A 61343-nucleotide genomic window follows, 5' to 3' on the forward strand; every position below is an offset into this window, starting at 1 on the left:
ATTATATCTTTTCACCAAGTCGGCAGTCAATGGTAACGTCTTTAGAACAGGATGATTTGACACAGATGCTGTTAATTCGTCCAGATGCACTCTAATAAAGAGTTTTTCTTTAGATATTGATTTAAGACTATATTTCTTAATTTAAATATATATAATACTTCTTAATACTTCTTTAATTTTTAAATAATTAAATATAAAAAACATTAGAGTTTGCGATAAAAAATTGTTTGAACAATTTTAGCTATTTTTAATATATTTTGTCTGCTAAACATGAATCCATTTTCCAAATTTGGCATATTTGAAAAAAACAATAAATAACAAAAACCATAATTTTACGAATCTTTACATTATAGCAACAAATTCTTTAATCGAAATTTTATTAATACTACATAAAAGTATCGGTTTTCCGTTTAAATTTCATTTTGGTATGATTTTTTTTCTTTTTGAGATATAACAATTTAAAAGTATATAGAGTTATATCCTATTTTATCAATTTTATATTGCTTTTTGATTTAGTATTATCTGATTATACACAAGTATTATATATGTATAAGTACAAAAAAGCACTTACTTTCTACATAATGCAATATTAAAATAAATAAATACTTTTTTATGTATATATAATATTATATCATTTGGGAAAAGAGCTATCTTTAAATTATTATTATATCTTAAAAATATAAAATCATACAAAACGAAATAAATTTAAGCTAAAAGTTGATACTTTTGTGTGTTAATAAAATTTTGAAAAAAACCTAAAAACAGTTTTTGCATGATCTTTAATCTATTTTTCCCAAAATTGCGACGTGATAGCCAAAATAAAAAATATATTTGTATTTAGAACAAAAAAATTAAGAAACGATGAAGTTTGTCTAAGCAATCCAAAAATGAATTCGCTCAAGCTAGTATAATTATTTTATTTACTTTAAAGAATTTGCCCAAGTCAATCGTCCAGCTATAGGCGGCATGTGTCTCGGCAATGGAGGGTCATCTCTTTGTCGTTTGAATAGTTTTAAAATTCGATCAATCTCTTTATCGCAATACTTCACAACAATGTTATATTTTTCCTCCAATTTTGTAAGAGGTATTTTTTCGCTGACCTTAAAAAATATTTAGAAAAGGAGCATTTATATATTTACATGTTTAGAAAATAAATAATTTTATAATCACAAAAATATTTTTTGAGAATTTATTACCTTTTCAAATCGCGTTAAAAACCGTATACCCTGTGGTGTTTCCCATACATCGGCGTAATTTTTTTCAATAATCTCACCAATATTTTCTTTCAACATATTTGTCTTTATCATAAAGTCATCATAATCGATATCAAAATCGGTGTTTCTTGGATCAAGATAATCATAAGATTTACTAGTCGCAATCTTTTTAGCTTCTTCAAAGGTTTTCATGGCTTCGTCTAACGCTATAATTTAATATATAGGTAATTTATTTAATGTATAATTAAACTGTATACTGACTATATACTGTATATATATTGTAAAAATATAAAATTAAATTATATAATTTTAAAATTAATGCCATTATATTTTTGCATTAATTTAGAGTTAAATATTTAACAAGTTATATTTTATACACATATGTATTTTATTTATATAATAAAAATTAAACATTAAAATTATGTTATACCTTCTCCAAGAAGCAATCCTTCCATTCGTCTCTCAAAAAGAGTTTGATAATCTTGTATGAGATCAAACATGGTGAGAATTTTGCGAATTCTAGCACAGAAAGCATCAAATCGACCGAAAACATGAGTTTCTGAGAAGGAAAATTCTTGTTCCGTAACTGCTGGTGAACATCGAACTAGTCTGTACGTTTCTCTATAAGCTCTTAAGTAAAAATTAATTTAGTTATTTTTTATTTATTTAGTTATTTATTACTTATATTTCTTTGATAATATGATAGAAATATTTTAACTAATTTTTTTAAAGAATATTTTGAACACTTAAAAATATAATTTGATGATTCAAAGTGTAATAACAAAGTAAAAAAGTTATTAACTTTTGTAAGATTATTTAATATAATATAATATGTGATCAGTACTTATTCAGACGTAAACAGTGTTTTAATCTTGATCGAACGGCTACTCGATCTTGTCCCCAAATAACTTCTCGACCTCTTTTCGTGACGTAATCTCGACAAGCAACAATCATCTGATTCGTAATTTTAATCATTAGGGAACTTGTTCTTTCTGAAGTATTATAATATCTTGATACACTATATATTAATCGAACAGTCTGTAATAACGATACGAGTGAATCTCGCATTTTTACCTATAAAAATCAAACACTTTAATTACGTGCACCTTTATATAAAATTAATTTATATGCTATATTTTCTTATCTTATAAAATAATTAACTCACAGGGTCATCGAGGTAAAGACAATGACAGCACTTCTCTAGTGCTTGTATGAACTTTGCATTATCTTTCGCTTCATTATAACAGTAAGTTACTTCATCTTCTGCATCGACCCAATCTTTAATTAACTTTGAACGTGCGACTTGTAGACATAGAAGTGACATAGTAATTTCGTGATCCTGAAATTTTTTTATTAAAAAAAAATTTATAAAGACACTATAAATACTGTATTCTTATATAGTGTAGCATAATTTACTTTATAATCAAAATAATTAATACATTTATTATTAAAATAAATAAAAATATATTGTACTATAATTTAGAATGCGTTCCATTTCACTTCTGTCCTTCTTAGTTAATTAAGGCTCCTCTGCCTCCCTCTCTAGAGTATACGGGGGCAATACGGCCAGATTATGTCCACAATAGCAAAAAATGATTACAATAGCAAAAAGTGATGCAATACCCGCGAAATCGGCATTGCCCAAACGGACATCGGGCATCTGCGACATCGTCTGATCGTCAGCACGCTGAAATAACGCGCGTCAGAAAGAATGAGTCGAGCCAATTCACGGACATGACAAGGAAAGTAATTGCACAGTCAGAGTCGGCAACATTCTCAAAAATATTAGGTTGAATGCACCCGATCCAAAACGCGTCCGCCGCGAGGTCAAGTGGTTCTTCAGAACTCCGTTCCGTTTCACGCATAATGTGTATAATGTATTGTTTATTCTTGTTTCTTACCACATGTTAAGTAAGGACAATTGATGTATTATGCGCATTATGTGCAAAACGGAACGCACCTTTAGTAAAAAATAAAGTTTCATATGAAGACGGTAAATAACATAACCTGTAAACGATTGACCAGTTGACTAAATTGCGCACCCCGCCGTTTCCAGTACTCAAGTTCTTGCTGCGGTCCAGAGACATCATTCTCTCTTTTAACTTGCTTACTCTCCGCCATAAAATCTTTAAGTTTCTTTATCCATAGTTTCACTCTTTCCTCAATTCGTTCCACAGCATTTTCTTTCGCTATAAAGGCCTTCGCTTCTTCAAAGTTATGCACTTCTAGCATCATTGGCTCGCCATCACTGAATATACCACCATCAAGTGCTACCTTTTCGCAAACTATATAAAAATATCATATATATTGAAATAAATAGAAAAGTATAACTTTTTGAAAAGAAATATTACTGTCGTTATAACATCTAATTATAATAAAATAAAATAAGATACTATTTTATAAATATCTAACAATTATAAATATCGTTTTGATGTGGATATAAAAATGAGATTAATAAGTTTGTAAAAGTACCTTTAAGAGCGCTGCAAAAAGATCTTAAGCCTGGTAACAGGAGACTTTTAATCATTGAACAATCGTCTTCACCTTCCACACCAGGATGCGCTAACGCGTCCATAAATACTTGCTCCACAATTCGCTGAACAGAAGTTATTATTCCTACTTTCATTGTATCTATCACACCCGTGTAAAGATCCTTTTGAAATCCTTCTTCTGGTAATTGTTTAGACACACTGATTCTATGTGTTTTAAGGAGGAAATAGAGATTTTTATTATTTTTAAATATATATTTGAAATATTACATATTGCTTTTAGGAAAAATTTTTTAATATTGTAAAGATGCAATAAATATGACAAGCATCTTAAAATAAATATATTATTATTTTAATATTATGATATTAAATTACCTAAACATATAAATACAGATGCCTGTGCAAGGCACTTGCCAGCCATCGGTTAAAAAAAGCTTCTTCTTTGGTGGCTCTTTTGATTCCTTTTGTTCCTTTACTTTTGATGCCGGTGCATTTGGGGCTGATCTAGAAGTGACAGTCTTTGGCTGCACCTTTAAAGAAATTCTCACGATTATTTTTGTCTTTATTTGTCAAACATATCACCAATTCTGTACCGTATCAGCTGGAGGCTCTAATTCTTCAATCTCCTGATAGTACCAGACAAGAGTAGATCTCATATGCGGCACAAACAACTGATTAATCTCGTCCAACATGTCATCCTCGAAGACATGGTCCATGACTTCGTGACGTGATAATTGTGTTGCGTCCATTAAGAGTTGAAAAGCAAACTCTAAACGAGGATCCATCTCTCCTCGTCTGGCTTTTCTCTCGCATTCTTCCCGTCGTTTCTATATAAGGCAGTATCAAAAAATATTTCTTTAAATAAGAAATATATAATACGTAACGCAACAAATGTAACAATGACAATTAAAAGTCCGTTTATATTTGGCGATCTTTAGAAATAATTTTGCAAAATGGACTTTTTGATTTAGATTTTTATCAGAACTATAGTACTATATGATTATAGTGGGCGTTATTTAAAAAACCCTGTAGCATCAACAATTGTAATTAATGATATACATAATAATGAATATTAATGGGATCTGATAAAAAAATTAAACTAAATTTAATATATATATATATATATATATATATATATATATGTATACATATGGATGTATTTTTTATATTTTTTATATTTTGTATAATTATTGGTATCGATAATTTATAATAATTTTCTTTTGTTATTTTAAATAACAGATAATAAGTATCACTTGTACACAGTACGTAAAATTATAATTAAACAAATTTTGTTGCGAAAGGTTGACCTGGAGAACATCTTCAGGACCTTCCTCATCGCTACCATCTTCGGAATTATCCGATCTCTGTTTGATGATCTGCGGACCTTGTACGAACATAACGGATTACTTAGGTAGAAAATGGCACGTGGTTGAAAGCTCACTGAGCAATGAAGTGTAAGTTGCACCAAAAGCTACCCTCAAGCTCGTCGAATTTCTGCGAGCGTTAAGGTGGTGTGAGGGGATGGCTCACAGTGCCACGGTTTCGTGTCTGGCACCGCCCTTCGACGCATTGTTCGTGTCGTGTGGGAATTTCCACGCGATTCTACTCATTTGCTATCACTATATCTATAGTCAATATCACTATATTCTACATGTTTTCTTTACAAATCGGCAAACATTAGCCGTATTTAATATAGATATGAAAGCATTATGCACAAGGCATATATTCAAGTTGTTACATTACTTATATGAAATTGTAAGAGTTAAACGTTTTGTAATATCTACGAAATAACGGATAATACATAACACGTAATAGAATAAGTCAATAAGTATTCTAACACGCGGAAACGATTTTGGAAATGATTTTGGAACACGCAAAACTCAAAATAACTATAATTAGTCTGAAGTTTATATTAGATCATTATACAATTGTTAGGATCTTAAAAATAGCAACAGTAAATATTTTGAAAATTGTAAATGTATTCATTATATTCATGTTTTAACTGTTTTTATATTTAACTGATGTTTAGAAGATGTAAATAATAACTGCATTAAATAAAAAAAAATTAAAGATACATATATATATTTATAATTAATTTAAGACCGGAATCATATTACGCATTAATGATTGAGATTAAAGATTGAAAAATTGAAATTTGATCAACGAGGATAAAGGAATCTTAGCTCCTATTATTTTGATTGGCCAAATTTTAATCTTTCAATTTTTAATCTCAATCTTCAATGCGTAGTCTGATTCCGGTCTAACACATGTATGTATACAATATGACGAACGTAATTGCTTTTTATTGATTTATTCAGTGTTTAAAAGATTTGGATATTATATGTAATTTTTCATTTGATATATAATATTATTGAAAATATTAAATCGTTTTACATGTTTATAGTTTTCTAAATCTGTTTTATTTTTTTCATAATATGATTTTAAACATAAAATTACGTAAATTGATACATATATATCTCTCTCTCTATCTATAGGATAGACAATAAGCTCTCTAATTTAATCTTTATATTAATAACATTATTATACCAAAAAGCTTTATCGGAGATAAACACATTTCTGTATTTCTGTACGGAAAAATCCTTCAAAATTAATGTGGCTCAATGATATAAAGAACATAAAAATAATGAGCATACAGTCACAAACGCAGGATGTTGTTTGTAAAGTCATGTATTTTTAAATTAATTAATACAAACGTTTCGGTCACTATTTGACCATCTTCAGTACAATTTTAAAATTTCTATATAATAAGTCAATGGTAATAAAACTAACTAACTTTTCGATGTTTTTCTTTATTTTTGTTTGCATCTACAATTTCAGCCGTTATCATATTAAAATGTATAGCTATGTTTTTAACACTGGATTTCCAGATTCGGTGTTTTTTTAAATGGGGTGTGTGTGTGCGTGTGTGTGTGTGTGTGACATTTTAATTTCTATACGCCAGTATTATAATTGTGGACTCTAACCAATGGAGAAATCTTTTTCGATGTTTAAATTGCTTGAAATCTAATGTTCTTGAAATTTTTCTAAATACATAGAACATTGCACAATTTTTTTCAATACACACGCAATTGCTTTTTGCGCATCTATATCATCTAAAATTTGTTGTTTGCGTGCAACATGTAGACATACTGCATTTTATTAACTCATTTCAGCATTTGCAAGATGATTTAATAGATAAAATTGCATATTAGAAAGTTTCGTATAAAGTTAGGGAATAAATCTTCTTGATAGGTTCTGCCTTAAATTTGCAAAAGGGCATATGTTCAACTTCGCTGCAGATTGCGATCTGGACGAATGAAAGTACATCTTGCGTGATATTTCACACTTATATGCAAAATTTGTATGTAAAAAGACATTGCTGAAAAGTGTAATGTGATCTTGGTACTTGGTACCGGTAGGAACCAAGCTTGAATCGCCCGAATAAATCGATAACACTTGTCAAAGGTATTCTCATAAATAGAAATATCTAAGCTGTTATTAATAGTTTCATCATTCGCGATTTTGCTTACTCTGGCTTCGTCAGTAGTTTCCGTCATGTCGCAAATCTTCAAAAATTTGGAGACACGGTATCTTCTTTTACGAGAGGACACTGCGAAACGATGCACGGCCTTGTGCAGTCTGTACAGTAATGCGACATTAACTGCGTTTCTCCGTTTAGCCAATACTCATTCTCTTTCTTTTGTTCTATCTATCATTTTCCATCTCTTTTCCATCACTCGTTTTGAAGATATTGCAAAGTTAAATAAAATGTTTCTAAGAATAGACATAATTTGCTTTTATTTATTATTAATAAATGTAATAAAGCTTAAATAAAAAATTTAAAGTAAAACATCAAATCAATTCGAACAATCCAATGTTATCAGCTATTGAGAAACAATTACCGATGTGAAATTATGTAGACGACTATTGATTAAACCACGATAATTATCTTTGAAATACTGTGATTATTATTTGAATCACTGTTTGCGCAACGTATTGAGAATATTAATTAGTCCATTGTGTGTGATATAATATCAAATATATATTCATATATATATATATACATGAAAATTAAACAATTTAAAAATTCAAGACTCTACTGCATTATTAAAATATATTTAATCATTAATTATTTATATAATTATTAACAATCACATGCAGTATAAATAAAGCAAAATAAATTTAATGTTATATTACATAGTTTATATTAATATAGATAAAATATATGAGTAAAATTAGTTAATAAAATCTAAAGATTTTATTTACAAGTTATTAATAATTTTTGTTGTCTTTATTTGATTAATTTTGCAGTTTTTTGTCATATGCCACATAAATACATATATGTATAATATATTTAAAAAGATTTGAAAGTTAATTTTGCTTTAAATGAAAAAATAACGATATAAATATAAAGTAAAAATTTGTTTAAATAAAGCTTTTTCTACGTTTGAACAATAAAATCTCAATATTTTTTGAATTTAAATAGATCATATTAAAAAAAAAACTTATTTAATTATTAAAAATTGTTATAATTTTACTTTACGAAACTTTATATATAATTATTAGAAAATATTAGAAACTTGAAATAGAATCGTGTAAGTTAATTCTGAATTTCTGACAAAATTTTGTCTGAAAAAAAAGAATTTATATATGTTAAATATTAATAAAAGATTTGTCATAATAATAAAAATAAAGAGTATTTGGTACGTACCTTATAATTTTTAGTTATTTGATTATTTATAAAAAAGAAAATTTTTATAAAGCTAATTATTTATTATTATAAGAAATATTAAATTAATAGAAAGTTCTGTAAAAACTTTGCTATTATATAAATGAGTTTTGTTAAAATCTTATTCTGATGAATGAAGATATTGCCGTATCGACTAACGTTTAGTATTGACTAACGTAAGTAACCCCTTCACTAACCCCTCCACAGTCAGCAAGTAGTACCAGTTTGTGTCAGGTCAGACACACTTGAGCATAAATTGTATCTAGCATTTGTGTTGAAATAAAGTTAAAATAGATTTATACAATAAAAATTAATTCAACAATTGTTTTATTGAGTAATTTACCTTTTTTTTTTATTAAAATATATAATTTTATGTGATTTATTATAAAAAGCAAATGATATGTAAAAAAATCTTTTAAAATATGTAAAGTATATTAATGTAAGACAATGTATAAGTCATTTTAAATATCAATTTAATTTTTTGTAAATATAAAATCATAACAATTACAAATAAAGAAGATATTAATATTATCTATGTAAAACTTTTTTGGAAACTAATATGAAAAACGTAAAACAATTTCATGTTATGATCCGTATGCTATAAATTAATTTTTATATTTATATATGTATTTAAATAATTATGTGATTACTTAATTAATTTTCCATAGCAAAAAAATACATAAATAGGAAATAAATTAAATAGAACAGGATCAAAGAATTAAAAACAACTTTCATATCGAGTTTCATATCGATTGAAATATGCGGCATCTACGCCCTCTTTGTTTATTTTGTAATATCTCACTAATTTCTAGGACAATAATCGTTAATATTGTACCATTATCATCAAAGTCATATCACGTTATCATTATGACATATCTAGTACGCTCATTACACTCTGATCGGGATTGCTTTCACGGCGATTTGCATGCGCATTTCCTTCATTTCTATTACAAATTAGTATTTTTAAGACGGATGCATATCGCGTGTTATACTATCGTTCTATCGTTCCATCAATATTAATTTTAAGAGACATATCGAGATAATGTTCTGCATGTTTATTGGATTTGATTAATACTAACTTCGTTTTAACAGTGCGTCCGTCCTAAAAAAATGTTACTTATTAAATCTATTTTGATTGCCTACATACGAGTTAACATTTTATCGAGCAAATAAAACGATTTACAAACCACATCGTGAAGTCTTTAGATTAGACGATAACTATATATAATAACAAGAATTTTTACTTATATAAAATTTAAAACTTACTTATTTATAACATAACAACGTGTAAAACATATATTTATACGTCTAATATTTATTATACATTGTGTTTACACACCGAATGTAATATTTATATTATTTTTATTTATGAAAAATTCAATAAAAGAGTTTACAACTTCTTACATTTGTTTTAATTGTCTGTATTAGGTATGTTATAACAAAGCAAAAAAAATATAACAAATGCACTTTTTTCTTGAAATTAAATAAAAAATGAAATGTTTATATCCATTATAAACTCAATTAATGAAAATTATCTGATTTTTAATCGCTTATGGAAAATTGCTGATTACCGTTATTATTTTTATTGTTGGATTGTCCTGCAGTGTTTATGGTTGGCGACAACTTTGAATTATTTAGCATTGATTCACATAATCACGCAGCAACTATTCACACACGCATATAATAGTATATAATTATATTATTTTGTACACGTGTCACAATTAAATAATACAACAAGGAATTGACATTGCGTGTGTGGGTGTGTCTGTAAACCGTCTCATACAATCGGCAAAATGCAACTTGAGTTACACCATGTGTTGAGTTTGCGCTGATTGAAACCGCGAAGCATTCCTGATCTATGAATAGATTCTCAAGACATCACTTTCTACCTCATATACTAAATGTGGTAATCTCAATCGCTGATGCACGTATTTTAAGTAAAAAGATAAAATATAACATTTAATAGAGGGACATTTACGGCAAACATCGACAGAATCGCCTTGTTAACCAATAAAAATATATATTATGCTTTTATAAAGAAATTGATACAATAAAATGACGCAATAATTTCTCTTGTCCTCCACAAATCACAACACCTATCAAATTAAATATTAAAAAAAAAAAGTTAGACATATCACATAATTATAAAGAAAACTTTCATTCTATCATATCTTTATTTTTGTTTTTCTATAGAAAAAAAATATTAAATTTAATTTAAAATTACAATCGTACTTAAAAGCGTCTTTTTATATATCAGAACATTTTAATATGTACGTATGTATTTTAATGAATAAGAATATTCTCTGTTACTTTAATATTATATTTACATATTTTTTGTAGAGATTTGTAGAGGACTATCAAACGTAAACGTTACTGTAATACAACTTTTATGGTTACCACACCGAGCATATAACCCGATTCTGCGCAAAAATCGTCGATTTCGGTACCGCAAGATGATCGCAAACGTATTCATGCGATCTATCAAAGCGACCCATCTGCGAACAATCAGTTAACATATGTAATAACAGCGCGCTCGTGGTGAGGTACATTACAAAACTAGTACAAAAAACTAGCAGCTAGGTACAAAAATGTAATTAATCATTAATAATGGAGGCCGCCCGGGAAACTACCAGGGACCAATTCTGTTCGCTCATTATTTTCTTTCGCAATTTTCTCGTGTTTTACCCATCACTTATTCATTTTTCCATTTGTCACCGACAAATTCATTTCTGTATGCCATAACAATCAAATCCATTTGGACAACCGGTTCTTATTTTCTTTTGATTCTACAATCTCTCTCTCTTTCTTACTTTCTCTCATGCACAACCATTCTTCACTTTTCTTTTGAGCGACTTTCACATGTTTAGAATGTCGTAATTGCTGAAAAATTTAATACTGCTCGATTTTGGCGAATCCGCGCGTGCATAGTGGTGCGAGATGGCACAATTTAACAAGTTACGAAACAGTTAAGCATATGAAGAAAAAGAAGCTCTAACAAATTTTATTTTGATTTGTTTAATTAAATATTTAATTCTCTAAAATTACAATATAGAATTATATTAATTGGCTTTATTTTAAATAAAAATGTCTACTTAAGTCACTTTTTTTTATTATTAAGGCTGAGTTGTTCCACCTTTCGGTAAACTTTAACTCACTATCTTACTCTCTTACTCTATTATGCTTTGACTCGTTTATTTGTTTGTTTATCTAGTAGATAAATTATTACATAGTTTATTTGAAGTTGGAACAGCCGACCCTAATAAATGTACAATCTATGAATTCCTAATTGGAAATAATTATCCCGTGCTTATTAAATTATTTATAAAAATAGTCTTATATAGATTTGTCGATCTGGAAATTTGATATCAATGTCCTTTCTAAAATGAACTATTGATTGCAAATAGCATCCTAATGACACTTTTATTCAAAATATTGAACAAAGATTTAACAAATATTTAATTAATATTCAAAGAGCTATATTTTGAAGTTTAAAAAAATGTTTTAAATGGTTGAGAGAATGTTTTGAAATCTAAATGATCGTAAAAGTGTTCACTATGATGTCAGAGTTAGATAATTAATCTTAGATATTAGAAGAGTAAAGAGAGAGTGAAATATGTAATTTATCCATTATAAAACAGCAAGATCTTTTAATGCTATATTATTATCTCGAACCACTGCGCAGCGACGATGTAAAAGTACAGGAGTAAAGCTTAGATATTCGGATCTGGACGAAAGAACCGAACGAGCAATTCTATACGTACAAAGAGATATGCGCAATAAAATCAGTTAGCGCATCATAGCCGAGTCCGGCTAAAAATTATCGCAGTTCGAAAACACGGAATCTTTCTGGGGAAATATTTTTGGAACCGGAAACGTATGCGTTAATAACACAGATTATGTTTGCTTTTATCATTTTTATTTGTATTATTAGCAGCGCAATAAGTAATGCGGTTTTGTAATATTAAGTCTTCATGGGTTTGAGCTGAAGTATTTCATTATGTGATTACATCGTCGTTACTCATTGTACTGGTAATAATTTATATAACAATTTTCAATAATATATGAAAACATACGACATACCTTATATTTTTATTTACATGTTAAAAATTTTAAACATTCCCCGAAATTTTCCTTAAATTACTCGAACCTACGTTACTTTTAGCCAGTTTTTAGCAGATTTATATAGCTAACACTTGAACTAGAAAATAGTTGATAGTTTTGTTTGATTCCGTTGTACAATTAAGACATTACGCGATACCATAAAACATCCCTTACATCTTCTCGTTATGTTAAATAAATTACTTATTATTAATTATTAAACCATTCATTGTTTTAATAAAATTATCTAGAAGATTAAAAACCTCTACATCAATTATTATTAAATGTATTCAATTACATTTAAAAAGAATTGTAATCGTATACATACTTGTATATAAAGATTATTAAATAAACTAAGAAAAATATTAAAATAATGAATCTGTTAATATTTTTGTTAAAATAAAACTTGAATCTCTCTCTGTTTTTTTTGTTTATAACTTGTTTGAGAAATAAATTGTTTCTTATTTATTTGCTTTTTATTAAAAACTGCATGCATGTATAAACGCAAATTACGTACATATAAGTACAAAAAGAAATCATTTTATACGTAATAAAAATAATTGCTTCATATTTAAATTGTTTTCAACTTGAATAATTTTAGTCCTTAGAGTTAAAATAACGAGCAGATATTTCGGACTATTTTTCATCATACATAGAAAACACTTTTGTGCTCTTTCAACGTTTTAAATATATCACGAATTAAACAGCAATTAAACACTCCTATCGGATTAATTTCTTAGAGAAAAGTTATACTTGAATGAAATGTATTACGTCTACAGTAAAAAATAGAAGCTGAGACTTTCTAGACACCGATTTGTATATAGATTCTCATTTACAGAATTAATATTTGACGAAAACGTTAGGGCGCGCCCGTACATCCACGCGAATACATTCTATTCAGGAGCATAGCGAAGAAACTTTGGCAAATTTCATATTATTCGCTTTTCATTTTAGCGATGTTACGTGGCAGTTCAGCTACGCCTAATTCTAGCGTACTGTGCTATTCGTAGTAGGCGCCAAATCTGTTCACGTTCGCTAATTCTTCTTGTGTTAAAACCAATAATTTCTTGCAAAACACAGATAAATTTTTTACTTAATGTAAAAAAAAGTAATAAATAATAGAATATAAAATCATAATTAGTTTTTAAGAAAACATAATAATCTTCTTCTGATTTCGTCTGTATTTTACATTTATATTCTTTATTGCAAGAATTATCGAATACTGCGTTTCTTTTTATTATTTTTTTTTATCACAGACGTATATAAACGGAATCAATAATTTTAAATAAATGTTTGTGTATATTTTTATACATCCTGATTTAACACACTGCAATAATTACAATTTTTTATTTAAAAACTAGTGATAAATTAAATCAATAATCTGTGTCTTGCACACATTTGCACAGGCTGATTATGCTATATTTAAACTTAAACTTCGAAAAGTTTTCTCTTTTCCATAAAATTTTGTAAAACCGAGTTTTTCTATACAACTAACATATGATCTTTTTATCTGCCTTTCTCTACAATATCGATCTCATTTTCAACTTTGATTAGATTGCACATAAGCTGTCCAAAACACATTTGAAATTGCGCCTCGAGTTGTTATAGTTCACGTAGACGTGCGAAAATTGGACGCAATAGTTTACGTTCTCATGCAAAAAAGTTGCTATTAGCTGATTTCGTATATATCGTTTAGTACAAGATTAATAATAAAGCTTACAGTGGGCGCCGAGTTAGAATGCCCGTAAAACTAACGCGTGATCTAAATTAAGAATTAGATTAAACGACGATATTTTGATTTTCATGGGGAGGGTATTTTGTTAATGCAGTTCGTCAAGAAAGCCAACGAGAGTCTAGCTAGATTTTGAAGAGAAGCACCCTTTCTTTCTTGTCGAAAAGCCCGTCATTCGAATAATTAAGCAATTGATTTTCGCTAACACATTAAGAAAGCGAATCTCGATAAGCGTGAAAAAATTATTTAAAATTCATATATTGGTTATAGAAATTTTTGAGCTATACTAGAATCTTGCACGGAATTCGTCAACTCTTTGTTCGTATAAGTCAACAAATTCATATTACCGAGTTATTTCTTTTATTATGAATGTGTTGTTTGATATTTTTAAATATCTATAAGTCAAGTAATCATATATAACTAATACCATTTTAATAATTTTACTATAATTTACGATTATATTTTATGTTAGTGTCAAAATATACTAATAATAAAAGATTAATCGGCATTAAAGACTAATTCTTTCATTATTTATTTTGAAACTTTTCGACGAGAAGGAGAAAGAGCGTAGAAAGCCGGCGGCTAGGAAGCGCATTAGAAAAGCGTAACGTTTGCACGCTCGGCACAATTATCTTTTATCGAGGGCGTTCTCTACGGGCACGACGACACTTCGACGACGCAAAACTCGTCGCCGACGACGCGTCACATTCATAGAGGCATCTCCGTTAATTGACTAAATTTCTCTCCCCGCATATGTTCCGGCGTCGTTTAGTTCAATAGATCAATTTATGATTGGATCTGTAATCTGCTTGCGCGATAGTCATTAGTAACTCACGATTTTCGCATAATTTACTACGACATTTATTGAGCGTGATCTTACGACGTAAACTAGGCGACGATTAGTTTGAAATACCGTAGATCGATTCTCCGTTTCATCTCCGTATACGGCACAGAAAGACATCCCCATTAACAGGACTCTAATTAACGGACTTTAGCGTGTTTGAGCGAAGCGAGATTATTTTAGAGAAATGGACGCGCGTCGGCGGAGTCGCCGAATTCCGCCGGCAAAATATTTCGCTCGTTGCACCACTCGCATTTTTTCACTTATTTGCGTTATTTTTTTTTTCATATAAATCATCATAAATTCATGATATTAATTTTTATTTCAAAAATTGCGCAAGCTAATTATTGATTGTAATTTTGATTATTTATAAAGTTTAATCTAAATAATATTTAAGCTACCTATGTTATCTGAGATACGAGACTTAATTTAATAATATAATAGTTTTAGTAGAGAACGTTTAACTATTTTTATGATACTATTTCCATTCATATTGCAATGAGCAAAATAGTGCAATAGAACTTGTCAATTTTCTTACTATTTTTTTTTTAAATTTTGGAAATTTATTTTTTGTACAATACCTTAAATCTTTCTTAGCGTTTTGTAAACCTTTCATAAGTAAATAAAATTTTACGTTCTTTTATATAGAAAGCCATTCTCTTCTGAGAAAATATGTTACGTAAATTTACGCTACAATATTATATAATTATGTGAATATAATCAAAATGTAGATAATACTATAATACAAAGAGATTTGTTTTTTTTTTAAATAAAAATATTAAATCTTTATATAATTAAACACACAAAAATTTAGAACTTTACGTTTACTTTTCTACTTAAAAAATCAAAAATTTAATTTTTGTGTTTACAAACTTGCTTCCATATTTTAAAGTCTCTCTCAATATTCCACATAATTATTCGTCTTGTTAATTTATCACTAAATATGCTCTTTTTATTTCTATTTAAATCTTTTATTTTATTTTATGTAAATTAAGAATGAATATCAATATATTTATGAATTGCATCTTGATTTATTCCTGTGTTAGAGCGTGAAATTTTAAGAACCCGTCTTGCGAGTGGTGCCAAGATGCGAGGACGATCCTTGAATAGACGTGAAAGCGACTTCTTAAGAACGCGTCGCGGATAGAACAGAACGCAAAATAAGCGTTCCTGCTTGTAGACGTAGTCGATGTGACGTTAGTCGTCGTCGTCGAGGCCGAGGAGTTCCGGCGGAAGTCGCCTGTGTCGACAGCATATGGTGAGACAAAGCACTCGCACGGCCAACCGAAACTGGGGGCTTAGTGTGCTCAGCACAACCGCTTTCCAAAAGCTGTTTGTGACTCCCAGCCATACCACGGCAAAGTGTAAAAACGGCACCTACAGTTAAGTAAGATAAGATCAAAGAGATTAGAGAGATATTATCACATATAAGGATATTTATAAGTGAATCTTCTCTCGTAATTTATGCTCAAGAGTTATATCCCTTGACCCTTATTCATTTTTCTTGTTATTTTTTTGCTTAAACTTTTTGATTTTTAAAGGTAAAATCCTAATTATTATTTTTTTAAATTTTTTAATACTCTTCAGACGAAATAATAAATAATTCTAATTTATAGTGATTATGCATAAAAGCGCAAGAAATTCGTTTTAATGCAAATAATTGATTTCAGTTAATAAAAACTTAAATAAAAAAGAGAAATAAATTTTATTTTAAATATATTATAAAAATGTCGTGCACAGATAAATGAGAGAGAAATATTTTATATTCTATATGACTATATCCTCTCTCTTCTATAGAAGTGTCACACGAAGTATGCCCTTGCATGCGAACTTCTTACGCTTACTAGCAAGCATTCTCTATTAACCTACTTTGCTTTACAACGTACCGACCTACATTTTTAATCGTCTCATTTTCAATGCCTCTTTTCACAAAGTTCAAAGTTATTTTTAAATCATATCAATGTCAAGCGAGTGTCATTACAGTCGTCCTAATGCTAAAGTTTTTAGAAAAGTAATTGTAATAATCACAGCAGAAATATACTATCCCCAAAATAAAAGAATTTATAATATAAATTTCATTATTCTTTTTTACACTAAAATTGAAAATAATTATTGATTTTGTAATTTTCAGAAGAAATCAATCAAATGTATAATACATATAGGTCTAAATATTGTTTTCGATTTAAATTAAACTTAATATTACTACATCATATAGATGATTTGGTTCCCTAAATTGATATTGAATTTTTTACTTTAATAGTATATTATATTCACTTATAAAAATATTATTTAATACTATTAAATTTACATCAATCAATCATTTATATATTAGAAATATGTAGTTAATTATAAACGGTACGTATATGATCTTAAGATACATAATAACTTTACTTATAAATTATTATAGTAAGATTAAATTATCTTTCTAAATATTAATTCAATAAATTGCAAGAAATGTTACCTGAGGAGGTCCATTGACCACTGTATATATCCTTAACCCGGCATATGGTGCCCATGATAACCAAAAAGCTGTCACTAGGACGAAAGACATAATGTGACTTGGGTTGCTCAAATTTTCCGATAATGCAGTAGCATACTCCTTGTCGTGGATTAGAACGCCGGACTTCAATCGCCTCATCATGGAGAATATGTAGAAATAAGTATAGACGATGGTGATGACTGACGGCCCCAATACGAGGATGGACAACGTGATGGTATATGCGGCCATGTTGCCCCAATCGAGCATACAGATGAAGGCCTCGCGGTCGAAAATCGGTTTATTAAAACCGAGTAAGGGCGGGCAGCACATCATCGCCACGCTGATCCACGTGAAGACCATCCAGCATTGACATCGGGTTTTTGTCTGTACCGTCTCGTATCTCAGTGGTTTTCTGCAAAACAAATTAAAAGTCCATATTACTAAAGTCGCCTATATATTATAGAAAGAAAACTTGCAAATATCAAGTTTCAGCTATGATATTTTACCAGATAGAACTGCTACAATTAAAAGTAATAATGTAATAACAATAAAAATAATAACGATTAGAAATATCTAATATATAAAAGCACATATGTACAATATGTGGTAAAAAAATATAATAAATAATATAATAAGATCTGTATGTGAAACACATATTAATGATAGCTATGTATTGCTATTGTTAAGATATGTGGTATAATTATATTACATTTGTTGTATATAATTAATAATAATATATCTAGGTAAAATATACCTGATGGCCAGATAACGATCCACGGAGATCCACATGAAGGTATATACTGATACCGCCCAAAGTGTGACTTCCAAGTAACCGACGAGTCGGCACACGATATCTCCGTAAACCCATCTTCGAACCAACGCTGGATACACCGAAAGCGGTACCACTAACACTCCGCACAGAAGATCTGCCGAGGCGAGTGATAGCAAATAGTAGTTTATCACCTCGGAGGGACCTATAAAAATAAAATATTTTTAATATAATATATATTATATAGGCAAAAAGAGAAATTCGCTGGAATGTTGAATGCGTGCTTATTTATTATAATTAATTTTAAATAATAATTATAAATAATTATAAATAAGTAAAAAATTTGCAAAGACAAAGAATTTCAACTTACCGCGGAAGTTGAGGTAAGTGACGATAATGAGAAGATTCGAAATGATGATGGCGATGGCGACCACGAAAATAAGGCCCGCCTGCATGAGAGCCTCCAACGAGTGCTCCTCCATACCGCCACCTTTTCGAGCTGCATCCCCCCCACCCACCCTTAAATGCTTGTACCCTTCACCCTTTCCGCGATCTTTCCACCGTCAGGTACCAGACCTTTCTAGGTAGCTTACAGCTACTGTACGCTTGTTTTCTTCGTTACGTACGTTCCTAAGGCTATTCCGCACACCCTTAGATAAGAATATTTAAATCCTTAGGCAAATGTAGTCCTCGATACTGAAGTTAGATCTTCGAGGATCTTGATATATAATCGACGTAACTGGATCACTGTAACATTGAAAACATTTTATATTTTTTATTTATATGCACAATTTGTTGTGATTGTCAATCTTACGCACATTTTTATTTATTGTATATTAGGGATTAAAATAAATGCATTTTTACAGAAATAGTTTTTTAAATAAAACTCTAATACAATTTATTATACATAGTAATTATTAGCATGAGAAATTAGAGAATAATAATATATTGTTGCGACTTGCGTTAACACATGTAAAAAATTAGCATTTTTGGAATAAGGAAAAGAAATTGATCCCCTCCCCCCTCTCTCTCTTCTAATACATTTTTGTGGAAAACCAACATGGTTATAGTTTATTTAATGTTATAGTTCTGTGATAACGAATAAAATTTACACTAAAGTAATTCTGGGATTTATAACATGCGAGGATTTAAATATTAGAAATAATGAGTAAGTTGGCGATAGGGAATAAGCGTTGTAAACAGTGCGCAAGTAAACTTAGTCAAATTATAAAATTATATTAACATAGTACATGTTTCAGTTAATTTTTTAGCCTTCTTCAGCTACAACATCAACTTAATCTATCTACAATTGTTAATTATGATCGTTAATATCAACTATTTCGAATGAAGTCCACATTATTCCATGAGAGTACAAGAACTCTTGACCAGTTGAAAGACTGGTTGGTATTAAATAATACGTCCTGAAATAATACGTCCTTAAATTTAATAAAATTTAAAAGATAAAATAAAATCAAAATTAGTCTTTCACTAAATCATTTAGGGTTTTTAATCAAAAGTGCACTCACCTCATACGAAACAAACTAAATATATAAATTGCAAACAAAATAGTAAGTTATTAACATTTCGAGTGACAGAAGTTGTTGTCTACGTAGAATATCAGACTGTGAGTTAGTTCCGCAAGTCGCTATCTAAAGTCGTTATCTAAAGCCGCTATCTAAAGTCAAAAGTCATAATATCATTACAAAATGTCAAGATAAAAAACATTAAGTAGCTGCTGTCGGATCAATTACTGTAAATGGAAGATTAAAAATACGTATAAATAATATCTCAAAATATATAGGTATTTTACATATAAATATTTGTATACATATGTATATCGTGAAGATTAGATTTTTCTATACTCACGTATGCGGTGAGTATAGAAAATATATTTAATACTCTATAAAAACGTTTAGTGCAGAATCCTTAATATGTTAATTGTAATTTATAGTATTTATTCAGTAAATTGTTACGCAATAATTGCGTTGTGCTAAACTCATCAAATGTTTTTTGTGTCTTATTTTATGTCTTTTAGTGCTTTCTAGTTTCTTGTTTTTTGTATTTTTGTCGCATGAAGTCGAGAAACATCGTCATATGATTTGTCTTTTTTGAATTACCAAAGAAAAACATTGTTTTACATAAACCTACAATCACAGACCAACAATCAAAGTCGGTTCTGATACTAATTATTTTTATTATTGCTATTATTATAAAGATTATGTGATTAGTATTTCTGCTATATGTCTACTGCACAAAATAGTGTAAACTAATCTCTTCAATCTAATCTAATCTAAATTGTCAGTATTTAACGCGATGTTTCTTATTTTTTGTTGCCAGAGTTAAGGCTAATTCTACAATGTGTTGAAAGATAAGGCTAATTCTACAATGTGTTTTTTGTTTCCTATTTCTTGCTGCTTTAATTTAACTAGAATTAAATGCTCAATTGAGTTTTGATTACTAGAATAAAAATTATTAATAAATATTTAATCTTGTTATTTAAAAAACACGTTTGAAAAAAGAAATAATTTATTAATTATACAAAAAAGAAATTAACTTGTTTTTAGACAAACGCTGTTTGTATAAAAAAATAATGAAAAGTTCTAAATTAAGACTGTCACGCGTTCATTTTCAAGTTTGAGGTCAGTGTGTCAGTCCAGTTTGGTTTTAGAGTTGGTTTAGAGTGAAGAACGAGCGTGGAGAAGGGAAGTTACATAGGAAAATTGCATTCCGAAGGATAGATCGGTTGGATAACGTACAGAACGAGCGTATTGGACAAGTTTCTGGATCGTTCGTGTCGATAATATACGCCATCGTCGAAGACATTTCTTCTTTTTCATTTTCCCGCGAAAGCCACGTAATTCTTCTCTTGTGGAAACACCCGCACGATAGTTTCCTTCCCTTAATATCGACCGCCATTCATAATTTAGCTGAGTCGATCTTGAATGGAGGGGTGTATTATGTAGCATCGTACTGTCTGTTATGTTTTTCGAATTAAAATGGAACTTTCACATTTTTTATCCCGAGTTTGTCATAACACAGGACAATGTGTCACGGATTATGACACATTGTCACGTGACACCATTATATAATGACATAAAACAGAAACAATATATAATTGCATATATATAATAAAATATATAAACAATTAAGACAATTAATATTATACTTTCCTCTGCAAGAACATCGCACTTTATGTAGTTACCTATTATAAGTGCAGATACTTTTTAATATTTATAATGTAATTTGCAAAATAAACTTTTTTTTAGCCTTTAAAGATTAAATATAATTTTTTTAAATGAATATCTTTTTACTTTCTAATTATATTATGTATATACGTAAAGCTCTAAAAAGTATTATCTAAACTTGTACGTACAATATTTTAATATTGGTACTGTTACATAAATTATTTATGTAACTGTTATATATAAATATTTCATACTATAACTTTAATATTTAATATTTCGAAAATATGTATGATATAATTTATTTGTAACATTTATTTATATATCTCGCACCCCCAAGTATTTAAAAATTGTATAATTACTTGAATTATCTGCCAACAGATCAAGAATTTATTTAAATAATAAGAATTTCTTTGGCAAAATTAAATAATTGCAAAACTTTTTTTTTTAATTTTTTAAATAAAGGTTTTTAGAAATATGTATTATAATATAAGAGTATCAATCATTTTTTAGTTAATCAATTGTTTCTATAAGTGAAGAGTATCGAAAATATGATTTGTTAATCTCACAGATAAACTTAACATCAAGTTCGAATCTTTAACTGAATATTTCTCTGGTATTACATCGTGCTTTCCATTGGATTAGCTTTTCAACAGACTCGTAGCTAACAACAATTCAAAACCAACTGCAACCAGCTGCAAATCTAACCAAGGTGTGGGCGTTTGTACACGTGAAAGCGACGTAATCAACTCGAAGATCAATATATGTTGCAATTATCGTTTATAATGATTGCTTAATTATAAGCAAAACGTCATAAGCACCGACACGCAACAATCGAGGCTTTTGTTACATAAAAAGTAGCTTAATGAAGCCTTAAATATATTACGATTTGCGTATTAAAACGTTTACTAGCTGTCGCTTTACCATTTTATTGCCTTTCTCTTAAATGTGAGAAAAGGTACAAAACATTTTTAAATGAAGTTTTTCAGAAATATATAAAATTATATTGTTAATAGAAAAACACTTTAATATAAGAGTATCAATCATTTTTTAGTTAATCAATTGTTTCTATAAGTGAAGAGTATTGAAAATATGATCTGTTAATCTCACAGATAAACTTAACATCAAGACCTACAAAATTGTCAGAACGCGAAATAGTCATCAGCAGTTTAATGATATTGATTGCACAAAAACATGTCGGAGAAAACAATTTTGTTTTTATGACAATTTCAGATAATAGTTTAAAACAGTACATATGCTAAGAATACAGTTGATATCTATTCAATAAAATGAGCAATAAATTTCAGTATATATTTTTTATTTTATATAAATTATTTTTAAAATACTTTTAAATAGAATTTTGGGACCTTTGTAATATTTCTTTTTAAGTTTTTACGAAGCATCTTACTATAATTATAATTTATGCAGTCTTTGTAGATGTAGATATAGATGTGAGATTATATACATATATAGATACATATACACAATAATGTAAAATATTCTGCAAAGGAGCAATAGTTATTATGAAATGCTTGCGAAAATGATACGTTTATTAAAATGATTATATAGAAAAATTAGAAAAAACTAGAATAATCTAGAATCTTTTTTCTTAAAAAATTACAATTTTTTATTACATTTAAAAAAAAAGAATAACTTATGTTTTTAGAATTGTATGTGTTATATCCTTTTTCTGTTTTTGACTACATATATTCACGTTTTATTAATTTTATTATTTAATTAATTTTCTATTTTTGACGATAAAATTCACGTTTTATTAATTTCTTTTTATTACAAATATTTATTACTATTTGTTAGTGTGTGATTCTAAATACTAAAAATAATTTTTAATAATACTAAAATTAATTATTATAAATAAGAATATAATAACAAATTTAATATTTATAACACAAATATAGTTTTTATTATATTTTTATTTTTGTTTTGCACATATTTGATGAACAAATTTCCATTGATAAACTGCGAAGTCACTTTAATGCTAAGAAATAGAAGTAAGACTTAAAAAATTCTAAAATCAACAAATTTATTAGTATAGCCTCTAAATATTATAAAATAATAATTTTATTTTTTATTTATTACTACAAAACACTTTATGAAATCCAAAAACTTTTTACTTAATAATACAGAATAACGAAAGCTGAAGTACATCGACCAAAACACATCAATCAATACGTCAATCAACATGTTACGGATTTATTTATATTAGATTTTAAATTATTATATAATATCACTAATAACACCACTTCTTGAATTTTAATATACAAAATTACTCATTTCATAATTAATATGTATTTTCTTAACAACAATAAAAAAAAACCAATAATATTGAATTCATTTATAATTGAGAGAAAAGTAAAAGTATTTATAACTATAAATTTTAGGAAAGCAAAGAAAAGTTTAAAAACAATTTATCAGATAATTTTAGATAAAATTTGTTTAAACAGAAATTTGATTTTAACTATATTTACCAAGCTTCTAAATATTGTATAACAATAAAAATAAAAAATTTGTAATAAAACGATGGCCTTTCTTAACCTTTTTGCTATGGAAAAATCGACTTCACAGATTGATTAAACGATCAAAGCAGTTAAAAGGGCACTCGGTCATTTCAGAACACAGAATCTATGGCGAAACTGTTATATATATACATATATATATATAATATATATATATATACACACACACACTTATATCTACCTACATTATTTCTTGCGTGGTATGATTGAAGATAAATTCACATATGTAATATTTGCTGTTTAAGACAGAAAATTGCAAGAGAAATGTTAAATAACGATTTAAACTTTTTTCGCGTCATTTTCTTTCATAAAGCAACATTAATATTATCTTTATAAGATATATGACTAAAAGAATCGTTCAACCTCTAGTGCAACTAAATAAAAAATAAAACTATTATATGATAAACTAATAGTAATTATACCTGTATAATAATTTTTTATTGTTGATAATTTAATTTTTATGTTATGTATAAATTAATAATTACACTATGTTATATTCTGATTAAGAAATAAATAACTATTTCACCTGTAAAAATTTAAGAAAATTACAATTACTATATTAATCATAATAACAAAACAATATAAAAGTTATTATTTAATTTATTAATATCAGAACTGCAAATCTCGATTTATATTATCAAAGTTACTCAAATTCTATTATGTCAATAATCGTACTTTATCTTTGTATCTACACATCATTATTCGATATAATCTACAAGATTTTATCGTAGATACTAATTGTTGTATATGTATAATTTTATCTATTAATTTTATCTATTAATTTTATCTATTAATTTCTTTATCGAAACATCATGACATTTTAAATATTCAAGCTGGAAAAGATTTTAACAGTTTTACTTTTTTTCAGGATTTAAACTTTACGCGTACAAAAAATGATGTAATATAATATAAAATCTAATAAACAGAGAGTAAAGAAATAAAAATCGATCAAAATCCTTGTCTTATCGAGTTAGAATCAGTCAATTTAAAAATTCTGAAAAATATTCTTTAAAGCATCCAACAATAGCTTACTAAAAGTTTAAATCTTGTTCGTGATAAACAAAGAATATCTGTTACAGTTAATTTTCAATCAAATCTTTAATTTAATTTTTAGTTTAATTCTCTAATTTAATTAAATTTCCAATACATAGCCAAGAGATTACGAAGGATGGAAGGGTTGAGTCAAACACGGCCTCGCGGGTTCGAACCACCGCTACTATTTTTATCTATTCTCATATCCGACGGCAATCAACGGCATGGTCTCATTGCGGCTGACAAAAAAGAAAACATAGAGTAACGCTTTTCCCGGCGGGGCTCTTCAATTATCGTCGGAGCGAGAGAACGCTCTCATATCAGAATGCACAGTGATGAACAACCGAAGCCATCTCCGAGTAGCTACTCCCTTTTGTTTAGTTAACCGAATATTTGCTCAACCATGCGCATGTGTCGTGATAAGAGGTGATCCACGAGCAGCAGCACGCGCGAGTCAATGCACATCGTAGATTTTCAGGGCAATCAGCCGCGTGCTTGGTTTGCGATATAAAATTTTAATGGTCTTCTGTTTGTATATTTATTATTAGTAACTTTTTACAGCAAGTTGTAATAACTAAGAAAAGAGGATAAAAAATTTTGTATATTTTTTTATTTTACAACAGTTGACTCCAAATATTATAGATTTGTTTTATTTAATTAGTTTTTTCCAATTAAAAAATATTATTACATTTGGATTAACACAAATACCACTTTACAATAAATTATTATGATTTAAAAAAATAAAATTGCAGTAAATAGATAAATAAAAATGGAGTAACTTTTTTTCCAATGTTTTCTATTTTATCTTTCTTAAATACAAATAATCCTTAATTAATATAAAATTATTATATTCAGTTATGTAACGTTAATTAACATAATTAATATAAAATTATTATATTCAGTTATGTAACGTTATTAATATTATTATTATATATCAAATTTAATATTAGCTAATACGATAAATCAGAATTATTAGTGAAAACACCAAAAACAGAAATATGATACTTACACGGCAAAAGTTAGGAATCATGGAACAATAGAGAAAGACATATGAGAGTTAACACAAAAGAAAAGTTCAACTAAAAAATATCAAAAACTATGAGAGTTTTATGCATCCCAAGATGATTATCTTTATGAAACGTTAACAGAACAATTCTAATCGACTGCGTATATTATTGCGCAAGGTTTCTCTTGACTGAAAGCACGAAGGATTCGATTGCTGGAAGGCATATAGAGACCAAATTTAAATTTTCCCCATTTTTCTGCTTTTCCGATTTGCAGTTTCCAAATCATCGATTGGAAGCTATCGTGTGGCGATTAGAGAATTTATATAAAAAATAATAGACTGCAACAATTCCCACAAATAATATCTCGATATCCTGATATAATTGAGCAAAGCTAAGATAACATGATGGTCCAGAGCAGTGTCCCGAATGTCTGTATACTACATCTATGCTATTCATTGCTATCATTGATCATATTCGACCGACGCCACACGTACCTCCTCAGTCGCATCCTGATTGTGTGCACCAGTAGCTCTTGCCGGTGCCTCTCTCACAGTCTCCTACACTCCCGTCCACCCTCTCGCGCCACTTTTCTCTGCAAACCCGGCCAAATCGACAGCGACAATCAAGACGCTGATAATACGTTCTCTACGCCTATCGTCGTCTTCGTCGTTGTGATTTTTCCATATGACGGCGTCTTAACGTCTTACATATTTTCCTCCCTCTGTTAAGAGATGCACTCGAGACGTATTCGTGAAAGCACACTGCCGTGAACACGCGCTTATATTCGTACTTTCGCTCGACCCCGACCGGGACTTCTACCACTACTGATAGAGAAATCCGTTTCTCTCCCTCGGCCCGGGCGTCGAAGCGTCGATACGACGACGACGACGCTTGCGCGCCGCCCCCAATCCACCCTTTCCCACCCGGGCATTTTCGTGGCGCATTCGAGGCTGCGACCCTGCCGTCGCAATGCACGAACACCGTCATCATAGGCCACAGCGAATCCGCTCGCACTCTCGCTGCTGCAAGATCATGACGATTTCAGGGTTGTCAAATGCGCTGAACGGAAAAAGTTGCTGATCATTGGATTGATATTCTCTGTTCTCGACCAAATGTCTTATAACGTCTTTTTTATCGATTCTCGGTTCCGTGACTCGATTCTCGCCACCTTGACACTCCGTTCCACTGCATGTTAAAGATTTATAAAGTTTATCAGATTTCTGAAATTAAATTATAATACAAAACGTCTCAGACTTATACTAGTATATTTTTCTACGGATGAATTGTCTTAAAGAATCTTAATTGTTATTACTAGAATTGAAAGCTTGAACATAATTATGTAATATCCTAATTTTATCAAATGATTCGTTTTATGGTACCATGTAATCAAAGTAATGTAATGTCAATACAAAATATCGAAATAGGTTTCCATGTCTATTTCAAGTAGAATGGTATAGAAATTGACAGGGAATCGATAAGTTACAGTTGGTTAACTTAGACGATCGCCGATCGGTGAGACTCACTATAATTAAAATCTCTTTCTGTACTTGTAGTTGAAATATTTAATATTTATCAGGATTGTAGTATTTAGACCGCTAAAGTAATTAAATTTCACTTTATTTTATTCCATGATCAAAAATATATATAGTAAAATTATTTTTTTATTAATTTTGAATATTACATTGAATTGTAAGTTTTATATTAGTATTTAATAGTAGAGTAAAATGCTATGACTACATATACATGTTCATCCGCAAGAAATATAGGTCACTGTATCGACACAGTGACCTATATTTTTTGTTAGTATACATATATTATAACCATGTTACTATATAATTATAATTAAAAAATTTAATTAAATTAATCAGTTCAAGCAAAGAAATTGTGTTTTTTAATCTTTATTAATTCGCAAAATTAATAAAAATTAAATACTAAGCAACAAAACGTTTTAAATAAATTCTATATACAATTATTTAATAAGATTATTTTTAATAAGACCTTTAACATTATTTACTATAAAATTACGGTTTTATTTGCAAATAAAAAAAGTGCTGATAATCTTATTTGAATATTTGTTTATTCAAGACAAATTAGTCCGTTCTATCGGCTATCATTAAACATGTGATGAAGTCTCCTCGTAATTTATTCGTCCTCTTGATTAAGCTAGAAAATCGCCATTCTCATGACTACGTACATTGTTAATTATCAAATAGAAATTTAAATTAGGTTTTCAGACATTTCATTAGAATTTTATTTGATGTCACAATAGTTATTTAAAAATAAAGCTGGAAAATCTCATGTTAATGTCGTTATTTTTGTGGAATTTAAATTAATTAATTTACTAATGATACACAATTTGAATTGTTAATTTGTCCAAATATAAATTTTTTTTGATGAAGTAAAAATAGTTCACTATTCATACGTATCTCTGTTATTGATTAACTCGTTACACTGATAATAACAAGATTTTCAAACATATAACAACATTTTATTTTCATGTATATTATAGAGACCATCAAGGGAACCGTCAAAGCCATCCCTCACCGATTTGGTGGGATTTGGATATGTATAGAACATCAAAAAGTATTAGATCTATTTATATTTTTTTTTGTCAGCGTATCTCTCAAGATTCAAGGGTTGAAATATTGCTTCAAAAAAATAGATTTTATTGTTTTCAGCAAATATCTCCGAAATTATATATGATATGAAATAAATGTATTATACAAGTTTCATGGCGTTTCGCTCTATAATTCTATATAATATTCTTTATTCATTAATTTTGCATGATTTAAACATTTTATATAAACAAAAAGAAAATAGAACACTAAATACCAAATTTATTCATGTATAATAATGCTATGTTTTTATACGATAAAATTTTTGAAAAAATTAGATAATATAGAAAACAAGTTATAGATGCCGCGCTGTAGATAAAGAGAGTTGCTCTTAATAATTAATATAATTTATATTTACAAATATCTTGTTGAATGTCTCGAATAACATGTAATAAGTTCGGCCCCGATGTCAGTAGCCTAGCTACTGAATGATTAAATTTGGCATAGTTACGTACCATTTTGCTCGACGATGCACACGTTCCATACGTTTGCTCATTCTGAAACCGCGGGCATTGTGCCGCTTAAATTGGCACATCTCTGATACGAAAGTTCTGCAGCATTTCATTGTTACTTAGGTTGTGCCAACGAGCGCTTTTCCGCGATACACCGGTTCGCGCGACAGCTTAGGGAAAGACGTTTTTAGACGTCCATCATTCTAATTAGACGAAAGCCACTTTTTCTTCACAAAAAAATTAGATTTAAGTTAAGTGACAGTTTAAAGAAAGAGAAGTATTATTAAATAAATGTTGAATTTTGTTTATACTTTTATTAATATTTAAATTGTATTATGCTAAATACGCAAATGCATGAATAATAATTCGTTTAAAATTTATAAAATTTTAATTAAGGCTAGAAATTTCAAACTGTTATTTTCTTGAAATGTTAACAAAAATATTTTTGGATTGATTAAAACATCCATGAAAGAAAGCATCTGGAAAAGCTAGGGCGCTCCACATAAACGCATTAAGCGTCCTAAACGCAGCCAGCTTTTATTGATCTGTGCTTGGTCGATAAAGAGATGAACGCAGCTAGAAATCCAAAACGCTAAGTGGCCTAATGACCTCTTTCCAAGATCTTGCATTTTGTTTCTAAATTATGTCAAAGACAAAAAAATAAAAAGACATAAAAAGAAAAACAAATAAAACTTTTTCTTATTAAGATTTCTATAAAAAAGAAAAATTTTTGTTGAAATAAAACTACAATTATTTGACTTCAGGCAAAACACACATTTACGTCATATAATTTCTGCATTACATTATGCAATAACAAAAACAGCAAATAGTCAAATCAAATATATTTTGGAATTACTTACAAATTCTGCGAAATACGTGCAAAGCGATTTTGCCAAAATTATTCTATTATAAAAAACACGAAAAATTGTCATAATGCGTAATTAACTATATATAAATTCTTTGTACAAATGATATTAAAAAGGAGAATTTTTTGTAAAAGGAATTTATGTTAAGAAGAATATATATCATATATTTGAAAAATTGTTTCTTTTTTAAAGTGAAATTATATGTTGACAATACAATGACAATTACAAGATTTATATACAGAGACAAAAACAGTATAGCTGAGTATTTGATAATTTCAGTGCGATACTAATGGCTTTCTTGAATGCTGCCATTTGGGATAGCGGTCTTGTTCGGATATTTTCCGTAGATTCTACCACTCCTGGTGACTCTGTAGTGGATCTGTGGTATCATGGACATATTGCTGGATACATGCGGACCGTCGCCGGTGCACAGTCGCTTCGCTCGCCGTATGCCAACAGTCTTATGCTTGTGCAGCTGAGCAAGGCTGTGTCTTTTTTGTTGCTTCAGAATCGTCTTCTGATTGATAGCTAGACCGGTAGTACGTCTTTTTAACAATTTTAGAGGTGAAATAGCTAAAATCGCTTTAGTAATACGACGTCGGCAACGCCACAACAGAACAGCCGTTGCGAACCAAGCAAACCATGGACCGGTTCTTGGATCCGGGGTTGGTTCCTTCGACCAGAGAAATAACATCTACGGATAAGTAAATAAGTAAATGTTTTTAAAGTTTTTAATACTAGGAAACACACATACACATACACACATTATCTTTATAGACACTTTAACAAAATTAATTATTGTAAAATGATATTGTATCATTAATAATATTCTGATTACCTTATCAAAGTAATGAGAAAAATTGATATTTAGAAAGTTAATTAAATGAAAGTCTCCCTTTTAAAAGCACTGAAGTCGCACCTGACTAATTAATTTTTCCTTAGGATAAATCTACAAGGTTCGATTATATAATTACAATCTATACATAAATGATGAAATATAATATTTTAATTATAAAATAAATAATGATTTTAATGATTTTATAATAACTACTAACTTTTACTATTTTTATATAAGAAAATGTTATTAAAATTATTTAACGAATATAATTAAATCAATTAATATTGTAGATAATTTTTTTAAACTGATTTATTAAGCTCTTATTAATAAAAAATATATATATATTGTGTATATATACATATATAAAATATTCTACATAATATTTTTTGCAATATATTATTTACTTGTGATATTTTGTTTAATTACATAATATAAAATAACCATGTTAAATAAGAATATTGATTCTGTAAAAACAACTCTTCTTATACTATAGAAAAATAACAAATAAATCTATTGAATAACAGCAATTATACGGTCTGTTTGCGTTGCTTAAAATTTCTAAAATATTTTGCATGCAAAGTATGATAAATAAAAACCATATATTTGGATGTTAAAAAGGAAGAAAGCAAAGATGTTGAGTGCAAATAGTGCAAACAACGCAAATAGATCTACGCTATAATTAAAATTAGAGCGAAAGTGACAACATGTAATGTCATAGCATTAATTTGATGTGTAATGTTGGATAAAAAAGTTTACGAATAATTGAGTATATTATTGATTTCTATGATATGATGACATAACGTGTTATTACAGTTAACACTTTATATTTTAATTTAGATTGATATTTTTTTAATTACTCATTACTAATATCTTGTACAATGAAAATTGTCTAAAGACAAATTACTAATGAAATAACATAGCGATATTTGGAAGTCGATAGGTAATTTGCGACTTCTTACTGATACTGGTTTCATGATCGCACGAGAAACCATCGTGCGGCCGGACGATCGATCTCCCGGCCATCGTAGCTTTTCAAGGCTGCACCTTGAGATCCACGTGTGGATCTCAGGTAATTCGCTTAGAGCCACTACGTCTCGAACACGTTCACTCTGTTGAGCAGCGTTTCGACTTTTATGGCTCCGCGACATCTCCGTCGTCGTCGTAACCTTCGCTCTCCCTTCTTTTCACCGGAGTGACCCATTTGGCAGAGACCTCCGGAGTAAATTTCGCATTGACCGCATGTTTTTGTTGTCAGGACTGACCTTATAGATCCACTCGCTCTGCCTGAAATTGGGGGGTGGGTCGACTATCCGAAACATAGAATTGCCGTAAACGCTTATTCGTAAATGATGGCGGTAGAATTTAGAATCTGGAATCACAAAAACAATTAATTGCAAAGTTAAATTGTTTTTAAATTATCTTTTAAAAAATTATTGTTTTATTTCAACGTTTAAGTTAACCTATTAAAGTACAAGAATACAGGAGAAACAAATTAGGGTTAATGTCTGAAAAAAGGAAATATAAAATAACGTAGATATTGACTAATATGTAAGTATTGACAGGCACATATTTATTCCAAAGAAAGAGAGAAAGAGAAATGAAACATTATGTTAGTAATACATAAATCAATATAAATCAATAATTTAATACAGTTACGTTAGTAACTGTAGCGGCTTAAATAGATACAAGAGTAAGGATTCAGTTCTTGACGAACATGAAATGCAAACTTCACACGAACAAAGAATAAGGAAACAATTTCTTGTTGGTAGAATAAACAGTACTGAACAGCTTCATGTTTCAGTTCTGGGTCGGAAGAACGCAGAATTAGCAAAAGATAGAGAAGCGTATATGTGTATGTTGACATGTGACGTGTAATGTTACACATTTAATACAAGCTGCACAGTAGAAAAATCAATGATGTCCGATGCATCAGGAAAATCAATGAAAAAATGTGAAGGAAGTCAAGTGTTATCGAAGAAGTATATTTGAGGTATTTCGCTATGATGTCAAGGCAAACTATATATTTCCGCAAGACGGAAAATACGATATTCCAAGCTCAAACACATAACGATGTCCTATAGATATATCATTCGTTAAAATATGCGGAGGTGGTTTATATGAAGAGACATTTCGAGGAAGCGCTTATTGAACCGGAAGGACATGTGATTCGCGTCTAAGTCCCACATGTAGTCTAGTAAATGTGCTTATCTGTTGCTGAACGTTTCTGATATAACATGTACAGTTTAGTTGGATATATACAGTGTGTCTCGAATGTTTTTGTCTAACTTTTATTATAGATTTTTCTTAGACTATTATGTAAAAAAATTTAGAAATTTATAAACCTATGCCTTTAAATATTTTTAACAATTTCATAAATTAAGCTATAATTAATAAAATGACAAAATAAAATGATAATAAATCGAGATTTTGTTATTTACGCAGCTATTTTTAAACTTTATTTGTAAAATTAAATTTTGAATTTTAATCGAGTGTTTACAATTCAGAAAATAAGACTTTAATTTTTATTTTTTTTATAAAAAATGAATTTGCTTTAAATAATGTAAAATGTTCATGAAAGAAAATGTTTTAGGCAAATGTAATGATAAATTGCATAATATATTATATCTCTAATGTACTTTCAATTAGACAAATAATAATAAATATATATTTACAAGTATACTGGAAAATTTTTAATTATATATAATAAAAAAAAAGTTAAGAATTATACGTTTTATAGTAATAATACAGTTATACATATATTTTGATATCTACAATTAGTCTAAATCTTCCACCTGATGTCTTCCGGTCTCCACCCTAAAAATTTGTATTCACTGCTGATGCAGTGACTCTCACATTCGTTCTTCGTGTCGTGATGACAGTTGGATAGCACGGGTAGGATTGTTACCAGTTATTAAAATGAGTGAGGATACCTAAACGATAATGAGCCTAACCAGGAAGCTGTCATCGACTCCGACGGCTCTTGACGATGGAAACTTTTCGTCCGACCGCGCGATGACCTATCACATCTTTTGAGCTTCCCGTGGATTTCCTTGAGGAAGAGATCGCGGCAAACTTGATAGTTTTGCTTACGCGGAAAAATTCGATCAAAAATACGAATAAACAGGCTACAAAAAGTTGTAAAATAACATATGAAGTGAAGTGGGAGAGCGCAAGAATTTAGACAAAGGATGGCGCCGCTCTGGATGATTGTCTGAGGTTGGCTAGAAAGCGTGGCGATTAATCGACATGTAATACGAGCGGAATATAGCAAAATGTAATATATCTAGAAAAATTTAATTAATCATGTTAAACGGTAAAAAGTACTAGCCATGGATATTTAAAAAAAAGTGTTTATTATAAAACTTAATACATTTCCTTGTATTAAAATAGTATCTTTTTTAATACTTACATATCTGTTTGCAAAATGAATAAAAATCATAATATCTTATATAAGATTTTTTATAGATTATAAAATAGCTATTATATTATATAATTAATAACATTTACAAAGCTCTCTTTTTCTTTCTCAACCTAATATCAGTTTTATTAAAATTCTGGACTGAGGAAAAAGATTGTTTATTTTATTGAAATCAAACAGACTCGTATTGTACATATAATACATGTATTCTGCAACGAAAAAGATAAAAATTAATTAATTTGATCAATTGAACAATTTTTTTCTGTACTAAATTCGTAAATATACTTTTGGAATGTAAAATTAAAAAGATGTATAATCAATTTAAAAAATTGAAGATGGTTATTTAAAAATGACACTAAAGAATTTATAGATTATCTCATAACCAAATTAAACAATTTAAATATTACAATTGTCTAGCTTTATATAAGTTGTGTTTTGTTATTCACTGGGAGTACTAAAATTTGTAATTCACGTTACGTACATTATAGATTTTCAGTACTCGCAGTAAATATATAACGAAACGCAGCCACAGTTTACAATAAACATGTATGTTTTTTGTTTTTGCATTATTCTTATCACTTTATACATCGTGTAAAGAAATTTCCTTCGTCAAATTAAAACGCCATCTACGCCAGCCTTGCTACCCTTTTGCCGTCCTCCTGCTCTCCCGTGACATCACTGTATCGTGTCAGTAGGTCAAAACCTGGATACGTGACCTGAGTCTAGTGTATGTGTCCGTGTTTGCTTCATGTATCTGGTGTACCAAAATTAAAGAATATTAGAAACTATGTGTATCCATATTGAAACATCATATTGTATCATAATATCATATATCAGGAAAATAATTGGTATTACTTTAATTGACAAATAACCAGCAATAAAATGTACATGTGTATTTTAAAGCATAGTTAATTTTAACCTATATGTTTTCTTATTTCGTTTGCAATTAAGAAATAGATAGAATACAATAAATTATAAATATCTTTGAATAATAAGATAAATAAAATGTCAATATGATGTATATATTGAAAACTAATTATGTTTTATTTGTGTGTGAAAATAAAGCAATTTATTATATTTCATGTTTAATAAATGGTTGATATCTTTGATTAAGTTCTTTCGATAATTTGCTTTCACAACGGAAGCTGTGCTTTGTTGCTAACGATATCATCTATCATTATGCGTGCTTTAAGATATAAAAATTATATGATTCTCGAAATTATTATTTGTAGAATTTACATTCGAAGATTGCTTCAATGTATAACTGGTTATATAAATTGATTACAGGATAGTAAAAGATTTATAGAAAATTAATTCCATAAATTGATCCATAGAATAATAGTCACAGAAAACAAACTATAATTTAATTATTGATATTTCATCAAAGATGAAAGAAATAAGTGAACTTAGTTGAAATCTATATAAATTATTATTACAATTTTATAATTGTTTTTTAGGCATGTATTTATACTACAGCTAGAATTTATCAGATTGAAATAGGAATGTTTTAGATATTTATAATATTTTATAATTTATAATTTATATTTTTTCATAATATAAAAAAAAATGATACATAAAACATGAACAACAACCTATTAACTGTATATAATATTAATATAATTAAATAACTTTTATATGATTATTGTACTTACTGTAGCATCAACTATTGTTAAAAAATTAACTATGATTTTAAATTTTCTTTTAAGATAAGATCAAGATTTATGATGTTATGATATTTTAGCGATTTACCACAATATTATTTCTCTCTACAAAGTGGAATTTTCTGTGCTTTATGGAAAGAAATTGCTAAGATGTGCATACTCATAAGTCATTTTAACCAAATGTTTTTCTTATAAATATGCTTAATATAATTCAGTCTCAAAAGCAAAAATAATCAGAATACTAACAATGCAGATCTCTTAAAGATTTTTTCCACACATACACACACACATAATCAAAACTGTTAATTAAGTCAATCTCAGAAACGTGTGAGAAATTTCCAACTAATTTTTAAATATTGATTATATAGGAATTCAGTCGTAACTTGGAGCGCAGCCTAAAGCAAATTATGGAAATAACTAATCGTTTTTACCAACGTCGTGATTACTTACACGCATTTCGATGAGTCTGCAATTGATTGTGAGGACGAACCGGTCGGACTGCCGACAAATTATCGGCATAAGCGAACGATAATTAATGAGAGAATGACGTCTACGATATCTCGATAACGAGGCTTATCATACACACTGAGAAAAGAACATCTTACGAATGAAAAGAAAGATACTTTTATCGCCGCGAGCTCGATTAACATTCCTATACAGTGTAGTGTCAGCAGCATTAATCATAAACATTTCATTCGAGTTCATCGACATTGTCTGAATGAAACATTACTTTGGCTTTATCCTGTCCTTCGCATTTAAATTAGCACATTTATTTGAATCTTAAATAGCAAATGTAACTAATGTAAAGAAATTGAAGAACATACAGTCGCGATTTATTTATACAACTTTTTAAATTTCTTTTCGCTTTTTTTTTTTCTAAAATTTATATTCTAAAATATATTTTTTGGTTAATATTCAATATAATAAGAAAATCGTAAAATACCTTCTTAACATTCACTTTAATTTTATTGTACATCGAGTTATTGAAGAAATGAGTGAACGAGAAGAGTGAATCGTGTTCATAAGAACGAACGTTACGGTATATTATTCTGCTACATTGATTTATCTCTTGCCGGTCGCGGATATGCTTTTATGTTTTGTGCTTCATGCTCTTCTAATGGGCAATAATGTGACGATGATCCGTGCAATTATTCCACTCCTTTTGGCTCGCCCTCAGTAAGGAAGGAGTAAAAACGTAACAAAGACTTCACTGCGGTTGCAGCCACTGCACTACTGACCTTGGTCTCAAGTAACGTCGCGGTCGAAGTGATTCAAGAATGGCACAGAGATTTCTAATATATACGTATAACTTCCAGTTTCACTGCATTGCAAATTTGATTGTTGATAATCTGGAGTAAAAATTTTCCTGCGACGTTGTTGGTTTTAAAAGAATCAAGTGTTCCAACGTATAATGTATTAGTATTTAAAAACTTTATAATGTTAACTCTATATTGACTCTTGATTAGTTTGTTTGTCCGTGTTTCATACGTATTTCTTTTTATTGTAGAATTTGATAAATATGATTTAAATACAAGATTCTTAAATAACATGAAACTATAACTAATATCTTTTCTTCATTCTTAAAAAACATGTTTTACAACTGAAATACTAATATTCTCATGTGTGTGCATTTGCTGCACCCCCCATTAATCATATAAACCTTTGTTCAGACAATGATAAAATTTGCAAGCCGCATGTAAGTCATATATACATATATGTATATACTATGTTATCCCACAGCCGTCTTTTTAACCGTCATATCTTTGTAGTTGGAGCAAGAACTTTGTCCGGAATAGTGTTATACCTCGTAAAGATAGCAACTGCGAGAGGAACGCGGTTCTCCACGTGCACGGTTAAATCGTCGCGGAAGGATACGTAGGTGGTTACCGAAGGACCAGGTGGGGTACCAGGAGAACAGACAGTCGCTACAGCATGAGAATGGAAAGGAGAAAGGAAGAAAAGAGAATCCAGGCAGACCGGGCCACAAGCGAATGCGGTGAGTAAAATGCGGCAACGGGGAAAAGAGGGAAACACAGGGAAGGAACGAAGACAGAGAAAGAGAGATTCATGGTGGGGTTGTTGCAGCTGAAGCCTGAAGCACGTGGGCCCTGCTCCGTGTGTCTCGTTCGGTAGTGCTCTCAGTAGTGCTCTCAGCTGCCCGTGGAGGATCTCACACCGGATATCCGTCGCGAACTTAACGCGTCCACCGTGGCTGTTGAGGATGTGACGACTCGTACAGTTGTTATCAGGACATCGCGCAGTCATCATAAGTTTTTGAAGAGCCGAACGATGACTCTGAAGATACTGCTGGTGAGCTTGCTTATCGCAGCCACGATCTGCTCTGTTCTATCGTCGTCGGAGGATCATCATCGAGTACTCTTGCGCAACCATAGAATAGTTTTGCCAATTTGGTACCACGACAGATTACCTCATGCTAGGCACGATCGCCTTAATGACGAACGCATCGTCCGAGAAACAACAACTACTACTACGAAAAGTCCGTGGACGTTGCGACCACAGGTTTCTACGACAAGATCATCGCAACAGTTAAATTCGGCATCGAGGCATATGGAGCAGCGGATGTTGGAACAAAAGTTCAATGGTGTTGTGGCTATGGCGGAAAACGGTGGTACCAGGGCGATAGCATACGCGGGTTATCACGGCAATCATCGGCATCAATCAAGGGAGATGGGCACACAGGGCTTTCAGCCGATTAGCACAACTGTCCCCACATACACTAGACATCATTCAGGGTAAGTATTGGATGAAGTTACAATTTAGAATATAAGATTGGAAATTTATGGAAATGTGATGTAAGATAATCAATCTTTTGCGAATACATCATCGGAATCTAGAATGCCCAAACTTCAAATGGCTTCATTCAAAATTAGATTATGACTATCTGATCAATTTTAACCCTTATATGATATATGATATATATATGATTAGGTCATTCGTATCATGTGCATTTCTTTTTTTTTAATACCAGTATACTAAATAATTAATTATAACTTTTATATACACATTTCATATACAACCTTAGAAAAATCTACTTTTTAAAAATGTTGAAACATATGTAAGAATCACTTAATAATTGTTGTACCTTTGTCAAAATAATGAAAATTAATTTAAGACAGAACGACCCATTGTGTGTAGTAAAACCCAGACAACAAAAAAATCCAAAGTCGAGACACAAGACTTTTTAAGAGTGTCCTTAAACGTTTTTAAGACCTTTTGTATCTCGCATTTTTAAACATGCGTTTTGCTAGGAAAGGACTGGAAAATTATCGTGTATATTGCGGATTAAAATAGAATGCTAAGCATTACGTAGAAAACATATTGCAACTTATTACATGGGCTTTAAATTAAGATATACACCGTTTAAGTTACATTTTCCAGAAATAAAGTGCATAACAAATATTCTATTTCAGATTGATTGTGAGAACATTTTCTTGTAAATAAAAAGAAATTTAGAAAGCAAATGAAAAAATAAAAATTATCTAAATATGTGAAAATATACTACATACACGTGAGATATAAAAGGTATTTATATACCAAGATTAAATCAATACAGATTTGGTAAATAAAAACAAAAGATCTTTTATAAATAAAAAGATCATATGTGTTATGTATGTTGTAGACATTTTAGTATTTACTTTTTATAATGGAATTAAAGAGTATAATTTAAAATATTTTTATATATTTCTATGATAAACATACGTTTAAGAATACTAAATTTAATTTTAATCAAAGATATGGACTGTTTTACACACACAATCAAAAATACTATTTTGTTAGTTCAAAGATTAACGAAAGCACTGACATGGGAAGGCAAGGTTCACCGAGAAAAATAGACGATTCGATATTTGCATATTCGCGAGGATTGAATAATTCAAGCTCGCGGAGTACATCAGGCGCGATTACTCGTCGCATCACGGAAGGCACGTAAATGGAAGTGAATGAACCACGACGCGTAAATATACGGGTGCCGCTAATGTGTGTCGCTGAATTACTATATTTACGAGCAATGAGCGACGCACCGCGTCCGTGCGATGATGTACGATCGAGCGCGACGGTCGACGGAATAAGGCCGGCGCGCGGACGCACCGTCGTTCAAAGACAAGCCGCGAGCCGTTTAATTAATCGACCGATTAATTATCTCGCATGTACCGCGTTCCTCTGTCGCGTACAATTATTGGGATTGTCCGTGCACGATGGCGAATCCTTTACGCATATGCAACGGCTTTCAACGCACGTGTGCGTGCATACGTGGATTAAAAATATCTGAATAAATGGTACTCTCTATTACCCGGACTTGAAACTCCAAGATGCCAATTAATTTGATTAACAGACATAGTCGTAAAACTTAGTTTTCGCAAAATTTTCTGCACAAAAATATCTAACTTTAAAAATAGAACTATTCTCGTGATTACTTATAAAAATTTCATGTTAAATTAATTTCAGTAAAAAATTCAATAAATTAATTCAATTAATAATTATACTAAAATTTAACAAAAAAGTTTAGAATTTTTATTTAATATTTTAAAATGTAAACGATAATATAAGTTTTTAATGTGGTTTAGTAATAAACAAAGGAATTAAAAATGAGCATATAGGTACCACGAACGCTGGATAGATTCAGCGAAAATATAATGTATTTCGTAGAATATATTAAAACGAAATTTTTACTATTATTAGTAAACAATTCGGCCTTTAATCGTTTTAATATATTCTACGAAATACATTATATTTTCGCTAAATCTATCCAGCGTTCGTGGTATATGCTCATTTTTAATTCCTTTGTGTATTTTAAAATGTATTGTTCATTTGTGTAGAGTGTTAAAAACATTCAGTATTTATATGATAGATAATACACATACTTACAAAAAAAACCTTATAGCGAATTCGATATTCGATTGGATGCACTCTCAATGCGCATATTGAAGCACATTAAAGTCATTACACACAAATTAACGTAAAAATTTGTGTTTAATGTAAATATAAAATAGATTAAATCATAAAATCTTTAATATATTTTATCGTATTGTCAAGTAAAATTTGTATTTTATAATTCTAAATATTTGTATTATAGTTATTTACACAAATTAAACCAATGTACAACAGTTTTAATATGCACTAGCAATCAAATTTGCTATTAGTGAACATAGGTCGAAAGCACAATCGTTTCTGAAATATCGACAATTTTGTTTATTAGTCATCATGATCGACTTATTATTTCTTCTACGTGTTGCACATGACGTGAAAAGAGAAATTGAGATAAGTAATACTGATAGCCTATTTGCGAGAAGTCCAATGAGTTGATCTCCCATAATGTCCATTCAATCGTAATGGCTGGTTGATGTCAATTTATTGATTCGCGGTGAAAAATTTCTTTATAAAGTATATATGAAAATGGAATCAGAATATTCTGAACGCGGTTTGTGTAAACACCGAAATAAATCTTGACGTTGTATACGACATATGTAGAATAAGTCAATAAGTTAATATATATATTATAATATGTATATTAACATACAAAATTATTTATATCTTAGAAACGATTAAGTTTTTAATCCATACTTATTGAGGCTTTTTTACTCAGTATGATGTGTATTATCTATCATATAAATAAATATTTTTTTAAAATCACCCCGTATATAAAAATACCTCAAACAAATCGCTAATTAAAATTTTTTTTATTATATTTATATACAATATTATTATTGTTAATTTATGTTAATCTTTTTGTTTGCTTATACATAAGTAATTTATATATATAATAATTATTATATATATTTAATAATAATTATACGTATATAATTCAAATTTCTATATAAAATTGATTTATAACAAATTATTTATTGTCGTATATAAGGTCAACAATTTTACTATCTATAATTTACAAATTAATAAATTGTTTTTATTATTACTGTATAATTTAATAAACATTATTTATTAAAATAAAAAAATATGCAATTTTATTAACAAAATTTTTGTCAATTAATTTATAAATTTGTGTGCCTTTTATAATATAGTTATTATAATCAAATAACATTTTTCAACGAAAGATAGCATTTTTTGAAACCAAGCAGCGTCAGATATTCTCATTCTCACCTTACAGTCCCATTCTACACTTGATTTCTTAAAGCAACCATTAAGAGAAAATCATCATACTGCGTAACTTTTATCACCTTCTGACAGCCCCACGAGATCATTCCGCTTCCCAGCATGAATCAATGATTGCCCGTCAGAAGCCTCGCGGGCGTTCACGCCAAGCGTAGCAAAAAGCGCTCGTGGCAATATAAACATCGGAGAAAGAACAAACCGGCGTCTGTATCAGTCAATATTATTGCACAGTGATTTCATCACCCGTATTTTGCCTCTCTTCGTCTTTTGTCACGAACTGTTTATTGTCGTAATTACACACACATGCGCGTACGCGCACATACACTTTAGTAAACGAGAATAAGTAGAATAAAAAAAAAATATATATATATATATATATATATGCAAACGATCTAGCTTCAAGCGCTATTTTTACATCATAATATTCAATAATAATTAACTCTTTAATTAATTTTCTCTGTACACAATAAAATATAACATTTAACATAAATACCAGTTTTATATTATTAATATGAGACCTACATTTACATTAAAAGTATATTAATAATTATTGGTTCTATTTATTATTTTACGTCATCTTTGAATTTAATTTATAAACGAGATCCTTTCAAATATAATATTTCACAATATATAGCACATAATTGTTCTACGCTGTGAATATTATGCTGTCCATACTACATGTAATATTCTCAAAGCACGTATGTACATGCAGATAGATGTGTAAAATATTTAGTTACTATTTAGTCTGAGTGCAATGATTCGATGTTCGTCTAACCTTGCGAGTCGTGCGATCGGGTTGCCCAGATGTGTGCCTCAGGCTAAAAAACTTGTAAACCTGTCCAAGGATACCAGTGTGCGTGCACCTCTTCTCTTTCTTTCTCTTTCTCTTTCTCTTTCTCCTTATCATCATGCACCTCGCACGGAAGATTTCTCAACGATGCAACCGAGTCGATGCACCGAATCGTGTCATTGATTTAAATTCATTGATGCGACAATCAGAACACTTAAAAAGCAATTTGTCGATTTAAAGGAGTATTCTCGTGCGTCGAGTTAAAAAAATCGAAAAAATTCTTTTTCATATTTTTGTAATTTAGAGCTTGAAAATGTGTTCCAGTAAAACGAAAAGGCGAAATTCGTTAAATTGAAGGGAAAATTATGAGAAATATATGAAAAAGTTTAAACACGTTTTTCTTGAAACGACATTTTTCAAATCGGGCACACATTTTTCTCGTAAACTGCTGAGCCGATTGATTTGTATTTTTGCACTAATATTGTATACATACTAGGCTATTGTTCGATTCTCCAACTTTTTGATATCTTTAAAATTGCTATTTTTCCATGTCGCAAAAGTAAACATCTTCTAATAAAAATCGAAGTACTTTCTTTTTAAACGCTGCCATTTTGTCAATTTTTCTTTCTATTATTTATTAGAGAGCCAAACAATAACTCTACATTCATAAAGAATAAAACAAAAAAATTTTAGATGAGAACGGCGGCAATTATTGCGCCCGATAGAAACAATTTTTCGTAATATAATCTGTGCGTCTATCCATTCGTATACATAATAAATAAACTTTGAAAAAATTTCAGGAGTTTCGTCAAATATGAATAAATATGAATGTAAAATAGCTCTGTGTAGATTTAACCATTTTTATAAAATGAAAAATTCCCAAAATTTACCTTGAAAACGAGTAATTACACGAGAACACTCCCTTAAAACGGTTGAAAAATTTGATATTGAAACACCATAGTTTTTGCAATTTTAATATTTTAGGATGTTGTGGACATATATTGTATAAAATGATATATGTACAGAAGTCTTAACAACAAAATAAAAAATTTAATGGATATTATTAATGCATTTCAAATATGTTAATAATGCAAATTAATCTTTCTTTGATTAAGACAATAATTCAGAGTTTTAAACGATTTAATGGTACGGTATATGATTATTAAACTGCACTACGTTTCTCTTCTCATAATTAATGGCTATTGTTGCACATACGTATTGTTCGAGATATGTAAGAAGGTATAGACCATGGTATTCCTTATTGCCGGCCACCTTCTATCTCGATCATTTATGTTACTTCGTTTGCGACACCGAGTGATCGATGAACATCGAACGAAAGAAATGCGAATAATGAATATTCAAGCCGTTCCGAGTACTCCAGATAACCATCCTGCAATGTCACTCTTATAGGCACGTTTCACTGCCCAGCATTGCTATTGCTTATCGCTGTAGAACTCAACATCGATGGCTGATCGATGAGCGACGAGGTCATAAAGAGACAGGTGTCATTCGTCGATGTAATGTGTTCTTGAGAACTATAAACGTGCGTTCCATCATCCCCATCGGAAACGTTAGTAGTCACTTCTCGATGCCACATGTGAAGTTATCGTATCACAACTTAACTAAATAAATGTATCAGATACGATATTTGTGTGTGTATCTTTATTTATGGACTCATTTATAAAATAGAAATTATTACAATATACATATATCTTTGTAGATAATTTCTTCGCAATTATACAATAAATGCAAAACTTTATTACGCTCAAGATTTTATAATACCTTAAATTCTCTATTTTTGTTTATTTAATTTTTTAATAGACTTATCATAAACGTGAAAACGTTTTTGAAAACATAAACGCTTTTTATTTCTTTTTTTTATTATTCCGAGGTAAAGAGTTTATTAGACGAATACACAAATTTTGCAATTCACTCAGTAATGTTTTATTTTTTATTCTTACACATATTGTGCCTCATTATTTGCTCAAAATAAGAATGATTAGTTAGCGAATGTTCATATCTGAACGAAAGCAACTATAATAAATTGTTGATTGCAAATTAGTAATATATATAATACACTGTATGCTTAAATATTATAATAATAATATCGCTAATTTAATTACTTTTATCATCTATAAAACATTTGCAAAGTACTGTTATTATTCAAAATAACATATTTATATTAATGTATTTATTTATTTTTGTCTATTAAGCTAATTGTTAAAAAATTTTTAGCAAATTTTTCCATATTAGATAATTTATTTTACTGTTTTTATTTAGTACATATATTTTATATCTGATATATTATATATACATTATTATATTTGATATTTCCATTTACAAAAAATTTCACTGTCGTCATTTTGATTTTATTTTAACATTAAAATGTCAGTATAACAAAATGACGATAAATAACGTCAGCTTATTTGTTGAGTTGTAAATGTTCTTTTTACTAATTAGTTGTTATCAATTAGTAATTAACTTTCAAGCAATTTTGAATTACATTCGCGTAAAAATGTTTCTTACTAACTTATTAATATATATTCATGTAAAAAAAAATTTATTTGTTTATTTTGCAAAAATTCTGTCTTCGTAAAGTCGTATCGGCGACAAAATTCCTTTTGACCAGCGAATAAAAGAGGAGAAGCAGAATACACTAAAATTCCACAGCCGCAAATAGAGCACTTCTTTCGCACACACTTGCATTTTATTCTCTTTTTCTCTCTTTTTACTAACCGGTATAACCCGCAGGATAAACATATCAGCGTCGACCGTTCAACCCTGAAGACATTTACAAGCGATGCGCACCTTCTGAATTCGTCACGTGTCAATTCAGTCAATTTCTCGAGACATTTCTTCAATAATTAAAAGATATACGGAATATTTTGCATAATAATGGAATCAAAGTCGATTTCTTAATATAATACCAAAGTATTAATTAAACTGAATATATTAAAAAAATATAGTTTTTGAAAAGTTTGATGTCTTATAATCAATTGTTAATTATATTAAAATACTGTATTTTAAATAACTTTTACTTTATTTAGATTTGTAATTTGAGAAATTGAAGATATTTAATTATTTCTATGAGAAATTTATATAATATATGCGCATTATAACGATTCTTCTCAATACTTTTACTAAAGAGAAAAGAAAAATCTAAAAGTTGTAAAGAAAGTAGTAATGAACATATAGAAGATAACAGTTTGATAGACTTGGGCTCTACATTTTGAAATCTTTTCTTACAATTATCTCTGAAAGAAATTTAACTGGTTCTAAATCAAGAAGCAACGATTAAATTCATTATTAGAGCAACTGTATATTATACGTAGAACATCAAGAATCTATTACAATTATCTAAAAGTTAACGAAAATCAATATTCCCGACATCGTTAAGTGCTTTCCAAAAGTTTCAGGACTTCAAATAGAATCTTCACATGCTCCATGTGTATATATGTGTGTGTTTTCCGACCCATGACCTTATAATTCCTACATCTCGTGCGAAGGCCGCGCTCATCGATCGCACACAGGATCAAGGGAAGACGTACAATTTCGGTATACGTGCAAGCACTCGACATTGAATCGTATTATTGCTAGTAAAATGATCGTCAGTCTCATGAGAATCGCGGGTAAGTTTTAATACTGATAGTGATTAATTTGCAAAAAAAGCAACATCAAGCGATGCAGGGCAACAAAGAACAAAAAATAATATGAATAAGTATAATATAATTGTTGTAAGCTTTTATGAAAAGACATAAAAAATATCAAAGTATATTATAAAATCTTTTATTAATTGTAATTTTCTCATTTATATGTATCTTGTTTATTATATCGCTCATTTTATATATTTGTTTCATTTACAATTGTTAACAAAACGTTATTGAATAATTGTTTATTTTATAATTAAAATTAGAATGCAATTTTGGTGATGGATGATATTTAATAAACAGGTATAATAAATAGATCTAGTTCAGTAAATAAATTTAAGAATCCACCAAAACATTATGTAATTTTATTATATTTATTAAATAGCAGTACAATATAGAGTATACTACGTCATACTTCTCTAAGTCGCAATAGAAAAAAAATTGAGGACTGAACGATCGAAGTAAATGCTTGCAGCTTCATTCCGCCACGTTCGATGATAGCGGTTTCATGTAAATCCATTAACATGAACTTTTATCTGTGGGCAGCGGACGCGAGGGGTGAAAAGGTCAAAAGCGAGAGAAGAGAATGGGTGGATAAGGCGTGAGGCGCAGGTATAAGTACACGTGCGCTGACGCACGCGCTATGAATTTGCATGGATAAATGCAGGAATATATTGCGGTTAGTGGTTCTGTTTTTGTTTTGTTTGAATATTCAATCTATATATCTATTGTTTAAAAGTACCGCAGTAAAAATACAAAAGAAAAAAGAAAATAACGACGCAGAAAGAGATTTTGTAACTGTACTCATACTTCTTATATATAAAAAGATGTTTTTGTATCACGACTAATTTTAAACTTATGTCAGTAATCAATAAATTTAACGTTAGACTTAAAAGAGGGACGATAATTAACGTTAACTTGAAGAGACGTGCAAAGATATTGAAGTTTTATCGTGATAATCGTTCACATACATTTATTTTGCTTGATTAGATGGAAATAGCGGTGTGAAATCTTTAAGCATCAGAATCAAGATAAGATTGAAGATCTCGTAGGTTACAAGCGATGTCAATCAAACGATATCTTGCATTGTAATTGTGTTCGCGATCGCGATTGACTTATTGCTTTGAAAGTTCACGCTTTGCAACGTCGTTTGTTGCTCAACCTAGTCCAACGAGTGAAATCGAGCTACAACAGAATTAATAGACAACTATGAAGTTTATGGACGAACGTACGGCAGGAGGCAAATGGCGTCCGGGAACGTAAACTGCATCCACCGAAGAAAATGAGCGAGCTGGGCGATTCCGCATATGGAGATGCAAGGAAGTCGAGGTTGCTTTTTTTACTGACAAATTGCCAACATTTGTTCTTGGAATGGTCGAAATGAACTGCCGTTGAACGGGAACTGGTTCTCGATTCATCGGAAACAATGATTGGGATGCAGTGAGATTCCAGGTCAAGATATTAAAAATTATATTGTATGTTTGGTAAAATTAAATGCTTCCGCGCTCGCGATTCACGGGACTAGTGAATAATTCGGACGACTATGTCATTATTTAATTACATTTGATAATTGTGTTATTTTCTTTATACGTCTTCTAATTTTATTTGTTAAATGACAATTTAAACACTCTATTTCGTTTTTTACTCTTATTTGTAAATAAATAAATATACAGCTACACAAAAGAAGTTTAGAAAAATTTGACAAATGTTTTGTAAGAATAGTTATTCTTTCTAATAAAGTTAAATGGTACCCACCTAATGGTGGTTTAAAAAATTTCGATTATGAAACATATCGACAGAACTTTCACTGTAAAGATTACGTGACTTATAGGAAGATCGAATAATGGCAAATAACTGCATCTATGAATAATCTGATTAGAATGATATTATAAAAGTTAATGAGAAATATCTTATATTCTATGTTCGTTCAAAATTTAAATGACAAGACTCGTGATATGCGCCACATCACTGAAAAAGAAGAAAACGAAGCGAAGAGGCAGTAATGAGAGACGCTGCGCATCTTATTGGCACCGCGTAGGAGCATAATTACTTCACCTGAGCGGCAACCTGGATAACCCGTCATCAAGCAATTTTGTAATTTGGAAATTTTGCACTGCCTGCCCGCGGCTCCCGTTGCATCGTTGAGCATTCCGCCGAGGGAACGGCTTTCGACGCGCGCAAGATGCAATCTCTAAATGAACGAGCGGCGATTCGCCTCTTTCGCAAATATGGACTGTGCATTCTTGGATGGCGCAGACCGGCAATTTCTTTGTTTATGGAAATACTGAGGGCACCGAGGCGACGTCAAATGAGTCCATAGGCGCAATAAAAATTTTTCCAAGAGTTGAAATTTATTGAAGCCGTTACATCTTAAGCTTTAATAATATTGTAAAATACCTGTTTTGAATTTTGATAGTAAAATATGATAAAACAGTAAACCATTTAAGAAGTTTATTTTACTATTTTATTATTTCGTTGATATGTCACAATATTTTTCTATTATAAAATGTATAAATTACAGAATCCCAATGTAATTATAAATATTTGTATACCTATAAAGCTCAAGTAAATTACGTACATATTATTGGTCTATGAACGATCCGATTACATTGCAATGAACGATGCAGAAAGAGACGATCCTAAAAAAAGATTCATGTAAGCAATTCTTTAAAGCGTATAGGTCTGAAATTAGCGGGTATGAATCACTGCAAGCTGCCTTGGCAAGATTCAAGGATCGATGACCGACTCTCGTTAGCGTATACATACATCGATTTGCAGTGTCGGATTGTTTATACATCGTTCACACCCCTCTTTCTTGGACATACACGTAGTCAGTGACGATAAAAGAGTCAGTGTTTTGAAAGTTTTCTCTATCGAGAAAATAGCTCTTTTTTAATGACGAACATATAAACAATTTTTAGGCTATTATTTAAAAAAATATCTTTCGAAATAGAATTATGTTTGAACATTTTCCTTTGTCTATAAAATCTTGCTTATATGATACAAGAAAATATAAAAAAAAATTTTTCAAAATTCCTTTATAAAAAAAAAGTTTTTGCTTCGAACAAGATACAAAGAATATAATAACAATGTGTGTGTACATATATATATTGTCGCTCAATTTTTAATTAATTAATTTATTACTATTCTTTTAAAGTTTAGAAAAAAGATTTCAAATTATTATTTTTATTTATTTTTGCATGTTATGTAAAATACAGCAAAAAGGAAAGGTAATCCAAGATGTATTCTAAAAAATAAAAGAATATCTTTACGATAAAATAAAGTCCTTACTTTTCATATTGGATGGTGTTGTAATAATACTACTTGAAGAATAACAACTTGGAAAATATTTTGCGGAAGGAGGTATTTTATCTAATGCAGAAGGCTTGCATTTTTATACATATTATGTAGCGATGCGTGACATATGTATATTTCGACAAGAAAATATTTTAGAAATACATATAGAACCCATTGGATGGTCTTAAAAATAACAGCGGCACTTTTGTGATAAGTTATACGGATGCAGCTGTGCAAAGATGAAGTTACCGCCAAGAGGTGTTATCGAGTCTTGTAATTGAAACGCGCAATACATAGGTGCGTTATGGCACTCAAGCCTCGAATCCTGAAATAAGATACATCGTAATTTTCAAGTAGCTCGTATAATCTCTCACTGGTGTGCATCGAGAAGTCGTTATATGCGTTGTATTCGTACATTTATTAAAATTTTGTTAGAACGATACTAATAAGTTACTACATTTTTACAAGAAACAAAAATAATAGTAACTTTTAAAGATAATATTTAATATATAATTAGATATAGTAGAAAATATATTTTTAAATAAAATTGTAGTATTAAAAAAATAAAGAATATAATTATTATTACACAATAATTAATTTGTTATTATTATTAAAAAGTTGATAAATCTTGCTTTTAAAAATAGCTGCTAGATACAATAAAACTTATTACATCAGACTGAACAGACAACAAAATATATATTTAAGAAGTTTCTCTCTCTCTCTTTACAACATTAATATAAAAATTTATATAAATATTTATAAATACATTATAAACAATTAAATTTTACTAGATAATTACCAGTGAAATTAAATATAATAATTATTTATCTTTTTTCTATATTTTGTTTACTAAATTATAAATTTTGCGCAGAAAATTCTTTATTAACTAGTGCAAGTGGCATTTTGAATCTACTTGAAAAAATTAGATGTCACGAGTGTCCTAGGACTGCGCATGATCAATTAAGTTCCACTTGTAAAACAGCAGTCGATGGCCGAGGTAGTCATTGGAAAACCTTAAAAACAAATTGCTGTCCGGACACACGAGTGGCACTTCAACTCTCCAGTTTCTTTGTTCCGCTTCGCAAAAGCCAGTTGAGATTCCACGTGTTTTGCATGCAAACTGCTCGTAAAACAAATGGTCGTTATACTGCCGGCAATTACAATCGATAGCTTTGTCTGTTTTTTCATTGGCTAGATTGAATCGATATTTTGGTCCGCTTCAAAATCTCAAATTATTTGTAATTTCTAATTTATAACTTGAATCATTTGTGTGATGTGTGTGTGAATTTGACTATTAATCGCAAATTGAGACAAAATTATCTTCAACGTAATCATTGAACTTAGAGTTTAATTGAGTAAAAATTGTTCATGAAATAAACAATGTGAAATTCAATTATGAAATTTAGTCATATGAAGGGAGATATATATAATATATATAAATAAAACAATAAAATAATATCTAATCTGATAATAAAATAATATTTAATTCATATTTATTAAAATATAATATAATGTATATTGATTTTTTTATAATACGGATATTGAAATTGTAAATTTTTATACTTTCTTAGTCGTTTTAGAGAAAAATGAATTATTAATATAATAATAGTGAACATATGATAAATAAATACAACAATTTATACATAGTTTGTTATGTGCATTTAATAATACAAGGGATGTAACGATAATAATAATGTGATGCAATAATATTGCATATCACATGATAGAATATAGTCATGATTTTAATCTGATCTTTATGATGGTTAATTCGGGAAAGGGACCATCTTTGATCTTGTTAAATTGATCTCGTTAAATTGCTTGATTTACGACGACCGCACAAAGGTAGAAACTGCGAGGCGCGCTTCTGAATGACACTGCGATGGTGGTGCACGAGAAAAAAAGAAAACGGTAAGACTAACATTTATGAGATCAGGCAATAAAAAACTGGTGTTTATAACCAGACGTACGTCTGTGTCATACATACGTAACTATACAGACGTAATGTGTGTCATGTATTTCTACGAAAATTTATACACTCTTCTGTTAGGGAAATTATTATTAATTTATTAAATGTACTACATGAAAATGTAATTATTCAAATATTCAAAATGCATTTAATTAACATGTAAGGAAAACTGTGAAAAAGTAAGATATGAATGAGCATGAGCACTCTACAATAATAGTTCTCTTTTCTATAAAAAATTTTTTTATTTTATGGTACAAGTAAGATTCACAATTTTAATAAAAATAGATTGAGAGAAATCTGCAGATATGATAATATCTCAATAAAGTCAAAATTAATCGCTGCTAAAATTTTTTTCCGGTTGAAACAATTTTAATTATAATTTTTGGATTTAATAGCAAGTAAATTTGAGTGAAGAAAAGCTGAATTATCTCTATGTGCTTGCTACAAATCGCTTGAAACGTATTTTTTCTTTATAGAGTCGATAGTGATCAGTTTAAAGAAAAATCGTTTGTGCAACTTGCCCTCGGTGGCGCATAGACTCAAAACATAGCCGCAACAATGTTGCGAAGAAAGCATGCAGCTCGTTAGGCTTGCAAAGACGGTAAAGAAAACCGTCGTCATCGTCAGTGAAAATCTACGTGTGCAACAGATGAACGTAGGAACGTAACAAACGACCGCGATAACACGACATCACGTTAAGGACTACGTGGCGTTGCGCGCTGTTAGGAATGGGAACCGTTTCGAGATCGTCGCTAAGATTTCGGAAGCGCTTAAGAGAGCCGTAGACATGCGACCATCCAATGCACGTAATTCATTCTAGATTTATCACCCTTCGGTCGGAACATTGTGAATCGAATCACGCGATAGTAGCGCCTGGATGTTATACATACAACGTGAAATTTTATTAAGCTTTTTCCAATACATTAAATTCTTTTTAATTTAATGTAATATCGTCAAGTATATGCCACGCTAAAATATTTGACGTGACTACAACTCCAAATATAATTCATTTTTCAATATTGTATGTAAGATGCATATGTTGTACATAAATAAGATACAATTTTGAATGAATATGAGATATAAATTTAAATGAACAGTTAATTCTCTCCATGACCAGTTAATTATACATTGAGAAACAATGTTGATTTCTCTTCCTGATTATTTTCTCATTTTTGTTATCTTATATATCGCGTAGGAAGAAACGACTAGGAATTACATTCAAGCAATAGAGTCCTAAAACCTTGTATGCAACGATCTTATCGATCTAACAAATAGGTATGTTCTTCATTAAGATAACATTCAAAATCGACGCAATCAGTTTATGTAGTCACCAATCATTCTAACGTACTGACCCTTAACCCACGCTGCACAAAACCAGTTCGGTAACTGATTGGCGCATAAATGCTTCGGTCCATAAGATGAGAAATTTTATATGTGAAAAACTTGGATTTCTTGTTATAAATCATTAATCGAGTCGTAAATCTCCGACAATTCTTATCGCCGCGTGCTATACGCTTTTGTGACAATTTCATTTTTATGTTTGTCAAAACGTCCGTTCAGTGTCACGAAGAGAAAGAAAAAAAAGAAGAAATCTTATCAGTGTCTACCGATGCACGAAACGAACTTGTCAGAGCCGAACCAGTATACCCACACGAATGTCCCCCGAACCGTATCTGAACTGAACCCCCGATGCGAGACGCATTTCGCGAGATTTTTTGTGAGTAAAGAAGACAGCAAGAGAGAGAGAGTGATTTACGCATTTGTACTAAAAAAAGAATGAAAAATCGCTATGCATCAAATTCTACTGTTCTACTTATCATAAAAATGACATAATTTTTACAATAATAAAAATTAAACGTAAATTTATGACGGTGAAAGTAATTATCATGCAGCCGATTAATAGCCAGAACATTCTTGATAGACCATCACCTGTTGTACTAATCCTTCTAATCCTTTCTCTTTTATGTGATCATGAACGTTCGTCCTTACTGGCACACTTGCAGATTCTCGGCATCTAGCCTTGGCGTTTCCCAGAGAACCTACTATTTAATGAAGAATGTTGAAGAACCCGAGAGGTCCTTATTTAGTATCCGGAAATCACAAAGTTTAATTATGCTCTCTCTTCCTCATTTGTTTTTAATTTAAGTTATTAAATTAAGTATTTATGATTATTAAAATCTTACAAGTAAAAATATATTTTTTAATTTTATGTCTTCTGTTTAATTTTTTTTTCAATTGACTTTGCGATCTTTCAAAAAATTGGACTTACGATTATACATTTATTTTACAGAATATCTTTTTAAATATTTTAAATTTTATTTACAATATTATTTTACATTTAACGCAAATGTTTATTGTAATAGAATAATGGATTAAAAATATCAGACACGTGTACGAAGTAACACACATATCACATCCTATTATTTGTTTTGCGCATTCATTTTTGCATTTAACTTTTATTTACATATCCTTTTTAACTTATTGGATTTTATTATTGTTTAATATTAAGACATCTATTTTTTCACTTATTTATAACATATTATATAAATAACATGATATGAACAAAGACTAAATCGATGGAGCGTATTTAATGCACGCTGTGAAAACGGGTCGAGAACTATGCAGACAACGAGTTAATATTTAACGACAACGAATTTGCGCGTATAAGTTCTTTGTGCAGTCACTCCAAGCAGACTTACTCAGCGATAGATCGCGTTCCTCGTACCTATTGCCTCTTGAGCAAGAAACGAACATGAACAGGGACTACCATGTCCTCGGTATCCGTTGTTGCGACAGTAAATGTTCTGTCGCGTTTCAGTAAACACGACATCAACATGGCGAAATGCAGTTTTCTATGGCTTGATGATGACGAAGTGGTTCTGTCGAGCGAACATTCGTTTCGACGTCCAATTATATTATATATACGATTGCCATATGTTTCTCTTATGAATCGTTGAGGGTCTTCCGCTATCTATTATATGTACGTCGTCGCGATACTTCTGCTAAATGATTTGACGATATACATATAATATTATCAAGATTTATTCTTGTTTCCAGATCGTACAACGATATTATTCGTTTTGCTTCCGAATTACTGGACCTTAATCAGAAATGCAATCTTTCATATTGAGTTCTGTCGCGTAAGCTTAATTCCGGAGCCAGCTCAAGCAACGACAAGCTGTAATATCTCGCCAACGCACATACTTATTTCAACTGTATATTCGATCGGCCTTCGTATTTTACGATTTAACCGGTCTTCTGCGTACTTTACGATTCAAATGACTGCGCTTTAGCGATCAGTTTGGCTGGAAGGGACACGACATGGGATATCGTTTACGATGACTATCGAAATAATCGACTTGCCGATTTAATTTCTCCGTCACATATAAGTCGCTATAACGAAATGCAAAGCTGAAATCGAGATATAGGACCCAAAGAAAGGATTATTTGAGAATTCATAAACAATTTTTACCGATGATATATGATATCTCCACAATGATGTTTTTTATATACATCTGGTTTACTTTCAAATATAACAATATTATTATTATTATTATTATTAACCGGAAAATATAATATAACATATTATTTATTTTTATTCTTTATAAAATATTTATTTTATGTATGTAATTATTGTGTATATATATATATATACTTAATATTTATATATTTAATATAAATGTGATTTTGTTTGAATTAATAACCAAACAGTTGTGTTTTGTTAAAAATAGATACTTTAAAAATTATTTACAACTTATATGTGTATACATAGTATAATAGAAATGTAGGTAAATTTTAATTGACTTTCTCTTAACAATATCCAAGTTATTGTAAATTTAAACAATTTTTGCGTAGTTTACAATTATTATTCAAATTTATATGAGCTAATTATATATCAGCATATTAAATCAATTTTAATTCACAAAATTATCGAAAGATGAATCTAATAATTATTTTCTTAAATTAAAAATTAATAATTTGTATTTCAGGAGGCGAGTGTGCACTAGGCAAGCTCCCGCAGTTTCTCATCATCATCGAGAAAGGCAAATCAGGCATGTTATACGTTATACTTGTAAATTTCAGAGCTTTTTTATTCAGATAAATCAACTTATTTTATCTCGCAATAAATCCCACAAAACATAAACTAATAGTAACATTACATCGATATTATAATTTCCATATAACAATGTAAATGTAACTCAACAAATAAGAAAATAGGATACACTGGCCATAATGATCGAAGCTGGATCTTAGTGCTTTTTTTTATTAATAATTTTTAATGTGAATTATATATATACTACATATATGTACCTAGTATGTATATTTACATATCTTAGGTACATAGTACATATACCTAAAATACATATTTATAGTCATTGAAATTTTTCCGTAAATATAAATGTAAATTAATACAAATAGTTGTATATAACAATTGTTAAATAGGAAAACATTAATATAATGTTATTGTTAGTTTGTATTCGCGAAAAAAAAGTTAATATATTCTAAATAAAAGTCTTATAAGCTCTTTATAAGGATTTCAATAAATTTATATAATTCACAAAATTCATATAAAGAATTTATAAAGTCTTTATATAACCTTATAAATAAATGCGAAAATGTACCATTTTTAATGTAGTTTATATTAACAACTTATTTAAGTTTAATAAGTCCTTATTAAATCTTATTAAAGTCCAATTTATATAATTTAATTAAATCTTAACAAATTTTAAATAAGTTGAATTAATATGTTTTAATATGGTCTTAATGAGTTTTAATAAGTTGAATTAATAAGTTTAAATATGGTCTTATATAACTTAATATGGATCATTATATATGGTCCAAATTAAATCTATATAAGGTTAATAAAACTAAATTTATTGGAATCGTTATTAAGATCTTATTTAGTATTATATTAAATTTTAATAAAATTTATAATAAATCTATATATATATATTTTTCGCGGACTTCAGCAGGAGATATTACCTACAAATAAATATTTATAATTTAAAAACATGATAATACACAAGCATGATTCTGTGTATTATAAAATGTGTTACATTAAAGGAATTAATAATATATCTTAGGTTAGTATACACTGAGATGACTTCCAATTTCTTTTGCTGTCCAGGATGGTCACAGGTTACTCATTTGAGTTTTGGTTGTAATAAACGTAAGTAAATTTGATAAAATTATTTTTCAAGTTTTTTGTAATAGATCCAAATATATAATTAGAGAATAATTACATTTGAAATAAATGTTACACAAATAAATTACAAGATTTTATTAATGCTATACTAAATATTATTTTAAAGTATTAATACATAATTCAAAAAATATTTTACTGAATTATTAAAAAAAAATATATATATATTATACTCTCTCTCTCTCTCTCTCTCTCTAAAGTCTATATTATATATCTCTTTTTGTTGACTCAACTATATAAATTTATCAATCTTATTGTTTTCCAGCTACATGTCCAACGCCATGTTTGAATGGTGGAACTTGCATATCGCCTGACAAATGCACATGCCCTAAAGGATACACTGGTAATCAATGTCAAACAGGTAATTTTAATTTTATTTAATTAGAATTATAAATATCCAGATTGCGAAACGTTTATTGTTATTAATTCTGTCGTGAAAAAATTATATAATTTAATAATTAGTATTTTTATACTATATAAATTTTAGTATTTTTTAAGAAGCTATACGTATTATCATATATATAAGCAATAAAATAAATGGCAATCTTTATACTCCGACAGAAATAATTAATTAAATTGACGTCCATCGACATCAATAGCACTGATCAATGTTAATTTAATTAATCATTTCTGGTTGGGTAAATTATGATAACAATTCATAATTTATGTTTATAAAATATTTATTTAATTTAAATATCTAGCTTACTAGTTATCTCAAACTAAATATGATAATATATTTATATGACGAAATTGAATTCTATCAACACAAGTGTAGACGAGAAAAGTTTGATAATTATAATTTTAAATAAGTTGCATTTTTGTTGTATCATGATTTCAATCTCGATAAAAAATAACTTACATAATATATACAAAAGGATGGTAATTAGAACATGTAGTGCAAGGAAATCGATTGTAAATCTATTCTAATCGAGAGCGTGCAACGTGGTTGCAACTTACCGATGCAGCAGGACATGTAGGATATCGCAATACGTATTGTGCTGTAGTTAGCTTAGCACTCGTAATAGTATCGAGAAGTATATCGTTTTACGTCGATTTAATTACGTCTGACGATACCAGGCACGAGAAGGCACTCGTAACCAAGCCAATCGATTGAATGTTCTTTATGCTTTAACGAGGCTCATAAAATAACTACACTTATATATCATTACTTAAGATCAATTGTGTCTAATTATGTATCTATTACATCCTATCTGATTCTACAAACCGCGCGCAAAAATCTTTTTCTTGAAATGTAATCATAAGCGGAATAGTAACATCACTTTTTAAATTGATAAATAATTTAATAAATTTTAACAAATTTTAATAAACATCGTCTTTATAAAAATATTTATAATAGATGTTAATGAGAATTTTAAATCTGCGAATAATTCGTTGCAAATAATGTTTTAGTTGAATTAATAACATATAATAGAAGTGCAGTAGTGACACACTCTCTCTCTTATAAGAATAATTAAAAATAATTTAACATAAATTGTATAGTATATATAAAAATTATCCAAACCAGATTGTGAACTATACTTTATATGTTTTTGATAACATTTTACTTTCTATTTAATAATAAATAATTTAAAAATAAATTTATTAATTTTTTTTGTAAGATAATGTGTCGCTATTGATATTTTATAAAAATTAATTAAATATTAATTTTTTGTGTAGATGTGGATGAATGTGTGATAGAAAAACCATGTGGACAACTTTGCACAAATTTACCTGGTAGATATCGGTGTTACTGTAGGGTCGGATTTCAACTTCAAGAAGATGGCCAATCTTGTCGAAGAAATGGTAGAAATTTGCAAATTTTGAATCTTAATTTTTTTTTTCCGAAGAGTAGCTTTATGAATGTATATGTATTTCAAAATATTGCCAAAAATATATCAATTTTATTTAGAATATTTTATTATTATGTAATCTATGTAAAATATGAGCACTCTATAAATAGAAGACAGTCTGTGTATATAAATCTGTAGTATTTTTAGCTGATAATACAAACAAAATGTGTTCTTAAAAATAGATTTATTTTTTTTTACAGATACCGACGAAAATGCATTTGAAGCACGCGATTTGGAGACCGATGATATACCCGTAACAAAGGATCCGACAACTTTTCACGGTATTATTTTTAAAAAGATTTAAATCTACAAAAGTAGTACCTCAAATTTTTTAATGTGCACAAAGTTCCAATTATTTTAACTTTTCACCGGCACCGCACAAAACTTTATACAAATAATAAAATTTAGGTTCTTGCTGATGCTTTATACCTTTTTGTCACTACTTTCAAAACATAAGTGTATAAAAATTTAACTTTTAAAACAAAATTTTCACAATGTTTTATATTATTTAAATATAAAATAATAGAAACACATCATATACTGTGTCTTATAATACGGTAGCGAGGAGCATATCATATACATATTATTGCACAGGCTGTACCATATAATATTTTTATTTTAGAATTTTTATACTAATTTTGTTTAGAATAAAAGAACTTTAATAATCAAGCTCTATAAAAATGCATTTATTTTTTCGCAAAAATATTCTTGAATTCTAGATACAGAAAACGAAGTGAGCGATGATGATCAAGACTATGAGGTTATTTTAAAAAGATTGATCAAATTGGAAAAGGTACATTATGCAAAAATGATTATTATCATGGTGTGTATTATGTATAGTCGATGAGGAAATATATTAATTTTTCAGCAAATAGCCAGAAACAGAAAGAGAGATACAGAGGCTTCTGAGATGAACACCAAAGTTACATTGGCAATTGAAAGTGTTAATGAGATGAAGAGGACCGTCGAAAATGTGGTATTTATAAGAAGTATTGAAATATTATAATATATACTTAAATCCCAATAAACATATATAGTATATGATAAAGATCTCGCAAATACTTTCCGCCAATTAAAACTTCATATATACGAATAAGTAATTAGGTATGTATAAGGATGAGAATATTTATTTTGTATTTTCTTTCAGATCTAGTTTGCCATTGATCTGAGAATGGTAATATTGCTAAACATGATTTCATCCTTATGATATATCTGTTACTAATGATGTAAAATGCACTCTAGCATACTTTTCATTTAAAATAATAAAAAAGTAGATTTTCAGCATTGAAGAAAAAATGTATATGATCTTGATGTTCTAATATTACAATTTTCATGTATTTTATTTCTTAAGAAATCTTTTAGTTGATTTAATAATAGAGAAAGATTTAGTAGACAATTACTTTAAATTTTTTATCTTGGAGAGAAAAAATGAGTTAACAAATGTTATACCCCGATAGTAAAATTTCAGTTTATTTTCTTTATTTTAAATGACACTATATCACGAGATTATTATGTATTGGTAAAACAGGAATATTTATTTTATGAATTTTAAAATTATTTGTTTTAGCAACTGATGCAACAAGAAGTATACGATATGAGAAGCAAGATGAGACAATATGAGGCAGAAATGAGAAAGATACATCATCTGATAAATCGTGTCGCGGAATTAGAAAATCGTTTGAGACTACGTTGCAGATATCAATAAACTTTGGATGGTTAATTTTTAGCGCTACTAAAGTATTGCTGAAATTATCAATACAATTTCTTAATTATAATAGTAACACTATTTTAATAATACGAAATAATAATCTATTATTTTATATAGTAAATAGTGTTATTACTATATATTATATATATCCAAAAACGATATTTTTTCATAAATTTTTTATTGTTTTGAAATAAATAGAAACGGGTAATAATACTTTTGTATTAGAGATATGTTTATATATAGAAAATACTATATATTTAAAAACTAAATATTTATTTTTTATTTTCTAATTACAAAGCAATGTTGTTTTTTTAATCTCAAGAAATTAACGTAGTAGTAGCTGTAAGATCTACGTGGAATTATTTCTATCGTGAAATGTCACTGCCAGCATTTAGCATATATAATATTTTTTTCAAGCTAATAATAGTAATAGTACAATAAAATTTAAATATTAATTATTTGTATTCAATTTTATAATAAAAAAATAAATAAAATAGATCCTACATTTTTGTATGTATTTTATATATTGTATTAATCTATTATATTAATTATATCATATTAATTTCTTTTATTAATCTAAATTTCAATAAAGATGAAAGTGCACAATATATAATAATTTTGAAATAATATACCTAAAATAATATATATGTTATATATACATATATATGCAATATATATATATATATAACATAGGTAAATATTATAATTGTTATTTAATCATGTAAAAGATTTTTCCAACAGAGAGAGAGAGAGAGAGAGAGAGAGAGAGAGAGAGAGAGAGAGGGAGAGGGAGGGGGGGG

The 61343-nt window shown here is 29.2% G+C and overlaps 4 protein-coding genes across 5 annotated transcripts in view; 1 reads left to right on the top strand and 3 right to left on the bottom strand.

The window, feature by feature from the left end:
* The window catches only part of Dhc1 (dynein axonemal heavy chain 1), a 24164-nt gene extending 19064 nt beyond the window's left edge, over positions 1–5100 (bottom strand). Inside the window, exons 1-11 of the mRNA XM_018550581.1 lie at positions 5011–5100; positions 4297–4530; positions 4079–4233; positions 3687–3910; positions 3222–3499; positions 2380–2553; positions 2059–2288; positions 1645–1844; positions 1197–1420; positions 925–1100; positions 1–91 (exon numbers count right to left, since the gene is read on the bottom strand). The exon at positions 1–91 is cut by the window's left edge and continues 92 nt beyond it. Of these exons, the coding sequence (XP_018406083.1) occupies positions 1–91; positions 925–1100; positions 1197–1420; positions 1645–1844; positions 2059–2288; positions 2380–2553; positions 3222–3499; positions 3687–3910; positions 4079–4233; positions 4297–4530; positions 5011–5100 (2076 nt within the window). The remainder of the gene's footprint in view (positions 92–924; positions 1101–1196; positions 1421–1644; positions 1845–2058; positions 2289–2379; positions 2554–3221; positions 3500–3686; positions 3911–4078; positions 4234–4296; positions 4531–5010) is intronic.
* Positions 5101–15985: 10885 nt separating this feature from the next.
* Positions 15986–18833, bottom strand: DopEcR (G-protein coupled receptor DopEcR). The gene is made up of 4 exons (XM_018550305.1): positions 18722–18833; positions 18337–18556; positions 17565–17994; positions 15986–16480 (listed from the first exon to the last, which is right to left on the bottom strand). The coding sequence occupies exons 1-4, from the start codon at positions 18831–18833 to the stop codon at positions 16301–16303; spliced, it is 942 nt and encodes a 313-aa protein (XP_018405807.1). The 3' UTR covers positions 15986–16300.
* Positions 18834–30248: 11415 nt separating this feature from the next.
* On the bottom strand, positions 30249–34050 carry LOC108782180 (uncharacterized). 2 transcript variants are annotated; one of them, XM_018550382.1, is made up of 3 exons: positions 33829–34050; positions 32140–32246; positions 30249–30733 (listed from the first exon to the last, which is right to left on the bottom strand). In XM_018550382.1, exons 2-3 carry the CDS (start codon positions 32194–32196, stop codon positions 30326–30328), a joined length of 465 nt encoding a protein of 154 aa, XP_018405884.1. In that variant the 5' UTR covers positions 32197–32246; positions 33829–34050; the 3' UTR covers positions 30249–30325. The 2 variants fall into 2 exon arrangements, with proteins under 2 accessions (XP_018405884.1, XP_018405876.1); XM_018550374.1 differs by having other exon boundaries at positions 33808–34050.
* Positions 34051–38245: 4195 nt separating this feature from the next.
* Positions 38246–60540, top strand: slow (epidermal growth factor-like protein slowdown). Its single transcript, XM_018548412.1, has 9 exons — positions 38246–38709; positions 55772–55838; positions 56847–56952; positions 57251–57346; positions 58663–58788; positions 59036–59116; positions 59555–59628; positions 59704–59811; positions 60403–60540. The coding sequence occupies exons 1-9, from the start codon at positions 38246–38248 to the stop codon at positions 60538–60540; spliced, it is 1260 nt and encodes a 419-aa protein (XP_018403914.1).
* Positions 60541–61343: the final 803 nt, after the last annotated feature.

Source organism: Cyphomyrmex costatus, unplaced genomic scaffold (genome assembly GCF_001594065.2).
Source record: "Cyphomyrmex costatus isolate MS0001 unplaced genomic scaffold, Ccosl1.0 scaffold123, whole genome shotgun sequence".
Taxonomy (NCBI): domain Eukaryota; kingdom Metazoa; phylum Arthropoda; class Insecta; order Hymenoptera; family Formicidae; genus Cyphomyrmex; species Cyphomyrmex costatus.

Coding starts and splice junctions, on each gene's coding strand:
- LOC108782180 (XM_018550382.1), bottom strand. CDS start 32,196: ATGTTTCGGATAGTCGACCCACCCCCCAATTTCAGGCAGAGCGAGTGG. Junction 30,734..32,139: donor AGAGCGAGTGGATCTATAAG/GTCAGTCCTGAC, acceptor ACTTATCCGTAG/ATGTTATTTCTCTGGTCGAA.
- DopEcR (XM_018550305.1), bottom strand. CDS start 18,833: ATGGAGGAGCACTCGTTGGAGGCTCTCATGCAGGCGGGCCTTATTTTC. Junction 18,557..18,721: donor CACTTACCTCAACTTCCGCG/GTAAGTTGAAAT, acceptor TTATTTTTATAG/GTCCCTCCGAGGTGATAAAC. Junction 16,481..17,564: donor TGGTCAATGGACCTCCTCAG/GTAACATTTCTT, acceptor ACTTAACTGTAG/GTGCCGTTTTTACACTTTGC.
- slow (XM_018548412.1), top strand. CDS start 38,246: ATGACTCTGAAGATACTGCTGGTGAGCTTGCTTATCGCAGCCACGATC. Junction 59,117..59,554: donor GGATCCGACAACTTTTCACG/GTATTATTTTTA, acceptor CTTGAATTCTAG/ATACAGAAAACGAAGTGAGC. Junction 59,812..60,402: donor AGAGGACCGTCGAAAATGTG/GTATTTATAAGA, acceptor TATTTGTTTTAG/CAACTGATGCAACAAGAAGT.